Source organism: Bactrocera tryoni, unplaced genomic scaffold, assembly GCF_016617805.1.
Source record: "Bactrocera tryoni isolate S06 unplaced genomic scaffold, CSIRO_BtryS06_freeze2 scaffold_120, whole genome shotgun sequence".
NCBI lineage: Eukaryota > Metazoa > Arthropoda > Insecta > Diptera > Tephritidae > Bactrocera > Bactrocera tryoni.
The window spans coordinates 1464257-1536345 of record NW_024395835.1 but is presented as its reverse complement, the minus strand read 5'-3'; the positions used below and the strand labels follow the sequence as shown (position 1 = coordinate 1536345).

At 39.9% G+C, this 72089-nt stretch overlaps 2 protein-coding genes across 2 annotated transcripts; one reads left to right on the top strand and one right to left on the bottom strand.

Annotated features, from left to right (window-relative positions):
• Positions 1–13887: 13887 nt before the first annotated feature.
• On the bottom strand, positions 13888–18336 carry LOC120780005. Its single transcript, XM_040112290.1, has 5 exons — positions 18304–18336; positions 18205–18209; positions 17785–17825; positions 13970–14581; positions 13888–13916 (listed from the first exon to the last, which is right to left on the bottom strand). Exons 1-5 carry the CDS (start codon positions 18334–18336, stop codon positions 13888–13890), a joined length of 720 nt encoding a protein of 239 aa, XP_039968224.1.
• Positions 18337–19380: 1044 nt separating this feature from the next.
• On the top strand, positions 19381–19812 carry LOC120780004. The gene has a single exon (XM_040112289.1). The coding sequence runs from the start codon at positions 19381–19383 to the stop codon at positions 19810–19812; it is 432 nt and encodes a 143-aa protein (XP_039968223.1).
• The last annotated feature ends 52277 nt before the right edge of the window (positions 19813–72089 follow it).

Genomic DNA, 72089 nt, shown 5'->3' with positions numbered 1-72089 from the left:
TGAGCTTGGAAATACCAGACTGGGTGTTGGATCCGTTTTCAAATGTCAACACAGCAATGTCACCTCAGCTGGAAGAAGAACTTATAGAATTGTCAACAAACGAGGAAATAAAAACCAAGTTCAAAAATGGTTACCAAGAATTTTGGCTACCAAAACCGATCCCGCAATTGTACCCTGGATTGTGGTCAATTGTTTAACGATTCTTGATAGCATTCCCATCGTCTTATTTGTGTGAACATGGATTTAGTACTGTGACAACACTGCTTGCTAAAAATAGAAATCGTTTGCTTGTTACCGAACGTGGCGACTTGCGACTGTTCTTGAGCAAATTAGAACCTGATATTAACAAACTTATTAATCAGCATCAGATACATCCTTCACATTAGTTTTTATATATGGATCGATTATTTTAGTTTTATATTTAATAAAAGATTCTCTGTTTTAATACTATAAAGTTGCGTTTCAATAATCATTCTTATTGGCAGGAGGAGCCCGTAAAAGTTAACTTGAGACCTAAGCGTCGTTGTATGTTACCTACTGCGCTCAGGTTTCAAGTTACTGGTTATAGTAAAAGTTTCGTTTAGAATTCTCCGTTAATATACATATATAGGTCACAATAATTAATTAATTTAATTTGAAGTTATAGTGGTTTTTAAATAGGTGAAAAAATGGGGGCGCTAAAAAAATATTTGTTCTCAAATTGGGCAGTAGACAAAATAAGTTTGGGAACCACTGGTCTAGGGTATAGGTAGGTAGGTAGGTAGGAGTGCCGCCCTATTGGGCTCAATTAACACTTGATGTGCTATTTTGATGCACTGTTCGTAGAACCTCCTGAATCTGCTATTACGTTTCACATTCTCTTTCAAACCATTTTGAGGTTTCGATCAAACTACTTATGTCCGATATGCTTTTAGTGGAAATCCATTCAAGGTTTGGTGCTAGATGGATTCCAAGTGATTTGTGGCGGATCTGTGCTAGAGCTGGGCATTCGCAGAGAAAGTGGAAGATTGTTTCCTTGTTCCCTGCTACTCCGCAGGCACGGCAGATGTCGTTTTAGGGCATACCCACTTTGGATGCGTGTTCCCCAAATGGCCAGGGCCCTGTTGTGGTAGATGTTACTCTGTAAATACTTTTCCTTGACCTATTTAGTAAGTCGTTGGTTCTTTTCCTGTCATATGTTGGCCATAATTGTTTAGTTATGACGCATTTTGTGATGTTTTCCACCTGTTATTTGCAATTTGTTGAAATTGTCTATTGAATCTCTCCTTTGATTGATCCTAGCGGACTTGGTATTATCTCCGCCTCGGATTCGTTGAGGAAAGCTCCTGCCTTTGCCAACTCGTCTGCTTTTTCGTTACCGAAAAAGTTCCTGTGGCCGGGAACCCAGATCAAGTTTAGTTGGAGCTTGTCTTTTATTGCGCTTAGTGCTCTCTTGTAGTTGTGTACTGTGCTGGAGTTTGTCATGGGTGAAGACAAGGCCAGGAGCGCCGCCTGGCTATCCGTAAATATAGTTGCTTTGTTTATATTCCCGTGGTTTTCTAATAGAGCTTCGCAGGCTTTTTCTATGCCTAGTACTTCTGCTTGGAAGATGCTAGCCGAGTTCGGTAGACGTATAGAGAGAGATATGCCAAGATCAGAGGAGAATAACCCCGTGCCTACTCCACAGTCCATTTTGGACCCGTCGGTATAGACTGAGATGGTATCCTCCTCTTCTATTGAGCCTCTTCTCCATTCTCGTCTAGATGGTATCCTTACCTGGAAGTGTGTATTGAAATCCAGCTTTGGGAGAATGTAGTCTGATGTATTAATGGTGAGCTTGTTTAGGATTACACTATGTCCATAGTTCTGCTGGTTCCAACCTCCCAATTCTTTTATTCCTGTCGCCGCAATAGCCGCTGTTTTTTGAATAAAAATGTCCATTGGTAGTTGATGCAGGATCACGTTGAGCGCATCAGTCGGACATGACCTGATTGCCCCAGTAACACCCGCACATGCTGCTCTTTGTATACCATTTAATTTTTTAATGTTGTATTGCTTGTTTAGCGCTGACCACCATACCAGAGCTCCATATGTAAGTATAGGTCTTATGACCACCGTATACATCCACATGACTATACTTGGTTTGAGGCCCCAATTCATGTTGACGATTCTCTTACAAGTATAGTAAGCCATGTATGCTTTGTTTATTCTTTTTTCTATATTTATTTTCCAGGACAATTTGGTGTCAATCTCCACCCCCAAGTATTTAGCTGTGGGGGATAGAGTTGAAGTGTTGTACCGTTTAGTACCGGAAGTTGAAACTGAGGTACTTTTGGTTCTGCTTGTGAATAGCATCAGTTCTGTTTTGTTCGGGTTAACTCCTAGTCCATTGTTTTTAGCCCATAGGTTTAACCTTCGAAGTGCTCTTTCCATAATCTCGCTGACTGTTGAAGGAAACATGCCTGATACCAACAACACTATATCGTCTGCATACGCCACTGTTTTCACTCCTCCACCGTTTAATTGGAGGAGTATTTCGTTCAGCGCTACAACCCATAGGAGCGGAGAGAGGACCCCCCCTTGAGGCGTCCCTCTACTCACATAGCTTGTTTGTGTTGCAGCGCCGTTTGAAGCTATAATCTTCCTATTCTCAAGCATCGATAGTATCCATCTGCACACAGTGTCATCTATTCCACCATGTGCCAGAGAGTTAATTATCGTATTTACTTCTATGTTATTGAAGGTGCCCTCTATGTCTAAAAAAGCAGCCCTGGTGTATTTTTTGTGGTGTAGTGATTTTTCAATTACACTTATCACCTCGTGAAGGGCAGTTTCGGTTGATCGGCCCTTCATGTACGCATGTTGGGACTTCGATAACTTCTCCGCCATTATTGTTCTTACGTGTATATCTATTAGTCTTTCCAGTACCTTCAGCATAAAGGAGGTAAGGCTTATAGGTCTAAAGTCCTTGGCATTTTTGTGTGTTCTTCTGCCGGGTTTTGGAAGGAACACAACTTTACTTCTTTTCCAACTTCTTGGGATGTAGGATAATAGAATGCTAGCTTTGTATATATTTTCAAGTCTTTGAACCATTGGTTCTACCAGTTTTTGCAACATTATGGGCATAATCCCGTCAGGACCTGCCGCTTTAAATGGTGCAAAACTATTTATGGCATACTTGATTTTGCTTTTGTCTATTATTTGGCCTTCATAATCAGCTGCGTTCAACGGTGGTTCTGGTTGAACCCTCGTTGAAGGTGTTTGCTGACTCCTGGGGAAGTGTGTTGTAATTAGTACCTCCAGAGACTCTTTTGCCGAGGAGGTCCAATCACTTCCCTCCGTCCTAATGTAGGCAGTGTTAATATGATCTTTGGATAGCATTTTGCTCAGCCTAGCGGTTTCTCTGCAACTTTCTATCGATGTGCAGAAAGATCGCCAAGAGTCGTTTTTTGCTTTCCTGACTGCTTTTTTGTATCTTTTCATAATATCTTTATATGGCTGCCATATTTTGGTTCTAAAACTCGGTCTAGGGTATAATATTTAATTTGTTTGCAGGATATCTAAAATTGATTAAAGAAGAACAACAATAGTGTTCTATAATGTATACAAATTAAAATAGTTCCAATATACATATATCCATTTCTGCTCGGATGAAGGGTGTTAACATTTTTTTAATACCATTAAAAACAACTTATAGTATTTATTGTTATTATTATTATTTTTGCATTATTTTTAATATATTGATTGTAATAACAAATTGATTTTTTTAATAATTATAATAATTCGTCTCTGCTTCTACCACATGTTTTACATTAGGACTTTTACAATGATCTCTCTCATCAAATACATTTTTCGCAGTACATAATTATTATATTATAACACATGTATGTATATATAGTACATATCATAACATAGTAAAAAATAAAGTCGATTTTTCTGTCCCTATGTCGCTTTGTTCGCTCAAATCTTTAAAACTAGGCACCGGATATTGATGCGGTTTGTTTTTACTAGATAGAGTGATTGAAGAGGAAGGTTTACATGTATGATAACATCCCCTAAATAGTGGAGAAATACTGTTAGTTTTGAGATTTCTAATGATGTCGCAAAAAATTGCAAACGCAGGCTGCACTAAGCAGCGCTTGAAAAGCTACGCTATTGCTTGAGGGCGACATGAGAGCAGAGCTAATTAAAGGTTTCATGTGCTACGGCTTTCGTCATAATAAAATGAATTGACATAAAAATTTAATAATAATATTTTATTCATAAACAAAAACGATTTGTTTGTTTCGATTACTGCTTATCATTTGTTTCTATATGGTAAGTATATATGCATATTTTTTTTACTTCGGCACATATTACTAATATGGAAATTTGTGCAGAAATTATAGTCATGTCTGGAAGACGTCGTCGTTCGAACATACATAGGTCGTAGTGCAGTAGATGCTTAAGGAGTACGATCAGCAAGAGATAAAGAAACATCAACGGAACATGAGACTCGACTCAGTCAGCTTCGGGCAAGATATAGAGCTGAGACAGAGAGAGAGAATCTTCAGTAGAGCGTGAGGTTCGCCGCGGCCGAGAAAGGGATAGACATCGAACACAGAGAGTCAGAGAATCATCAGCACGAGTTACTAATTCATGGGTAAATAAAGAAAATTCTGCCATTAATTACGATCCTTCCATTTCTTACAAGGACGATCGTATAGTATCAACAGGTACTATGTCAGTAGTGTGTGAATGTTGCTTGGCATTGAAATTCAAGGACGATTCGAAAGGAATGTGTTGCTTACAAGGAAAAGTCAAATAAGAAGAAATTGTCGCTCCACCTGAATCACTTTACTCTCTTCTTACGGGTGATCATCAGAAATCCAAACAATTCATGCGCAGCATACGCCGTTATAATAACGCAATGCAAATAACCTCTTTTATGCGTAAGCAAGTCGTTGAGCGTAGGTTCATGCATACATTTTAAATTCAAGGGAAAGTGTACCACTTAGATGGGACCTTGCTACCACTTCGACCCGATGATCACACATTTCTGCAAATATATTTTATTGCAGATCCAGATACACAAGCATCTACGCGGTCTTCAAGTTTTGCAGAGCCAATTGATAGAGATTTGATTAGATCTATTCAAGATATGTTACATTCTCATCATTGCTACATACAGTTTTTCAAACCTGCGATTGAGAGTGTTCCAGCAGATACTCCTGACTTTAGTGGATCCATGCAAATAAAGTGCCTGTTGGAGAACACAGAGGAAGATATAAAGCGCCATCCACGAGTTAAGCGGTGGTGATAGCTGGATAGCAGTTTGACAAAAGAGATATTGTATTGCATAGTTGTGATGATAATTTGCAAAAAATTTCAGAGCTACACAGATCTTATAACAGCTTACAATATCCTTTGAAGCTATGTCGTGGAGAAAATGGTTATGTCATTAATATTTCTCAAGTTGACCCAATGGGTGGTACACCTCTGCGTAAAACAGTGTCCTGTATGAACTACTATTGCTACCGTATAATGAAAAGACGTGACAATGTTAACACTTTTTTTAGATATGAAATGTTAACAAACCAATACTTAGTAGATCAATATGCGAAAATTGAGTCTGAAAGATTGGCCTATATCCGTAATAATCAAACTAAATTCAGACCCGAAAATTAAGTTCAAGATGATTTACAAGCGAATGAACGCAGCAATGGCATTGGACAGTTGGTTATACTACCTTCATCATATACAGGTGGACCTCGATGTTTACATGAAAAATCGCAAGACGCCATGACTTACGTCAGAAATTACGGTAAACCTAATTTATTTATAACTGCAACATGTAACCCAAATTAGCCGGAAATTAAGGAAAATATTAACACCAATTTAACTCCACAAGACAGATACGATATACTTAACAGAATCTTCCATTTAAAAGTACAGAAACTCCCGCATTTCATTAACAAGTCTCATATATTCGGACCGCCGCTATGTCACATGTACACAATAGAATTGCAGAAACGTGGCTTGCCACATGTACACCTGCTGGTGTGGTTAGTGAACAAAATTAGACCAAACCGGATAAAGATAAAGATCCTATCCTGTACGAATTTGTAAAGAAACATATAGTACACGGCCCTCTCTGGGCTTTAATCCCGAATTCTCCATATATGTGGATTCTAAATGCAGCAAAAAATTTCTGAAGTCGTTCAAGTCAGACAAGTACTAGCGATGACGGAATATCGTCGCCGATCGCCAGAACAGGGTGAGCAAAATGCTACTGCCCAAAACAATGATATTGATAACCGATGGATCGTTCACTATAATCCGCTCCTTTTGAAAAATTTTGATGCCCACATCAACGTAGACGAACTACTCGCTTCCAGCCAGGAGACGAGTAAGAGTACTGCCGGACATACTAACCAAAGTATACCGGTAGATACAGCAGTGAAAACAGCAGATTTAAGTGAGGAAGCGTCCACCTCCAAAGCTGCCAAGAGAACCAACCAAAGTGCACTGGCGGCTAAAGGAGAAATCAAAAAGAAGCGTAAGAAATCCCAGTATTAGCTGAGGAAAAACTGGTACCAAAGGGCAGTTTTCATATTAGGGAAGATAGCCAAAAACCAGGCAGCCGGTACCCCAGTTGATGAGGCAGAAACAAAGGGCCTCAAATCAATAGTGGAGGAATATGAAAGCTACCTGAAAAGGAAGCAATCAGAACCTCGCGAAGAGAACAAACAGGAGAGCACTTCACAAAAAAGGAATCGCTCTACTACAGAAACATCAAAAACTCTGCCTAAAAAACCGAGGCGGAGAGAAGGCGAACACAGTAGCGCTACAGCGGCGAGGCATTTCTGCGATGTAGCCAGGGATAGCCTGCAAGTGGCCATCATAGATGGTAATTCCTGCTCTCCGAGCACGGTACAGGAAAGATGGGTGGAGATCGACGTCAGATTGTCGAGTATGGTGCTAAGCTATGTACTCGACAATCCGGCGGGTCCTCACCCGGAGTTTGACTCCTCTGAAACCCTCAGGTGCTACAGGGTCATCAAGTGCGCGGACCAGGCCTCGCTAGATTTCCTGACGGGTAGTGTTGCGAAAATCAGCAACGCCTTTGTAGGCCTCCAATTGAGGCTATGTACTCAACAATCCGGCGGGTCCTCACCCGGAGTTTGACTCCTCTGAGACCCTCAGAGGCTACAGGGTCATCAAGTGCGCGGACCAGGTCTCGCCAGATTCCCTGACGGGTAGTGTTGCGAAAATCAGCAACGCCTTTGTAGGCCTCCAATTGAGGCTTATACCCGCCAGGGACATTTCGAAGAGACCTCGTGCTTACATTTGGCTACCCCCACTAGAGGAGCCAGGCGAAAAACTCTTGAGGGGTATTAAGCTGCAGAACAAATCTATACCTGGTATAGATGAGTGGCAGCTGATCAAGGAGGAAAAATCAAATAAAGCAAGCAGACCAATACTGGTGGCCATTTGCGATGAGTCCATTGAGGCTCTCAAGAAGACTGACTACAAAATCAGCTTCGGAATTCGCAAGGCCAGGTTAAAATCTTCCAAGGCAACAAAGCGGCTGACGAAGACGACACGGAAGAGGTCGACGACGCCAGCCGGTTGTTAAGGAATGTGGGCATCGAAGAAACCCGAGATGCCTAATAACATAAGATGCGTACAGATAAACCTGCAGCACTCGAAAAGTGCTGCAGCGAATCTGACAACTCTCATGAACGAGGGGGGCATCGACATCAGCCTAGTACAAGAGTCCTTGGTCAGAGAAGATATCATTAAAGGGCTAAACAGCAGCAACTATTACCTGTCTTACACACGAAACAAAGGTAAACCGAGGGCATGCATTCTTATCAATAAAAGTATAAATGCATTTCTTTGTCTTAATTACAGCGCAGCAGATATCATAGTGGTAAGGGTGGAACAGAAGGAAAAGCCCTTTTTCTTGGTCTCGGCATACTTGGCCCATGACGAAGATATACCACCGGCCCCGCTCACCAGACTAGTAGAGGAAAACAGGAAAGAAGATCTCCTAATAGGGTGTGATGCAAACGCAAGGAACACCGGATGGGGAAGCTACAGCAAAAACACCAGAGGTGAGTCACTCTTGCAGTACATTCTGAATACAAGTAGTAATCTAAGTATATGCAACAAGGCCGATAAGCCAACTGTTATTTTACCAAGCTCTGATAGGTATCCGGGGTGGGAGGAAGTGCTTGACCTCACGCTATCAACAGACACAGACAGTCTTGCTGTGGATAACTGGAGGGTATCCGATGAGCCTTCCATGTCGGATCACTCCTGGATACTCTTCAGCATCCGCGAGAAATACAGTTCTCCTCTTACTTACCGGAACCCTAGAAGAACAGCATGGGAAAAATTTACTAGTATAGCAACAAAATACCCCGAAAAGGGAGGCAATAAGAGTATCAGAAATCCTCAGGAACTAGATTCAGAAGTAGAGAAGTTGGAAAAAATCTAATCTGAAAAGACACAAAAAAGTAGTCAGGAAAGCTAAAAAGGACTCATGGCGATCTTTCTGCACATCGATAGAAAGTTGCAGAGAAACCGCTAGGCTAAGTAAAATGCTATCCAAAGATCATATTAATACTGCCTATATTAGGACGAAGGGAAGTGATTGGACCTCCTCGGCAAAAGAGCCTCTGGAGGTACTAATTACAACGCACTTGCCCGGTAGTCAGCAAACACCTTCAACGAGGGTTCAACCGGAACCACCGTTAAACTCAGCTGATTTCCAATCAAATAGTATACAAAAGCAAAATCAAATATGCCATAAATAGTTTTGCACCATTTAAAGCAGCAGGTCTTGACGGGATTTTGCCCATAATGTTGCAAAAACTGGTAAAACCAATAGTTCAAAGGCTTGAAAATATATACAAAACATACATAAAGCTAGCATTCAACTATCTTACATCCCAAGAAGTTGGAAAATAAATAAAGTTGTGTTCCTTCCAAAACCAGGCAGAAGAACACACGAGAATGTCAAGGATTTTAGACCTATAAGCCTTACCTCCTTTATGCTGAAGGTACTGGAAAGGCTAATAGATCTACACGTAAGTACAATAATGGCGGAGAAGTTATCGAAGTCCCAACATGCGTACATAAAGGGCCGATCAACCGAAACCGCCCTTCACGAGGTGATAAGGGTAATTGAAAAATCACTACACCACAAACAAAACACCATGGCTACCTTTCTAGACATAGAGGGCGCCTTCAATAACATACTAGAAGTAAATGCGATAATTAATTCCCTGGCACGTGGAGGCATAGATGACACTGTGTGCAGATGGATACTATCGATGCTTGAGAATAGGAAGATTATAGCTTCAAACGGCGTTGCAATACAAACAAGTTATGTGAGTAGAGGGACGCCTCAAGGGGGGGTCCTCTCTTCGCTTCTATGGGTTGTAGCGCTGAACGAAATACTCCTCCAACTAAACGAAGGAGGAGTGAAAGCAGTAGCGTATGCAGACGATATAGTGTTGTTAGTATCAGGCATGTTTCCTTCAATAGTCAGCGAGATTATGGAAAGAACACTTCGAAGGTTAAACCTATGGGCTAAAAACAATGGACTAGGAGCTAACCCGAACAAAACAGCACTGATGTTATTCACAAGCAGAACCAAGAAACCTCAGTTTCAACTCCCGGTACTAAACGGTACAACACTCACTCTATCCCCTACAGCTAAATACTTGGGGGTGGAGATTGACACCAAACTGTCCTGGAAAATAAATATAGAAAAAAGAATAAACAAAGCATACATGGCCTACTATACTTGTAAGAGAATTGTGAACAAGAATTGGGGCCTCAAACCAAGTATAATCATGTGGATGTATACGGCTGTCATAAGACCTATACTTACATATGGAGCTCTGGTATGGTGGCCAGCACTAAACAAACAATAAAAAATAGTGTTATCCTAAACAAACTCACCATTAATAAATCAGACTACATTCTCCCAAAGCTGGATTTCAATAGACACTTCCAGGTAAGGATACCATCTAGACAAGAAGGGAGAAGAGGTACAATAGGAGGGGAGGATAGAAGATACCATCTCAGTCTATACCGACGGGTCCAAAGTGGACTGCGGAGTAGGCACAGGGGTATTCTCCGCTGATCTAGGCATATCTCTCTCTATACGTCTACTGAACACGGCTAGCATCTTCCAAGCAGAAGTACTAGGCATAGAAAAAGCCTGCGAAGCTCTATTAGAAAACCACGGGAATATAAATAAAGCAACATATTTACGGATAGCCAGGCGGCGCTCCTGGTTTTGTCTTCACCCATGACAAATTCCAGCGTAGTTAACAACTGCAAGAGGGCACTAAGCTCAATAAAAGACAAGCTCCAACTAAACTTGATTTGGGTTCCCGGCCACAGGAACTTTTTCGGTAACGAAAAAGCAGACGAGTTGAAAAAGGCAGGAGCTTTCCTCAACGAATCCGAGGCGGAGCTAATACCAAGCCTGCTAGGATCGATCAAAGGAGAGATCAATAGACAATTTCAACAAGTTGCAAATAACAGGTGGAAAAACATTACAAAATGCGTCATAACTAAACAATTATGGCCAACATATGACAGGAAAAAACCAACGACTTACTAAACAGGTCAAGAAAAAGTATTTACAGAGTAACAGCTACCACAACAGGGCAATGACCATTTGGGGAACACGCATCCAGAATGGGAATGCCCTACAACGACATCTGCCGTGGCTGCGGAGTAGCAGGGAACAAGGAAACAATCTTCCACTTTCTCTGCGAATGCCCAGCTCTAGCACTTCTTCTTCTTAATTGGCGTAGACACCGCTTACGCGATTATAGCCGAGTTAACAACAGCTAGGCTGCTGTTGGTTTTTCATTGGAATGAGCTTTTTACGTGGCGGGTCCCAAACCCAGCGCACAACCCTATGTAGGGGATGTTTCGCCTTCTCACTTTAGCTCGCCTTCGAACGGATGTTCTTAGGCTACCCAGAGGATACTTGGTCAAAGACCGGAAGTAGTGAGCTGCTTGAGCCATGTGTAAAAGAATCGCTTCTGGCCACTCCCAAGTGAATGGCGATCAGAGAACTTTCCTAACTTGCGTGAACCACTACACATGACTCCAGCTCCAGCACAGATCCGACAAAAAACACTTGGAATCCATCAAGCACGAAACCCTGGATGGATTTCCACTAAAAGCATATCGGACCCAAGTAGTTTCATCCAGAGATAAAGAGATGTCCAACTCCTCTCTCACTGGAAGTGAGAGAATAATTGCTAAACGTCAAAACCTACTGAGCTTTGACAGCTAATCGAGATCAGTAGGTTTTGACGTTTGGCAATTGAAAAAGAGGGACGACCAGATTGAAATCTTACCAAAAAATATGTAAACGGAGGGATTTGTTGCATCGTTCAAGACCACGTATAAAAAATGTAAAGCAATGAAAATAAAATAAATTTGTGAAATTTGAAGGCATTTGATGAAAGGTTTTGTAATTCGAAGCATCATAGTATTATTTTCAATGGAAAATAATAAAAAAACATTTAATGATTGAGAGCTAAGAAGCTTAAATCCTTTTATTGGGTATTAGAGGTCAAAAGTGAGTTATTCTAACATATTTCAATAAGATTTAAATAGTTTCTCCATATAATAAATAACCACTATATAGTAATTTTTATTCATACTAAATTTTGGGTGTTTTAATTTAAATGCCTAAAAATTATTATTTTGTTCAATCTGGCCATAATGGAAAATGTTATAAAAAACGCTAATTTTGAAGCGCTCTCACACTGGAATAAGTTGGACATCCCTTTATTCCTGGTTTCATCGAAACCTCAAAATGGTTTGAGAGAGGAAGTGAAACGTAATAGCAGATACAGGAGGTTCTACGAACAGTGTAACAAAATGGCACATCAGGTGCTAATTGAGCCCGATAAGGCTGCACTCCTACCTACCTACCTAAGTACATTAATAAAGGCAGTGATCAAGCAACTTTCAGCATACAATCACCAAATAAAGTGGAACAATATCAGTCTGGACGTTACATGTGCAGCTCTGTAACTGTATGGAGGATCCTATCAATCGAAGTGCACGACCGGGCTCCCTTAATTGTCCACCTTGCAGTTCATTTATAAAATAGACAAAGAATATATTTCGCTGAGAACAAGGTCCGATATCCTTTGCACACCCAAGAACTGTACAAGGTGTTGTGGGAGTGTGGGTGGGAAAACAAATTATCAGAAGGAGGTCTTTGCAGTTCAGCTACATCTTTAAGACATTTATTTGTCGTCATAGTAGCGTTTTTCCAAGTAACTGATTCTGTTAATCTATGGAATAAATTTCAAGAAAATATGGCCAGTGATATTCTGGTTCGGAGATGGCGAGAGTTAAACTCAGATGATGTACAATACGATCAAAACATATTTGACGAAGCATTATTTGAATTGAACAAATTAGTGCAATTACTATCGGGTAAATCGATCAAGGATTTTGAGCTACCGATGCCAGCTAATACTACTAACTCAGATTTAACTAACAGTGCTGAATACACAAAATCAAACGAGATTTTTAGAAAATATAGCTCAAGATGAGCCACGATTAAACATCGATAACTGCATTTCTATCAACATTTGATAACAATGAAGGCAAATTGTTTTTCATTGATGCCTCAGGAAGTACAGGAAAACTTTTTCAATCAATCTGACAATGCGCGATTTGCGCAACAAAAATACACGTGCTGACGAAATAAATGTTTCCCTAAAAAGATCCAACCTTTGGCCAGATGTCAATAAATTAGAGCTTAAAACTAATATTAGGGTTTCGTCATCTTCACTTGAGAACAGGCTATTTCCAGACATGCTGCTAAAAATTGGCAATGGAGAGTTACCACAAAGTGAAGGAAGGATTGACCTAGAAAACTTTTGTGTTTTCCAAGAGTTAGTCAACAATGTCTATCCTGACATATCTTGGTTCGAAGAAAGGGCGATTCTGTCACCAACTTACGAACAAGTAGATGAAATTAATAACTTGATTTCCCTTCTCACAAACTGGTGTTGAAACTAGGTTGTCCTGTTATTTTATTAAGAAACCTAAATCCATCTAAACTTTGCCATGGCACGCGTTTGCTGGTAAAATCACTGACAACTTTTATAATAGAGTGCACAATACTCACTGGATTTGGTATGGAGAAAATGTATGGATTCCACGAATCTCTCTGATACCATCGGATTAACCCATCCAATTTAATCGCTTACAGTTTCCGGTAAAAACATCTTTTGCAATGACCATTAATAAATCGCAGGGTCAAACCTTCAACGTTGCAGGCTTAGATTTGAGCGTTGACTGTTTTTCACATGGCCAACTGTACGTCGCTCTTTCAAGAGTAACCTCTAGAGAAAATATGTTTGTATTGTCTAATGGCAAGAAAGCTTTGAACGTTGTATATAAAGCAGGGACCGTAACTCTTATGACTTTTATCAATAAAATCAAAAAATAAGAATTATTTTTGATTTTTATATATTTAGATCAAAAATAAAAATTATTTTTGATTTTTATATATTTAGATCAAAAATTAGAGTTATTTTTGATTTTTATTTTTTTAGATCAAAAATAAAAGTTATTTTTGATTTTTATTTTTTTAGATCAAAAACTAAGAATTATTTTTGATTTTTATATTTTTAAATCAATAATAAAAATCAATTCAAAATTTTTATTTATTTATATATGCCGTATGTATTACATTCCAATTTTTATATTTGAATATATGCGACTTATCCATTATCAAACGTCTAATAAACTCTTACGTAGATATATTCACGGTAGCAATGCTTTAATTAAAACAGTATTCAGAAGAAGCAAATTTAGGCGTAGTGATAAAGAAGAAACTGACAATTAAAATATAGAAAATTATGAAAATATCATGGATAATGTATCAGCTATAAAACGTGAATAGAGCGAAATAAAAAAAATTCTAAAATTCTTAGCTTACGTGAAACATAAACTGCGAGAGGCTTATAAGTTTTGGTGGTTACTGCATAAACTTGCGCATTATCTATATTGAAACTTTTCAAAACATTTTCAATTTTAGTGGTTAAATATTGCGCAGTATGTTTCTGCTTTAATTTAAGCGTGGCTAGTGTGAATATTTCAAGTTTATTGGATGTGATTATTTGCACATTTACACCCAAAATAGCCCGATCGTGGCGAGTAGCTGTATCCATTTTTAAGCAAAGTATTTTATTTTTTGTTAAATTTCTTATATTATTTTTTAAGTTATCACACTGATCTTTCAAATGGTGTAAAATAATTCTTGAGTTTATTTTTGGAATATGTAGACCATCAAATATTGGGTTTGTTAATGTATTAAATGGCTCACTATCAAAATATGGCAAGGGCACTGATTGTTTAGTTAACAAAGTGATGCAAGAATAAACAACTTCATTCACGGACATTTCAACGGTAAATTTAATTTTTTTATCGGTTTTGCATGCTTCACTGCTTTCTATTTTAGCTCTTTTGTCATCATAAATATAATTTGCAAATCTCTGTTTAAAGGTTGATTTTCCTTGTGCAGAGCCCAAATTTTGTTCACTGTCCGCTACTGTATATATAAAAGAAAATCGTAGCTGAAAATTGGTGGAGAGGTAGCTTAGAACCAGGGGACGGACAAAGGGTACTTTTTATCCTTTTATGTTAAAAGTCAGTACAATTCATAAATACAAAAAATATATTTAAAATCATAAACACTTTTTCATGTTTGTAAGAATCATTCGAATATTTTATTACTTCAGAAAAGTATACTATCAAAATTTTATGTTTCCGTGTGACTTGACATAATCATCATTACAACCCCGCGATTAAGACGATCGCATCTTTTCCGACAATGCCGTAATCCAGGAAGGATACGATATATTGTAAATGAAAAGACTGTAGAATAACAAGAAATTGTCCGTTATAAGAGCCGCGTTATCATGGTTCGACTTTAGAAGATATTTTGTATCAAATTCCCCTCCAGAAATGGCGATCTTGAGATGAATAAGTATATACATAATAAAACTTTATTTTTGATCAAAGACATATGTTACGTCATGTGCAATAGTTTACCAGCGCCTAATTGTGAAATGAATGATTGCGTTGCTTAATGAAAAATCTGCTGAAGATTTCTTTATGCTATTGTTGACTATCGGTTATAGTTGAGTACCTGTTGATGAATTGAGCGGATTGATTTCATTTTCCAATAATTTCTGTAACTTTGTCTCATCGAAAGACGAACTTATCAACAAACATCATTACTAAAAACAAAACTAATGAATTGTTGAGTAAGCGAGCAATTTTAACGACAATGAAAAAAGATGTAGCAGAACTTACCTACGAGTTCAGAATGAGGACATTGGATCAATGCATGAATTCAAATCTATTAGTTAAGTAATGAATGAAGATGAGCCCACTAACTAATCAATTGAATATTTAAACTCCTTGTATGAGCCTGGCTTGCCAACGCACAATTCCGTAGTAATAATGCTTCGAAGCATAAACCAAACAAAACTATGTAACGGTACGCGTTTGGAGTTATGTAAGAAAATTGATGAACAATATGATTTGCGTTACAATACTTGTTCCCTGATTGTCATTCAGTTGGAAGTGGCCAGAAACAATTCGTTTACATATAGCTCAAGCAGCTCACGACTTCCGGTTTCAGACCAAGTATCCTCTGCGTAGCCCGAAAGCATCCGTTTGAAAGTGCGCTAAAGTGAGAAGGCGAAGTATCACCTCCACGATTGTGCGCTGTGTTTGGGGACGACCTCTAAAACGTGTTAGGGATTATGATTTGAGAGCATACACATGGAATGTCCTGTCACTTAATTGGGAATGTGCCGCTGCCCAGCTGGTTGAAATCCTCGTTAGAGTGAAGGCTGACATCACCGCCGTCCAAGAAATGTGATGGACGAGAGAAGGACTGAGGCCAGTAGGTCCTAGCGGCATTTGCTACAGTGGCCGTATAAAGGTGCGCAAATTTGGTGAGGGATTCATGGTGGGAGAGAGACTCCGTCGCCGAGTACTGGTATTCGCTCCGGTGGATGAACGTCTAGCCACAATCCGCATCAAAGCGAAGTTCTTCAACATATCGCCGATTTGCGCCCACGCTCCGACTGAAAAGAAGGACGTTGCGACCAAAGATGCCGTCTATGAGCGCTTGGAGTGCATCTATGAGATCTGCCCCCACCACGATGTCTAAATCGTGCTTGGCGAGTTTAATACCAGAGTGGGCTAAAAAGATATCTTTGGCACTACGATCGGTAAATTCAATCTCCATGATCAAACATCCCCAAATGCGTTGAGGCTGATCGACATTTATCTGTGGTACTATATTCCAGCATGAGAAAATTCATCAAGCTACCTAGCTGTCTCCGGACCACTGTCTTGTTGCAGCCAAGATACGCACTCTTCTCTAGGAAACAAAAAACGCATATCAGCAAACGCAAGGACGGTTCGATGTCGAAAGCTGGAATCATAACAGACAGCCGAGCGATTTTCTACTCGACTTGCACCTCTGCTCCCTTAGATCACTCATAAGCAATTCGGTATAAGGAAACTGTGGGACGACATTTCAAGCTTCTTATGTACAGCTGCAAACGAAACCATGTTTTTTCTTCTTTTTTATAGCCGAGTTAACAACAGCGCGCCAGTCGTTTCTTTTTTTCGCAAGGTGGCGCCAATTAAAGATTCCAAGTCTTTCTTCACGTGGTCCTTCCAACGGAGTGGCGGTCTTTCTCTTCCTCTGCTTCGCCGGCGGGTACTGCGTCGAATAATTTCAGAGCTGGAGTATTTTCGTCCATTCGGAGGACATGAACTTGCCCCTGTCTTTTAATTCGCTGAACTATGTCAATGTTCGCCGTAGCCAACGTGCAAAGGACCATAAATATTTCGCAGAACTTTTCTTTCGCAAACTCGCCTACTTAGTCTGAAGTAGCACCTGTTGGCAAAAGATATTCTGCGTTGGATTTCGAAGCTGACATTGTAATTGGTGTTAATACTGGTTCCAATATAGACTAAATTATCTAATTGATGTTAATACTGGTTCCAATATAGACTAAATTATCTGCGACTTCAAAGTTATGACGGTCAGCAGTAACGTGGAAGTCAAGTGGCGAGTGCGACGACTGTTTGTTTGATGACAGGACATATTTCGTCTTGTCCTCGTTCACTGCCAGACCCATCTGCTTCGCTTCCTTATGCAGTTTGGAGTAAGCAGCACTTACGGTGCGGGTGTTAAGGCCAATGATATCTATGTCATCAGCATACGCCAACAGCTGTACACTCTTATAGAAGATTGTACCCTATCGGTTTAGTTCTGCAGCTCGTATTATTTTCTCCAGAAGTAGGTTGAAGAAGTCACATGAAAGAGAATCGGCTTGTCTGAAATCTCCTTCAGTATCGAACGGCTCAGAAAGGTCCTTCCCGATCCTGAAGGAGCTTTTGGTGTTGCTCAACTTCAGCTTACACAACCGTATTTGTTTTAAATTAAGAAAACATGAATTATAAAAAATTGAGTTAAGAAACTTTATTATATACTTATCCTAATATTATATTTGTAATACTAAAATAATACTTACGTACTTACGTTAACTGAGTCTATTACAATATTTAACGAAAGTTTGAAAAATTATTATACTTTTACGATTTACCATACATTACCACTAGTTTAAGTCATTCGTTTTAAGATTTAGGCTAAGCAATTAGATCAAATGAAATAAAGAATTCCCTCTTGTGTCAAGTATTAATTAAATTTTCGTATCTAATTACCTGTGTTTAATTCCTTTCGGATCTCGGTTTTAGGCTTTCGGCTGAGTGAAAGTGGTGAAAAAATATACAAAATAAACATAATACTCGTGCTATAGATTTAAACACGTAAATACAAAAAAAGCTGAAAAAGCAAAATATATACACAAAGTTATACTTGCAAATGTTAAAGTGAAGGTGTTCCTTTAAAAGTGCATTGATCCCTAAATAAGCGAAAAAAGAAATTTAAATACATATTATATGTACATATGTATGACATTCGAGTGAGTGATGTGATATGCACTGCGGCAAATCTTAAAAATAAGAGACAAAAGAAGTGATAGAATAGAAAACAATTACCTATAAAAATATTCATATACAAAAATGTACATACATACGTGAAAAAGAGTGTGTGCTAAAAATTTCTACGTCTACTCTACTTACCTGTGCTACCAAATTTCGAAAAGAATAAAAGGAAATAAGGGAGAAGAGGTGCACGCCTGAAACAAAAAATTTATAAATACATACGTATGTACTACTCACCATATTAAAATAGTTATCCTGCTTACTTACCATATTGGAACATACATATATATGTGGCAACACCACGAGCTATAAAAATTGTCAAAAAAGTCTTGCGGTATTTTTATTGAATTTTATATTGTTCATAAAATTGGTTACAATAATGCGATTCAAGTCAGGTATGCGCCGTTTTGTTCGATGACGCGTTCCCAACGAGATGCCAACTTCATAATGCCCCTCTCATAGAAGCTCGCTTCCCTATTGGCAAAAAACTCGGAGAGCCAATTTTCACAGGGCTCTCTTGAGCCCAACTTCAAACTACCAAGCGCCTTCGCCATGGACAGAAACAGGTGGTAATCACTTGGTGCGAAATCCGGACTATACGGTGGATGCAAAAGAACCTCCCATCCGAGCTCCCGGAGCTTCTGGCGCGTCACTAAAGATGTGTGTGGCCTGGCGTTGTCCTGATGGAAGACAATTCGGCCTCTGTTGATCAAAGATGGCCTCTTCTGCATGAGTGCTGCCAAAAAGGTTTAGGATGACCCGAAGCGACGAATAAAACTAGAACTACGCGCTTTCAGCGCCAACTAGCGAAAATACCGCAAGACTTTTTTGACAACCTATTATTTCGCAAATACAACCATGCGCATTTATTTCGCAAATGCAACCATGCGCATTCTCTTCGCTTTTAACTTGTATTCGCTCGGCCTATCGCCCTTTTTGCATTTGGATCCTGAAGAGCAAACACATGTTTTATTTCGCTCCGAATCTCTATAGTTGGTGACCCTTGACGGTAAGTGAGATGTCGCACCAATTTCAAATTTTCCAATTTTTCCACGCATCCCGCTGCCATTGATGTCAGAAGACAACATTGAGGCTTATTTTTACTCGTTAGATTTTTGGCTTGAGGCCTCTGGCGTTCCAACCGACTCGGCAAAATTTAATATCGTAGCGGCCAGTATACCGCAGGTAAAGTTAATGGAGTTGCGCTCCATAATAGATGCTGCGCCCACGTCTGCGCGATATCAATTCATTCGTACCAAATTGATAGAAAATTTCACTGAGAACCAGCAACGCTAACAACGTGTATTGCGCGACATGCCATTGGGCGACCGCCGCCCGAGCGACTTGTTTAACGAATTGAAGCGCGCTGCTGGTTCCGCTCTAAGCGAAAGCATTTTGCATGATTTGTGGGTTAAGCGCTTGCCACCTTATGCGCAAGCAGCAATTATAGCAACCAATGCACCTATTGTCGACAAATTAAAAATCGCCGACTCTATAGTGGAGACGATGCAAATGCGTGAAGTTCGTATCCACGAGGTATCCGCATCGAATCATACCACAGACAACGACCTGAAGACCGAAATGGCAGAACTGAAACAGCGTTTTGATAGAGTTAAGAGCAGCGAGAAAACACGCACGCGTTCCAGATCGAAAACGCCAGTGCGCCCTCATAACATCAATTCAGGCGAAATGTGCCGGTATCACGCCAAGTTTGGACCAAACGCTAAGAAGTGTCGCCAACCTTAAAAGTTCGCTCAATCTACATCGCCAAATGGCAAGCAATAGGTGTGCTCTGGCAGCAGTATCTCAGGGATAACGTCCGGTGTGTTTTACGTGGGCACCTGCTGACGACAGCCTTACTCCACGGCGCTCAAAAGCACAGCGGATCAAATCAATGCGTTGATCAGCGCCCTGAGAATGCTAAGCACTTTCAGTACCAATTGGCAGTGTGGAATGGACACACTAACTACCTTGGTAGGGTTCGAGGCCCATCTAAAACCTCTGCCGTGCTTTGGGTCCGGCACCCGGTTGCAATGCAACTCCACATCCCCGTGGTATCAGAATTAAGTCTCCGGTCAGACCTCGTAGCCGAAACTACTACCAGTTGAGTTTCCATACGGCGCTGGACTGGTGGCCAGGGGTTGGACCCCATACACACATCACTTACTCACACCAATCATACAGAAACTAACCCTAACTTCCAACCGCCTTCGCCGCTTAAATAATTCACGCGCAAACGACCCTAACTGTTCGCTATTCCGACTAGTGGAGATCACACCCCTAACATCTAATTGTCCATCAGTCCAACTAATCCCCATACCACTCAAATCCCTAATGTCCGAGTACATCGGGCACTCCGCAATCAAATGCGACCATTTTCCGACCCGCCCCAAAAAAATATCCCGACGTATCCGAAAGGTGCCTCTGATGCAAAAATGCATTCAGACGCCCATGCCCCGTAAGCAGGAAACCCAGACTCAGACAGAATCTGAAATCTGGGTTATACTCAACGAACCCCACGTCCCGAATGTACTCGTACGTCACTCGGCATGTTAGGACTACTGTCCCAGCGTTCTTGCCACCTACACCTAACCCTATCATTTAGGAGCCTCTTGCTCCCTAGGTATCCTTCCCTCTCCACATCATCGTCGGAAATCCAGTCATTCCGCAGCAATGACACACTCAAGCCCCTTCTTAACCTGAATGCAACAGCACGCTGTATGACAGGTCAAGAGGGGGTGCACCTAACAAGACCTGCATCGCATCCGTTGAGACGGTGCGACATACAGGCAAACAAGCAAGCATCATGCAACGCTGGATTGAGAGGAGTTTTTGAGACCCCCAGACAGTCGTGGCTGTCTCCCACCATACAGGGGCTCCATAAGTGGCACAGGCCACAAACTATCCACGATATATGGTGCGGACAGCACGACGTCCGAGACCCCAATCGCTCCTCAAAATCCGTCGTATTTTGCGTACAGTTGCCTGCAGTCGCTCCTTCACATTCGCCAAGTGTGGAGTAAAACACATCCTTTCACTCATGGTCAGTCCCAGATATTTGACTTGCGTCACCTACCTGATGCTGACCCCATTCACACGGACAATCGGTGGTGCCCTTAAGCAGCACTGTCACCGTTTTTTCCCTCGATATGTCCACCCCCACACCTAAACCCCAAGAATTAATAATCTCTAAGAGATCTCCTCCCGCCCTCTCTAATTCAGACCTCGAGCGACCTTCAACCATAAGAAGAAGGTCGTCCGCATACGCACAACACTGACAGAGTGGCTCGAGCTGCCCAAGCAGAGTGTCCTTCATAAGGTTCCAAATGTATGGACCACAGATGGAACCCTGCGGGCAGCCACGAACCACTCCAATCTCCACACTTCCATTCATGCCGACAAGAGAGGCCTTTCTGTCCGAAAAATATCTCCGCCAAAGAGTAATTTCCGGACAGCCAAGCTCCTCCAGCCGTTGCACCACTCGTCCCAGCTTAGGTAGTCATACGCCCCTTTGAAGTCAACAAATATGCCAAGGACATACTTGTTGACATTCTCCCTAACGACATTCTGAACGTAGAACCACGCATCCATCTATACTGCGTCCTTTCCTGAACCCAAACTGCCTATCCGACCACATACCCCACGTTAGCTCCTGAAACCGTTCCACCATGACTCTTTCCAGCACTTTTCCAAGTACTGGAAGGAGACTGATGCCCCGATAAGATCGAAGATCGCTCCTGACCTTATCAGGGGACTTCAGGAGAGGAACAACCCTAGCACTTTTCCACTCGCGTGGAAAGTATTCCTCCCAGACGCACTTATCATAAATGGCCTCCAGGTGTTCCGGAATGAACTTCCATAAGCTTTTACACATCTCTCCGTTCAAACCATCAAAACGTGGGGACCGTTTAGACCTAACCAGGCCAAAGGCGTACCCCAACTCCCCATCATCTAATGGAGGGACAGGCAAATCTTGTGCTTGAGGTACATGAAACTCTGACCTAGGAAAGAACGCACCTAACAAAACCCCCGCACACTCTCTCCACGACGATAACAAGGTGTCACCGACGCGAAGAGAGGTGACATCCTCCCTCCTACGACCCCGGAAAATCCTATAAACGTGACCTCAGGGGTCGTTCCTATTTTTCCTAACAAAGCTCCTCCACTCCTCTTCCTTGATTTTTACCAACATCTCTTCGTATTCCCTATCCGCACAACTAAATTCGTACCTAAGCTGGGACAGCCTATCAGAATTGGACCGTCGGGTGCGTTGAAAGTTTCGCCTCAATCGCCTGACAGTCCTCCTCTTCAAGGTTAGCTCACGCGTCCACCATTTAATTTTACTAACTTTAGAACAGTCATACCTAAGAAAAACCCTATCATTAACCCCCCAAACAAAATCATAGAGACGAGCAATCTGCTCGTCAACTCCCAACTCCACAAATTCACTAAGCGGTATATCGGATACCGCTTCCCTAACCGAGAGTCCATATTGGTTCCAGTCAGTTCCAGTGGTACGCCATCGCCGCAATGGACTCTCATAAGGCGGGGGAGGGGATCGAGGGGTAACCACAATTTGAATCAAATTATGATCACTCAATCCCCACCCCCCCTTAACCTCCCACCTAACACTAAAGGCCCTACTTGCTGCCTCATTCATAAGCGTCACGTCAATGTCACTTACGCCCCCAGGCCCTTCAAACGTATACCATTCACTTGGCTCATTCAAAATGTGGAGGCCTTTAGCCACCACCCATTCGCTTAATGCCTCGCCTCGACTGTGGCTTTGGTATCCAGACGAATGTCGGGATACCTTACTAAACCACATCGAAGACGAGGCATTCGCATCCAGCCGTAGGATAAATGGACTGCTACTCGCAAGTAGTAGCTGCTTATCCATGTAGCCCAGGTAGGGCTCTAGGGGCTCGCTATATTTACAATAAATACTAGCAAAAATCATCCTACCGAACTCCCCTTCTACAGCTACACATATACCCAGTTGTGAAGAATCCACAACTACGCAATCGTAGCGTGGATTATTCACAACTATTGCAGCGTTAGCTCTAAGTTCAGTGAAGACCTTAAAGCCCCCAAGAAGACCCCGAACCACACCATTGGTGGCGTAGGGCTCCTGCTATCCCCCAACTCACACATTACGGCATAAGAGCCCTGACAGTTGAGCTGGATAATCCCTCCCATCAGTGTCTGGCGAGGGCGCGCTCAACAAGGCCACAATATATGGGGCAGACAGCTGACATCATCAGACCTTAATCTACCCTTAAACTCACAGTTGCGACAATGGGGTGCATTGACGCAACTGGCAACTTTGTGGCCTTCTTGACCGCACCTCCGACAGACATCAGCCTTGGCCCTACACTCCCACCCACCCGATGATCAAATCCCATACACCGGAAGCAGCCAGCGGCGAGGGCTATCCGGTCGCACCCGGAAGTAGAACCACTTTATGTAGCACCGACCCTTCTCCAAGAGGGCGGACATCAACTTGTCCGTACCCTCCAGGACAACGTTGGTGCTACCGTCAGCAACCACCTTCCAGAGACGACTGACCATCCTCACGTCAGTCCTCTGGGACGCCGGGCTGAAGTCCTTGAGGTTCAGCCGGAGTAGGTCTTCCATGAATTCCTCATGGGAGATCTCCGTATGGACCCCCTGGACCACCACCCGGCGACCCAACTTCCGGTTGACAGAGACGTCCAACCCCACCTCCGCGAATTTCTTGTTATTCGCAACTTTCTCCCTCTCAAGAACAGAGGGAGTGCGAATAACCGCCCCACCACCCTTAATTGGTCTAAGGTCATGGACCCCCACACCAAGTGAGGGACCCACCTCCTTGACCACCTTCTTTATAACCTCCTTAGAGGAAGTTGCAGGCCCCTTACTCACTCACCACGACCGACCAGGTCTCCACAGAGCTTCGGCGTCACCGGTGTGATCGCATACAGCACAGGTGCAGGAGGCGGAGGCATCGGTGCCGACGGAGCCGGCATTGACCTGCTCGGCGTCGAGGGTGGCCCCCGCAACTTCCCTAAGGGCATCTACCTGACCGCGATGATGGGCATTTTCGGTAATTACCGTCATCAGGAGCGCCTCATACTTTGAGGCAAGCTCCAACAGCCCCTTCGCGGTCTCCCTCTCAAAGCCCTTGGCCTCAAAGACCAGCTCATTGAGCTCCCCGGTAATACGCTTAGCAGCCGCCACATGGCTGACTGCCCCACCCCCAACAACAACAGCTCCCCTTGGAGCTCCCCGCGTTCCCTCTTTATTGCCACTCGCGACACGAGTGACAATTTTCGCAGCGCCCTCCTTCGCGACGCCCACTCCTTTGCCCACCGTACTAGACGGATGGGCAACGCTCCCACTACCAGATGGGCAACGCTCCCAGTGCCATCGTGGCCTCCGTCGAGAAGGTGGTTATGCGTGCTGGGTCGCCGCGTAACGTAGGAGGTACAGAGGGAGGGAGCGGGAGTTGTGGCGGGAGTGCCAACGTGGCCTCCGCTGAGAAGGTGGTTGCGCGTGCGGGGTCGCCGCGTAAGGTAGGGGGTGTCGAGGGATGGAGCGGGTGTTGTGGTAGGAGTGCCTTAGGGGCCACCACCATGAAAGCGGCTGCGCGTACGGGGTCGTCGCGTAACGAGGGAGGTAGCGGTAGTGGGAGCGTTGCCCATCCGTCTAGTACGGTGGGCAAAGGAGTGGGCGTCGCGAAGGAGGGCGCTGCGAAAGTTGTCACTCGTGTCGCGAGTGGCAATAAAGAGGGAACGCGGGCTCTTCCAAGGGGAGCTGTTGCTGTTGGGGGTGGGGCAGTCCGCCATGTGGCGGCTGCAAAGCGTATTACCGGGGAGCTCAATGAGCTGGTCTTTGAGGCCAAGGGCTTTGAGAGGGAGACCGCGAAGGGGCTGTTGGAGCTTGCCTCAAAGTATGAGGCGCTCCTGATGACGGTAATTACCGAAAATGCCCATCATCGCGGTCAGGTAGATGCCCTTTAGGGGAAGTTGCGGGGCCACCCCTCGACGCCGAGCAGGTCAATGCCGGCTCCGTCGGCACCGATGCCTCCGCCTCCTGCACCTGTGCTGTATGCGATCACACCGGTGACGCCGAAGCCTGTGGAGACCTGGTCGGTCGTGGTGAGGAGTAAGGGGCCTGCAACTTCCTCTAAGGAGGTTATAAAGAAGGTGGTCAAGGAGGTGGGTCCCTCACTTGGTGTGGGGGTCCATGACCTTAGACCAATTAAGGGTGGTGGGGCGGTTATTCGCACTCCCTCTGTTCTTGAGAGGGAGAAAGTTGCGAATAACAAGAAATTCGAGGAGGTGGGGTTGGACGTCTCTGTCAACCGGAAGTTGGGTCGCCGGGTGGTGGTCCAGGGGGTCCATACGGAGATCTCCCATGAGGAATTCATGGAAGACCTACTCCGGCTGAACCTCAAGGACTTCAGCCCGGCGTCCCAGAGGACTGACGTGAGGATGGTCAGTCGTCTCTGGAAGGTGGCCGCTGACGGTAGCACCAACGTTGTCCTGGAGGGTACGGACAAGTTGATGTCCGCCCTCTTGGAGAAGGGTCGGTGCTACATAAAGTGGTTCTACTTCCGGGTGCGACCGGATAGCCCCGTCGCTGGCTGCTTCCGGTGTATGGGATTTGATCATCGGGTGGGTGAGTGTAGGGCTAAGGCTGATGTCTGTCGGAGGTGCGGTCAAGAAGGCCACAAAGCTGCCAGTTGCGTCAATGCACCCCATTGTCGCAACTGTGAGTTTAAGGGTAGATTAAGGTCTGATGATGTCAGCTGTCTGCCCCATATATTGTGGCCTTGTTGAGCGCGCCCTCGCCAGACACTGATGGGAGGGATTATCCAGCTCAACTGTCAGGGCTCTTATGCCGTAATGTGTGAGTTGGGGGATTGCATGGTTGAGGGTGGGTGCAGTATTGCTCTACACCAGGAGCCCTAAGCCACCAATGGTGTGGTTCGGGGTCTTCCTGGGGGTTTTAAGGTCTTCACTGACCTTAGAGCTAACGCTGCAATAGTTGTGAATAATCCACACTACGATTGCGTAGTTGTGGATTCTTCACAACTGGGTATATGTGTAGCGATAGAAGGGGAGTTCGGTAGGATGATCGTCGCTAGTTTATATTGTAAATATAGCGAGCCCCTAGAGCCCTACCTGGGCTACATGGATAAGCAGCTACTACTTGCGAGTAGCAGCCCATTTATCCTAGGGCTGGATGCGAATGCCTCGTCCTCGATGTGGTTTAGTAAGGTATCCCGGCATTCGTCTGGATACCAAAGCCACAGTCGAGGCGAGGCATTAAGCGAATGGGTGGTGGCTAAAGGCCTCCACATTTTGAATGAGCCAAGTGAATGGTATACGTTTGATGGGCCTGGGGGCGTAACTGACATTGACGTGACGCTTATGAATGAGGCAGCAAGTAGGGCTTTTAGCTTCAGATGGGAGATAAAGGGAGGGTGGGGATTGAGTGACCATAATTTGATTCAAATTATGGTTACCCCTCAATCCCCTCCCTTGCCTTATGAGAGTCCATTGCGGCGATGGCGTACCGCTGGTACTGACTGGAACCAATGTGGACTCTCGGTTAGGGAAGCGGTATTTAGCATACCGCTTAGAGAGTTTGAGGAGTTGGGGGTTGACGAGCAGATTGCTCGTCTCTATGAGGTTGTTTGGGGGGTTAATGATAGGGTTTTTGGTAGGTATGAGTGTTCAAGACTTAGTAAAATTAAATGGTGGACGCATGAGTTAACCTTGAAGAGGAGGACTGTCAGGCGATTGAGGCGAAAGTTTCAACGCGCCCGGCGGTCCAATTCTGATAGGCTGTCCCAGCTTAGGTATGAATTTAGTTGTGCGGTTAGGGAATATAAGGAGATGCTGGTGAAAAGTAAAGAGGAAGAGTGGAGGAGTTTTGTGAGAAAGAATAGGAACGACCCCTGGGGTCAGGTCTATAGGATCTGCCGGGGTCGTAGGAGGGAGGATGTCACGTCTCTTCGCGTCGGAGACACCTTGTTATCGTCGTGGAGAGAGTGTGCGGTGGTTCTGTTAGGTGCGTTCTTTCCTAGGTCGGAGGTGCTGGTACCTCAAGCACAAGAGGTGCCAGTCCCTCCATTAGATGATGGGGAGTTGGGGTACGCCTTTGGCCTGGTTAGGTCTAAACGGTCCCCAGGTTTTGATGGTTTGAACGGAGAGATGTGTAAAAGCTTATGGAAGTTCATTCTGGAATACCTGGAGGCCATTTATAATAAGTGCGTCTGGGAGGGATACTTTCCACGCGAGTGGAAAAGTGCTAGGGTTGTTCCTCTTCTTAAGTCCCCTGATAAGGTCAGGAGCGATCTTCGATCTTATCGGGGCATCAGTCTCCTTCCAGTACTTGGAAAAGTGCTGGAAAGAGTCATGGTGGAACGGTTTCAGGATCTAACGTGGGGTATGTGGTCGGATAGGCAGTTTGGGTTCAGGAAAGGACGCAGTATAGATGGATGCATGGTTCTACGTTCAGAATGTCGTTAGGGAGAATGTCAACAAGTATGTCCTCGGCATATTTGTTGATTACCTAAGCTGGGATCGAGTGGTGCAACGGCTGGAGGAGCTTGGCTGTCCGGAAATTTCTTTTTGGCGGAGTTATTTTTCGGACAGAAAGGCCTCTCTTGTCGGCATGAATGGGAGTGTGGAGATCGGAGTTGTTCGAGGCTGCCCGCAGGGTTCCATCTGTGGTGTGTGGTGGTAGGAGCAAGAGGCTCCTAGATGATAGGGTTAGATGTAGGTGGCAAGAACGTTGGGACAATAGTCCTAACGGCCGAGTGACGTACGAGTACATTCGGGACGTGGGGTTCGTTGTGGATAACCCAGACTTCAGATTTTGTCTGAGTCTGGGTTTCCTGCTTACGGGGCATGGGCCTCTGAATGCATTTTTGCATCAGAGGCACCTATCGGATACGTCTGGGTGTTTTTGTGGGGCAGTTTTAGAAAATTGGTCGCATTTGATTGCGGAGTGCCCGATGTACTCGGACATTAGGGATTTGGGTGGTATGGGGATTAGCTGGACTGATGGACGATTAGATGTTAGTGGTGTGATCTCCACTAGTCGGAATACCGAACAGTTAGGGTCCTTTGCGCGTGAATTATTTAAGCGGCGAAGGCGGTTAGCTGGAAGATTAGGGTTAGTTTCTGTTATGATTGGGGTGTGTTAGGGATGTGTGTATGGGGTCCAACCCCTGGCCACCAGTCCAGAGCCGTATGGAAGCTCAACTGGTAGTAGTTTCGGCTACGAGGTCTGACCGGAGACTTAATTCTGGTACCACGGGGAGCAGGAGCCCTTGGAGTTCGCTCCAATCTGCTCGTGCGGACTGGCCCCTCGGGGAGTATCGTGGTGGTTGTGGTTGAAACCCGAATCGCGGGAAGAACTGACTTTGTCAGTTGAATGTGGAGTTGCATTGCAACCGGGTGCCGGACCCAAAGCACGGCAGAGGTTTTAGATGGGCCTCGAACCCTACCAAGGTGGTTAGTGTGTCCATTCCACGCTGCCAATTGGTACCGAAAATGCTTTGCATTCTCAGGGCGCTGATCAACGCATTGATTTGATCCGCTGTGCTTTTGAGCGTCGTGGAGTAAGGCTGTCGTCAGCAAGTGCCCACGTAAAACACACCGGACGTTGATCCGCTGGCGTACCACTAGCGTAGAGGGCTCACGGACAGAAAGACTCTGGAGCAGCTGCTCTCCAGGTGCGTGCGTCTGAACGCGCTGAAAAGTGCAACCCACGCAAGGGCCCGCTCAATAACAGCGACCACCCAAGCGGTCGATTATGGCGTGCTCGCGGTGGCACAACTCACAACCCCAACCAGTGGTCGGACTAAGGCCACTCTATTAGCCGCCGGCCGGACGAATTCCCCTTAACGGTCCGGAGTCGACCGATGTGGCGCTGTGGGCTTAAACGGTAACGCTGTTACGACCGTTGGTCCTTGCAGGAGTCGCAATCTCCAACGCTGGACAGACGCTTGCACCATTTGGGCAATCCTGTCTAGACTCTTCTGACACCGAACCAACTAACCGCCAGATGCGCAGCACAGAACTACTGGCAGGCAGTCCAGTCAGCAAGAGTACCGCCAACACGGAGCTATACTGGAACCGTGCGAAGCTTCCGCCAATAACAACAACGTGGATGATTACGTTGTCCGTATAAACAATAGTAATAATAAAATTACTTACCGCTACTCAAACCGATTTGGCACACAAAAATTGCACAATAAGTGCAAAAATGTGTAACTGCACAAAACCACTCGCGGTCACCGACCCTCACTACACGCGATCGCACCAACAATTAAACCGAACCGCTACGCACACGCGCCAGGCAATAACGGTGCCAGCTAAATCACGTAAACAAATGACCGCACAAAAGAGAATCCCAAAAAATCACCGAAAAAACACTTTGAATATCACAACGCGCATCGCACGTCTATCCGCGTCGACAGTCAACTAACGAATGAGTATCTCAGGGATCGGATATGCAATTGTTTGCCGCTAATAGTTCACCGATTACGGTTTTTGGGGAAGTCATACTTCGCCTTAACGTCAACTTACGCAGGGATTTTGTTTGGAGCTTTGTGATTGCAGACGTAACCCAAGCAACCATTGGAGCAGATTTTTTATCACATTACGACCTTTTACCTGATCTTAACTAGCGATGTCTGCTCGACCGCAAAACAGCAGTTAAATCATTTTGCACAGTAGCGCGAATCAATGTATCAAACATTTCAACCATAAGTTCAGCCCAAGATTTTTTAAACTCGCTGCGAGAGTTTAGTGACGTAACGCGACCAGCCGCTGCGGATTCTACAACGAAGTCCACCGTGGTTGACCGGATCATTACAAACGGTCAACCAATTTTTTCTCGTCCAAGACGGCTGTCGCCTGAAAAGCTGACGGCAGCACGCTGAATTTGAGCTGTTGATGGAACTGGGCATATGTCGGCCATCCAGCAGTAATTGGGTTAGCCCATTACATATGGTGCGCAAGGCCGACGGGTCATGGAGACCGCGTGGAGACTACCGCGCGCTTAACGCGGTAACTGTCCCCGACAAATACCCTCTGCCGTTCCTGCACGATTTCAGTAATATTTTTGCTGGAAATTCAATATTTTCAAAAAACGATCTACAGAAGGCCTTTCACCAGATCCCAATCGATCCCAATGACATTTGTAAAACTGCCATCACAACTCCTTTTGGGTTGTACGAATTAACGCACATGACCTTTGGGTTGCGCAACGCGGCACAAACATTCCATAGAGTCATCAACGAAGTTTTCCGCGGCATAGATAATGTGTTCACCTACCTGGACGACATATGCTTCGCATCACGCTCCCCAGAAGAACATCGCGCACATCTTCGTATTGTTTTTCAACGATTACGCCAACACAACTTAACAATAAACGTAGACAAACCAGTGCTTGGTGGATTAGAGCTGCATTTCTTAGGGCATTTAATCACGAAGGATGGAATCAAGCCGCTGCCTAGCCGCATTGAAGCGAATCGATAATTGCGCGCTTCTAGCGCACCCGCTCCCGAACGCTCCTCTTTCATTATGGGTCGACGCATCTGTCTACGCTGCAGGCGCCTCTCTACATCAAATTTCCAATGGATCACTTCAACCTTTAGGCTTTTTCCAGGGCCTTTTTACAAAAGCTGTGCAGCGGTACAGTACCTACGATAGAGAATTAACTGCGATATTTCTCTCCGTCCGTCATTTTCGCTTCATGCTTGAAGGAAGAAATTGCCACGTTTACACCGACCACAAGGCGCTGATCTATGCTTTTCGGCAACGACTAGAAAAAGCATCCGATCGTCAGGCACGTCAATTGGATTTTATTGCGCAGATCACGACAGACATTCGTCACGTACCAGGGGTAAAAAATGTTACAGCAGATCTGCTGTCTCGAATCCAAGCCATAACAACTGATCCAATAAACTTTGATGACTTAGCTGAAGATCAGAAAAACAACGACGAGTTAAAGTCATACTTAGAAGGTAAAATTAGTCATTCGCTTCTACTAACCAGTATTATTATCCCCTCTAGTACTAAGAAAGTTTATTGCGATACTTCAACTGGTCGACTACGCCCGTTCATAACAAAACGATTCCGACAAACAGTTCTTTGCGCAACACATAACATATCTCACCCAGGCATGAGGGTAACTGCGAAACTGATGACTGAACGCTTTGTATGGCCCGGACTACAGAAAGATAGCCGGGAATTCGCCAAGCAATGCATCCAGTGCCAACGCAGCAAAGTCATCCGGCACAACTCTTCACTGTTTCAACTGTTTCAAAATTTATTATAAAAGATAAAGAGATGTCCACTCACAATGTAATAATCTGAATAACAATTAAAAGTATTAATTTTTACTCGAATACTCTTCAGTCTTTGAATTTGTCTTCCTTCAGAATTAGAAGCCACGCAAATTCTAAATTCCTAAATTTTATATACTTAATATCGAAGATATTTTGTAAAAATTCACTTTTGTTCGAACCACCTCATGAAACTTGTAGGTAGGTAGATAAAGGGGGGCGGCAGAACATCCTTGGCCCCGGGCGCCCGAAGTTGTAGCTACGCCACTGGTTCTCGTCAGCACATCTTCTTTCGAAATTAAGGTCAAGAGTAGCGCCTATGTTGAATTTTAGACTGACTCCGAAATAGTTTTACATTGGATTAAAACACATCCATATTCACTAAAAACCTTTGTCGCAAACAGGGTGTCCGAAATCCAAGAGTTGACTGACAAAGTGCATTGGCGATATGTGCCAATGAATGGGCGAATTGAATAATTCGATATGGTTTGGCGATTTACAGTTCCTCCTTGAAGAACCTGCGTTATGGCCAGTTAATACCCACTTCCAGCTCTCACCAGAAGACGAAGCATTAGAGAAGAAGAAAAATACTTATACTCTAATTTCGGCTACTAAGAAAAATTCAATATTGTACCTTATTGAAAAATTCTCTTCTCATAAAAAAATCCTTCGTGTGGTCGCATATATATTGCGATGGATCAGACGATCAAGAAAATCCTCCATGGGACAAGATCTAACATAAGATGAGTTAAACTTAACCCGTTTTTGCATGAGTACTCGGATAATTTTTTCATTCAAATTAATCCGAGTAGGAGGTCGCCTATTAAATGCGCCTCTCCCATATGATGCAAAATTTCCGTTATTATTTAAAAATAAAAATTCGTACTTCGTTATAACAGATTTACAGTTTCTGTACCTTCGAAATCACCACCCTGGAGCTAAAGCGTTGGTTGCGCTTCTTCGAGAACGCATATGGCTAACTAATGCCCAAAATGTTGCAAAACAAATAATGGGAAATTTGCCAGTCGAAAGATTTCGAGCACTACGGCCCTTTCTTGTATGTGGCGTAGATTTTTGTGGTTCGATATACACATCAATAAAAATACGCGGTAGACCACCCGTAAAAACATATATTGCAGTTTTCGTTTGCTTCACTTCAAAAGCAGTACATTTAGAATTAGTTTCGGACCCATCTCCTAATTCATTTATTTTCGCCCTAAAAAGGTTCATTGGACGCTGAGGAATGCCGACAAAGATATTCAGCGACAACGCCACCAACTTTGTCGGCGCCGACCGCAAGGCTGAAGGGACTCGCCGCAGAAGAAGGATTCAGCTTCAGCGCAAACACCTTATCGTTCGCGTAATCAGCAATACACTACTAGCCGAATTGAGGCTTTCCTCAATTTTCGGCCATGATTCCAACGATGGCGAAGCGCCAACCCCAGCACATCTACTAATAGGCTGCTCCCTGCGAACATTACCTCCAGAGCAGGTGTCAGTGGACCGAATTCGTTGCTGCGAGAGATGGCAACTTGTTTGCTCCCTCGAGCAACAGTTTTGGCGACAGTGGTCTAAAACATACCTGACTGGCCTTCAGAAACGCAACAAGTGGCTGAACTCCACACGCAATCTGCAGCTCAATGACCTCGTCCAGGACAACTTGCCGCCGCAGCCGTGGGTAATAGGACGAGTCGTCGCAACCGTCGAAGGGCAAGACGGCAAGGTGCGAGTCACAGACGTGGCGACCAAGACGGGTACAATTAAGCGTCCCATCCACTAACTGGCCTTGCTTCCAATGGATGTTGAAGGAACCTGATCCTATCAAGGTGGCCGGTGTTGCGTCAAGTGACAATAGATATACATATATTTAAACTTAAAACTAAAATTAAGAAAACATGAATTATAAAAAATTTGATTAAGAAACTTTATCATATACTTCTCCTAATATTACATTTGTAATACTAAAATATTACTTGCCTTAATACTTACCTTAACTTAATCTATTACAATATTTAACGAAAATTTGAAAAATTGTTATACAGTGAAACTTCGATAACTCGTATTTGCAAGGGACCACAAATTAAATACGAGTTACGAAGTTTTTCAAGTTATCAAGTTATACAACTTATAGAGGCAACATACAGAATATACGAATTATAGAGTTTTTTTTATTTATTTTTTCAATTTTACATAAAAAACAAGAAATGATTCAGTACATATTTAAATTTTAAAATATAAAGTACATATGTATGTTATTCAATCAACATATGTAAGTATGTATTTTGAAAATTTGTAAAAAAAAATTAAGAAAAAGTGTTCATTTTAAAAGAAATCCGTAATATGTTTTTGACGGACATTATTTTGGCGTATTTTATCTATGGCATTATCAATGCTTACAATGTCATTAAAAATAGTGTCTTCAACATTTGATGTCATGAAAAAAAGACGCAATTGAATTTCAATTGAAGCTTTCGCAACCTTTGTGGAAACTGAGGGAATTTCAAATGTTTCATCGTTTTCATCGTTTTCATCGTCGATGTTTTCGAAACCCTGAATTTCATCATCATTGAGGCTTCCAGTAATCACTAACTCATCATCAACATGAATGTAGTCGTCAAAGTTTACACGTGTTTCTGCATTTTGTGGAACACGAGCCCACTCTGCTATGTGAAGTACATCTTCGCTGATTACTACTACATTTCGATCTTTAACAAAACCGCAAGCTCGAAAACAGTTTTTAATAGTCGTACGGTTTTTTGTGAAAAAAATACGAGTTGTAGAGGCTTTTGATACACATTTTTCAATTTTTGTCTCAAGAAAAATACGAGTTATCAAAGGGACCGAAATACATGCATTTTTCGCGAATTTTTCTAGGGACCGAAGGAATACTATGAAATATCAAGGTTTTTCGCTTATCGAGGTTACGACTTATCGAAGTTTCACTGTACTTTTACGATTTACCTTACATACATTACTACTAGTTTAAGCCGTTTGTTTTAAGATTTAAGCTAAGAAATTAGAATAATTTACTAAACTTTATCGCCAGTTTTACTTAAAATCTCGCATCCCTAAACTTTTCGCATCTCAAAAACGCTTGAAATTTTTCAGGCAGCTTTAAAATCGACGAAAAGGTGGTGAGTGTCGATTCCCTTTTCACGGATCTTTTCCAAAATTTGCCTTATGGTCAATATCTGGTCAGTTGTTGCTTTGCCAGGTCTAAAGACACACTGATAAGGTTCAATCAGTTTGTTAACGGTGGGGTTTAATCTTTCATACAATACGCTCGATAGAACCTTATACGCGATGTTGAGGAGGCTTATCCCACGGTAGTTGGCGCAGATTGTGGAATCTCCCTTTTTGTGGATTGGGATTGGGCATGCTTTTGTCCGACCATATTTTACAAAGAAGCTGATGCATGCACCTTATCAGTTCTTCGTCACCGTTTTTGAATAGCTCGGCCGGTAATCCATCGGCCCCGCCGCTTTGTTGTTCTTCAGGCGGGTAATTGCGATTCGAACTTCTTCATGGTCAGGCAATTGAACGTCTGCTCCATCGTCATCGATTGGGGAATCGGGTTCCCCGTCTCCTGGTGTTATATTTTCACTGCCATTCAGCAGGCTGGAGAAGGAAACAGTATACTTTGTATAAGCAAACATAAAAAACCTATTACAATGTCAGCCTCGAAATCCAACGCAGAATAACTCTGATGAATACGCATGGGCGATGCCAACATGTGATGAGTCAACGTTGCGAGTTTTCGGGAGACATAGTTCAGCGAGTTAAGAGACAGCGGTTACGCTGCAAGGTCATATCATTCGAATGGATGAAAAACCTCCAGCTCTGAAAATATTCGACGCAATACCCGCCTGAGGAAGTAGAGAAAGAGGGAGGAGAGATTAGGTGCTTTTGGTGTCTCGATTTTTAGCCAAATTGACTATAACCGCGTAAGCGGTGGCTACGCATTTAAAGAAGAAGAGGAAAATTATTGGTTTTTTCTTGTATATTTGTTGAACAAGAATATTTTTTTTAAACTTAGTTTTAAAATATATTTTTTAGTTGTTGATTAGTTTGAATATTTATCTTAAATGTGAATGTTAAAATAATAAAATAAAAATTTATATATTAACAAAATAATTTCTGAAAATTATTAAGAATGGATTTTCAGGAGCTTGTTAGAGTAACCGAAATGGTAGCCAATACACTAACCTATGAATAACATATCGAGGAGATCGAGGTAACAGATATGCTTGTAACAAACACGCTAACATAGTTGTATGTTAAAGGTAACAAACTGCTAAGCATAATGTATGCAAAATAGAATAATAACAAGTAGCTTACACGTTTGCTGACAGATACCCGTCCTGCAGGTCTATTTGCGATGACTTCCACGTATGTATAGATGGGGGTTAGCAAAATTTTTTGAACTAACCTCCTCCAGTAGCATGGTTTTCTCTTTTTTTTGTGCGATTTTCTTCCGGATATAGCCTTTCCAATCGGACCATACCTATTTATAAAAAGTGTTAGTGCAGTTCATATACGTGTTTAAACTATGCGATATTTTGCTCACTTCTTCCATCCGTTAATTTCTTTTTGCGGAGACCTTAGCTATTTTTTTTTGCAATATTTATTTATTTACTGATAGCTCAAGAATATGGTTAAGCTTTTTTGGTAAAACGTTGCTCTCTAGTAGGCTGGTAGATCACTTCTTTTTAAACGTGTTTGATTGCTTAGGCATTAGCCAATGGGCTCGCGAAGTTTAGAGATGTATCTCATGCTGCTATCCTCTGTCTCCTTCTTTACCACAGGAATATCAAGATCTTTATGAATGTTTTCATTACGCATGTACCATGGTGCACCCCTGATTGTTCTAAGCATTTTAGATTGGAACCTTTGCATTATATCACTATTGGTTGCACAGGTCATACCGCACAGTTGAATGCTATACGTCCAAATCGGTTTTATGATTGCATTGTACAACAGGACTTTGTTGTCTAGGCTAAGTTTAGAATTTTTGTTTAAAATCTGGTCTTAACTTCATGCAAGTTATTTTACTAGCTATATGTTTTCGTCACGGGAGCCTTCGATTCAGGTGAATCCCAAGATATGTTACTTCATTCGCATCGGGTATCAGGACATTGTTTATTTTAATTGTCCGACACGTTTCTGGTGGTAGCGAGAACGTAACATGCTTGCAGTTTTGCTCATTAATATTTATACGCCAGTTGGCTAACCATTCTTCGATCATAGTTATGTGCTGCTCTATTACTCTTGATGCTCTGATGGGGCATTTGTTACGGCTTACTAGAGCTGTATCATCCGCGAAAGTGGATGTCAATACGTTAATAGTTACTGAAATATCTACTGTATATACATATTATGTACAGAGTTGGGCCTAGCACGCATGAGGTACACCAGCCCTTATTACTCGTTCTTCTGATATGAAGTCTGCTACTTTAACTGTAAATTCCCTGTTACTTAAATATGACTCCAATGTTTTATGCAATTCGTAAGGTAAAACGTTTTTGATTTTCCATAAAAGGCCTTCATGCCAGACCTTATCGAACGCCTGAGCTACATGTAGAAAATTAGCGGATCAGTACTTTCTGTGCTCGAATGCTTTCCTGATTTCGTCCGTAAATCTATTTACTTGCTCTACAGTGCCATGTTTAGCACGAAACCCGAATTGGTGCGTTGGTATTATATTATTTTCGTGGAGGAAAGGAGTCATCCTTGATATTAACACTTTAGCAAATATTTTAGAAATACAGGGTAAGAGACTTATTGGTCTGTTGGAAGAAGGCTGTGATAGGTCTTGTTCTTTGGGCTATTGGGTTGAAATACCTTTTCTAGGTGATTTGTAAAGCAATTTGCCCTTTCCTCATCACTACGTGCCAAAAGTGGTGAGTCTGTGTGCCGCAAGTGCAGGGCAGCTTAGCAAAATGTGATCCACTGATGTAGCGTTTGCATTGCATAGGAGGCATGGTGGTGGATTCGTACCCTTGAGGAGGTGTTCGTGTGTCAAAACTGTGTGTCCGATGCGAAGACGGGTGAAAGTTTGGGCATCGTGGTATGAGCATGTAATAGGAAAGGTTGGTTTAACACCTGCTGGATTGATGGTCGTGTAATAGTGATTCTGAGGTTGTATTGTGCCTTTCTTTACTTTGACGAAATCTAGACCTAAGCGGAGTATGTCCGACTTATCTAAATAAGGGTATAAATGTAGAGGTTCTTTTGTGGCTAGTCTGGCTCTGGCATCTGCTTCTTCGTTGCCGGGTAATCCGACGTGGCCTGGTACCCACATTACTTTAATTTGGTGCTCCTTTTTGATTAACAGATCTCTTGTAGTTGAAATAATTATGTTGTGATTATTTACATTTTGAATGGCTGAGACTACCGACTTGCTATCTGTACAAATTAGGTATTTGTGGTTGCGTTTTACTGCGTATGACACTGCTTCAAGAATTGCTGACGCTTCTGCAGAGAATACTGAGCTGCAGGGGTGAAGTATACCGGAATAAATGGTAGAACCGTCTTCTTTTACCACTGCAAAAGCTGTTGCATGTTCCGTTTTTGAACCATCTGTAAATAAACATGTCCACGAACTTGATACAAGTGGACGACTTGCTTCATAGAAAAGTTGGTGGTAGGTAGATGCGTTAGTTGAGCTCCTCGGATATTGCATGAGGTTAGTAACAAACGAAGATTTACTCAGCAGCCATGGCGGCGATGCGCTGTTTGTAGCTAATTGAAGGCGAGTAGTGAGACCAATTTCTTTTGCTAGATTCAAACATCTCATCATCCCCGATTCGATGCTGAATTTGCGTTTGTAGTTGACCTCCTTTTTTATAGTTCCGTACAAAATTTTGTTCTTACAGTTTAGCAGATTAGGAAAAAGTCGGATGCAGTTTTGTAACACCCTCTCCTCGATTGAAGGAACACCGGCTTCCGTAAGCAAAGAACTTGTAGGTGACGTCGGAAATGCACGAAGACTTCTGCGAATGGCCATATGATAGGGACCGGATATAAGCTTGATGTTACTTTTGGCACAATTACCGTAAACTGGAAGACCGTAGTCAATTTTTGATAAAATAATAGATTTAGTGATGTTTACGAGGGTGGTACTATGAATTAAACTATGTTTGGATGAAAGATACTTTACAATATTCAAACGAGAAATTAAACAGTTTCTAATATAGTTACAGTGCACTTTAAAAGTGTGTTTTCTATCAAAGAATACACCAAGTATTTTAAGTCTATCGACAGTTTCAATAATTGTATTATTGAAACTAAAACTTATACTATTACAACTGAGTTTTTTGCACATGTGGAATATCTTGCACTTTTTGAATGATAATTGGGCTCCTGATAGTTCAGACCAGTCTGAGATATCGGAGAGGATCCCGGAAAAGCGATTTTTTACAATATTTAAATCTTTTATCTTAGTAAAAATAAGAACATCATCAGCATACACAATATGATCAATATGATTATACTTATTCAAAATGTTACTGATAGCATTGAAAGCTATAATAAACAGCGTTACAGAAAGGGGCGATCCTTGTGGGATGCCGTTAGTAAAATTAAAAATCTTGGAATATATGTTGTTAGTTTTGGCTCTTAGTCTTCGGTTCGTTAAAAAATCTTTAATGAAATTAAACATTTTTTTCCCGACCTTCCATTTTGTTAGCTGTTCTAATACTACGTGCGCCCCTACTCGATCAAAAGCTTTTTCGAAGTCTAGGCTTAAGACTGAGATATGGTTTTTCGTAGATAGTGCAATCGAAGCATTATGATCGAAGTAAAGAAGGGCATCCATGGTACTATGACCATTTTTGAAGGCGACTTGGTGTTGGCTGATTAGATTATTTTTTAGAGCGAGCCACATAATGCGTTTGGAAATAATTTTTTCGATCACCTTTCCCATACAGGGAATTAAGGATATGGGTCTGTAGCTTGAAATGGATGTATTTGGCTTGTTTGGCTTGAGAATAGGAACGACTGTGACCGTTTTCCAAGTTTGTGGATACACACCTTTATCGAAATGTTATTATAAAAGTCCAAGAGCCTAGATTTAAGTCCGACTGGAAGATTTTTTAACATGTCGTAAGAAATCCGGTCAAAGCCAGGGGTTTTACCTTTCATTGAGGTGAGTGTTGAATTAAGCTCATCGTATGTTATTGGGAATTCAAGTGTTTTTGCTGTGGGAGATGGATTACAATGGTATGTTGAGTTAAAATATCTCAGTTTTTCGGATACGAAACGTTGGTGAAAGTTTGTGTCGCTGGAGTATTGGGACCAATTTGAGGCAAAACGATTTGCAATTTCGAGTGGGTGAGAAATAGAGTTGCCATTTTCCACCAAAAGTTTAATTTGGGATGGAGTATAGGGTCCTACAAGCATTTTGATGTTGGACCAAATTTGTTTTGGGTTACTAGATAGGTTTATATTATTAGTTAAATTTTCAAAGTTTGAGCGCTTAGCTTCTTTCAATTTTCTTCTAAAGGTGGCATTGGCTTTTTTGTAACTGATGAGATTGGCTGTAGACCGATTTCTCTTGAACATTTCCCAAGCATTTTGTTTAATATTTCTAAAATTTTGGAGATCTGGGTTCCACCACGGGACAACTTTCCTAACAGGGCGCCTAGTGGTTTGGGGGATGGCATAATGGGCAGCTGAGCGTATACATTTTTGGATAGAAGAGGCTTCTTTGCTTATGTTGATGCTGGTTGGATGTTGTAGGTTTAGCTGCGACGCCAAATATTGGTATTTTCGCCAGTCAGCTCTTTCCAAAATGAACTTCGGTTTTGGGGAGGTTTTAATGTTAGGTTGTTGTGGAGGGAAAGTTGTCAGAATAGGGAAGTGGTCGCTACGATAGAGATCTTGAAGAGTTTTGCTGGAAAGTTTGGGTGCCAATGAGGCAGAGCTGGCAATGACATCGATATGGGTAAGAGTTTGATGCGTGGATAAGTGAGTTGGTTGACCGTCATTCAAAACGACTAGATTGTTGTATAAAATTACGTCTTCAACAGATTTGCCCCTTCTATTGACGGTGGGTGAGCCCCACATAGGGCTCCAAGCATTTAAATCTCCCAACAGAATGATTGGCGTACTGTAACTGTTCAAAATGTTATTAATATCACTAGCAGTGAAATGCTGCTGAGGTGGAATATACATTGAGATAATGGTCAATTTATAGCTTAAATTTACTTCGATTACTATAGGGGAAATATCTGAGTTGACAGCTATAAGTTTATGAGGGATTGAGTTTTTAATAAGTACAACTATACCTTGCTTTTTATTAGTGTTGGAAGGCAGGTTGTGAAAGTAGTTGTGATATTGTTTAGGGGCCTGGGCGGATTTATTGAATGCCACATGAGTTTCTGCAAGAGATATCAAAGATGGGTTATATTCTTTAATTAGAATTTGAAGGTGATCGTAATTATAGCCTTTGATATTCCACTGTAAGATGGAGAAAATTTTTGGTGAGGACTGAAAGAGCTAAAGCTATTTATTTATTTATTTTTTTTTTTTATTTCTGTTGTGTTAGTCCTATCAGTATTGGGTGCTAATGAAGAGTTTAATTGTAGAATTGAGTTATTGAGAAATTCGGGGGGAGAGAAGTTAAAATGGGTTAAATTAATTTCTGTCGGTAAATTTAAAGTTTTGTTTGGTTGAGTAGAAGAGCTTTCGTGCATGCTGGTTTCTGAGTAAGTTTTTAGTGAATTATTATCTGAGATCGTTTGTGTGAAGTTTGAGTGCGGAGAGAGGCTTGTTTGTGATCTTAGGCTTGAATTGTTGTTGGTAGGTGAGTGTTCATTAAAACTGGTTTTTGAGTGATTTATTGGTGGACTTATATCTCTGGTCGTTTGTGTGGGGTTTGAGTTAGAAGTAAAAGAGGAGGTAGAAGGAACTGATGATTGTAATTCAGCTTTTTGTTGTGAATATGTAATTTTTGGAGTTTTGACAGGTTGCTTGACATTTATTTCTTTACTTTTTTCCTGTACATTTGTTTCTTTGAGGATGGAAGAAAATGAATTAGAAGAGGTGGTCGGTAGAGATGTCATATTACTTTCGTTATAAAATTTTATTGCATCGCGCATAGTGCATTTTCTTTCGGTTTTGATGCGTAATATTTCTTTTGATTGGGCGTATTTAGGGCATGAATTTGACGAGGAGGGATGATCATTTGCGCAGTTAACGCAGTATTTACGAGTGCAAGCTTCGGGGTCGTGCGGGGGGTGGCCACACGTGTCGCAAATGAAGGCATTATTGCAGCGTTTGGTTGTATGCCCAAGCTTTTGACATTTTTTGCATATCATTGGATTGGGAATGTACAACCTAACACGGGCTGAATGCCACGAGACTTGAACAGAGCTAGGTAGGTGGTAGCGGTCAAATGTTAACAGGCATACACCAGTTGGTTGGGGTTTATTATTTATTAATTTGGTAAATTTGAAAACTGCGATCACACCTTGATCGCTTAGGTTATCAATAATTTCTTCTTCGGCTATGTCATTGAGGCAAGGAGCAAAGATTGTCCCTCTCGTAGAGTTTAGGTTGGTGTGATATTTCACTTCTACATCACAAAGGCCTGCTAATCTTTTGGTATCAAGAAATTTTTTGGCGATCGTGGTGTTTTTTACTAGAAGCAGGAGGCTGCCGTCACGTAATTCGGATATAGACACGATGTCATTGCAAATCACTTGTAGAGATTTTTGCACTGCAAAACACGAGAATTTCGTTAGGGGTTTGTTGGGTTCAAGTGAAGATATCACCAAATATTTTGAGTTTTCTTTTTGTATTTTTGGTAACTCGGGGAAAACGTTTAATTGTTTTTTAGTTGGTTTTTTCCTTTTTGGTTGGGGGCTAACAGCAAGCGGGGCAAATCTGTTATCCCCTAAAAGGGGGCCCAGGGGCCATTGTGTATCACTTTGTCACTCACTGAATCAAAATATTATTTAATACGAAACGTAAAATAAATTGAAATCACTGAAATAAGAATGGCGAACACAAAAGCTACGCTAAACTCAAGCAAAAATGGAAAGTCACAGAGAGAAATAACTACGTGCACACACGAAGAATGGTAGTCGGTGACTGAAATGTTAAATAAGATATGAAATATTCTAGCTATTGTAGTAATAAGTTATACAGTCCACATGAATAAGATAAGGCAGAGGCAATATCAAAACATACATAAACACATAAAAATATGTGCATTTATATGCAACATACACACATATATGTATGAGGCACGTATGCATTAATATGTAATACGCATACACTCAAGGTAGTATATAATAAACATATTGACTTAGGTTTGGGAAATTGATTACAAATGCACATGTGCACTTGAAAACAACCCAAACCATGCAACATAACCCTGCGAACCACGGCTACCCGCTTGAGACAAATATTCCAATACAACTACACAATTTTCTCTATACACTAACACCAACGCACATTTTCGGGTTATTTTTGTTTACCTAAATGCGATGAAAAAAGTTTCTTTCATCTCTTGATTTATTTGAATGAGTGCGAAGGAGAAACATTATTGTCAATAGTGACAAAAGAAAATCCCAAAAAGGGTAATAAAAAAACGATTGAAAGACGCATGTCATTCATGATCGTACTATCGTAAAGGAGGCTCGTACAACAAGAAGGTAAGTGAATGATTTTTTTTTAAATAATTTTACAAATAATTACTTCATTTGTTTTATAGCATTGGAACTAGCAGCTGCAGCAATATCATCAGAAGCAGCAAATTTAAATTGTTAAGTAAGTGTGTGTTAAAGTTGTTTGAAATTGGATTGCGCAGTTCAACATAATACGCAAAATAATTACATACATATGTACATAAGTATGTATTTTATGCGTTTAAGGCGGCTGCACAATCCAATATAATATGTGAAAACAAATGTTTGCCTTATATTTTAAATAATCAGATAATATTATTCTTTTATTTCAGATATTATTATGATTTTTATTTAATTGTTTTTCTTTTCTCAGATTTTATCACTATTTTTATTTAATTAATATTGGCTTTCAGAGTAAATTCTATTTGTATTTAATATATTTTATTCTTTCAGATAATATTAATCTTTTTTTTTCAGATATTATTTTCATTTTATACAATTAATCTTTCTTCAATGTAATTATTATTTATTTTCAGGTATTTGTCTTTTATAATATTTTTCCACTCTTTTATTTTCAGGTTTTAAAAATTCTTTTCTTTATTTCATCTTTTTTTAAATATTAAATATTTTTAAATTAAATATATTTTTATTTATATAAATTGTAATAAATTTTTTGTAAACATAAAAAATAAAATAAAATAAAAATTTTGAAAATTAAAATGTTTAGTTTGAAATTTTAAGAAATTTTAAAAGTAGGAATCAAAAAATGCAACCCTGCATCAGCTGTTTAAAATGCAACCCTGCATCAACTATTTAAAAAGAGAAAATGCGACCCTGAATCAGCCGTCGATTGGGGATATTAGAGCAGGACAGATATACTTTTTTATATGACACTGCTAAATGAGCGCAACAGAGATGTATGATCACATGTTTACGTACGTGACTGGGTAAAATTGTCGCTCGACCTATGTTAAAGTACACATGATTACCCTATGGATTACCCACTTTCTTACCCACTGATTATCTGGTTTTTTACCCGCTCATGGTTGGCAGGGTAAATTATATGACAACACACACACACACACATGTATTGCATTGTATAGTTGAAAACAACCCCTGCCAACCATGAGCGGGTAAAACACCAGATAATTAGCGGGTAACATGGTGGTAAACATATAGAATGTTTCTTAAGCCTGGCAGATATTTTACCTACTCACGTACGTATACATGTGATCATACATCTTTGTTGCGCTCATTCAGCAGTGTCATATAAAAGAATATCTGTCCTGCCCTAATATCCCCAATCGACGGCTGATGGATACGGTTGCATTTTAAACATCTGATGCAGGGGTTGCATTTTTGATTCCTACTTTTAAAATTTCTTAAAATTTCAAACTAAACTTTTTAATTTTCAAAATTTTTTTATTTTATTTTATTTTTTATATGTTTACAAAAAATTTATTACAATTTATATAAATAAAAATATATTTAATTTAAAAAAATATTTAATACCTGAAAAAGTTTAAATAAAGAAAAGAATTTTTAAAACCTGAAAATAAAAGAGTGGAAAAATATTATAAAAGACAAATACCTGAAAATAAATTAAAGATTATTAATACCTGAAAATAAATAATAATTACATTGAAGAAAGATTAATTGTATAAAATGATAAAAATATCTGAAAAAAGATTAATATTATCTGAAAGAATAAAATATATTACATACAAATAGAATTAACTCTGAAAGCCAATATTAATTAAATAAAAATAGTGATAAAATCTGAAAAGAAAGAATAAAAATCATAATAACATCTGAAATAAAAGAATAATATTATCTGATTATTTAAAATATAAGGCAAACATTTGTTTTCACATATTATATTGGATTGTGCAGGCCGCCTTAAACGCATAAAATACATACTTATGTACATATGTATGTAAGTATTTTTGCGTATTATGTTGAACTGCGCAATCCAATTTCAAACAACACACACTTTTTCTCATACTTACTTAACAATTTAAATTTGCTGCTTCTGATGATATTGCTGCAGCTGCTAATTTCAATGCTATAAAAACAAATGAAGTAATTATATGCAAATTATTTAAAAAAATCATTCACTTACCTTCTTGTTGTACGAGCCTCCTTTATGATAGTACGATCACGAATGACATGCGTCTTTCAATCGTTTTTTTATTACCCTTTTTGGGATTTTTCTTTTGTCACTATTGACAATAATGTTTTCTCCTTCGCACTCATTCAAATAAATCAAGAGATGAAAGAAACTTTTTTTCATCGCATTTAGGTAAACAAAAAATAACCCGAAAATGTGCGTTGGTGTTAGCGTATAGAGAAAAAAAAATGTGTAGTTGTATTGGAATATTTGTCTCAAGCGGGTAGCCGTGGTTCGCAGGGGACCCCATGTGGTGTGCCGTATATACATACATACATATATATTTAATTAGATAAATTAGACTGAAAAAATAGTATATAAGGTTTACAAATTTAAAAATAAAAATAGAACGAAAGATTTCTCACTCGACGAAAGACTGTTTGAATTCCCCCTACCAGTGGTAAGGTTGACAAAATCTTTGTTGAGTTAAACAACTGGTTTATAGTTTCTTTTTGGTGATGCGAATACAGTTGCACTAGTTATTATATCATTAAACCCTCTTATACTACTTTCAGCAATGTCTCTTCCTGTATTTATTTTGCAATCAATATTGATGTGGCTGCTGATATATTATCTATGTATACTTCAACCAGTTATTTTATGTGATGTTAGAGAAACTTTTCGCTTAAATATCATGGTCTGTTCGTATAACTTTATTAGGTACAGGATAATGATCAGATGATAAGTATGCACATGTATCAGCTGTCATAAGTGATCTATTTATATTTTTGACTACAGCTAAATCTATTAAGTCTGATATTTTTTTTCTATCACTGGGCCAATATGTCGGCCTGCCAGGGAGATATTATATTCAGCTTATTATGCTCGTTCATAATAGTGTAGTACAGCTGCCGTCCTTTTCGGATTAATATGACGTAAGCCCCCTGCTAGAATTCTTTGACCTAGTGTTCCAAAAAAGTCTTTAAATTTGTTAAAGTCACAACGCCTATTTTTAACCGATTATTTCCCAAGGGTAAAAATAAATGCATATTTTATGGTTTTATTGTTTCTTACGTTTAAAAATACATAAAAAAAGAGAAAATTATTAAAAAAAAAATATTGGTTAATTATTTTCATTCCGTGAAATGTTGCACCTACGCCCAACGTTGGGATTACTGAACATATATTATACAAGCAAGTCATAAAAATACATTTAAAATATTTCACTTACGCTAATACTATATGATTAGCGTGAGTGAAATATTTTAAAACAATCAGCATGAAGATGTATTTGACATTTTTTACACATATAAATTGTTGTACTTTTACACTGTCTGCATCTTCTTCGACGTTTATTTTCGTGCTCTTTCTATGACATGACCAATATTATCGAAGCGAATATTGGAAGGTAATGCGTTTTTGGATGGTCTTCCTAAATTTCTATTTGAATTACCCAAAAGTGAGAATTATCTGTAAGTTGGGCTTCTTCTCGGTTTTCATCAAACTAACAGCAACGTAAGATTTAAATTCTAATTGAGTCATAGATTGCTCATTTGCCAGATTGCAAATCTTCCACGAGTTTACTAAAACACTATCTATCAAATTGATGAACAGTGGCCACCACCACTTTTTCCCTCTTACTCGAATCCTATAATTGGCAATTCCATTATCATGCAGATCGACGCCTCCCATATTTTTATTATAATCTGCTATAACCTGGGGCTGTGGCACATTCACCATTTTTATTTTTCTATCGTAACGTTTTGCCGTAACCAATGGTTCGATTTTTGCGTTGTTAGTAGCCACAGTCACCACAGAATTGTCATTCCATCGAACTAATAATACTTCATGTTTTTGGTCAAAGCTGAAATCAAATGATCCTCTCTCTTTTTCTGAAGAGTTTTCGTATTTATCATGGTTTTATTCATTGTTCTATTTTCTCGAATAGTACCAGTGGCAAAATAGCCTTTCTCTTTCAGAATGCAAAATAATTTGTGCGAAGAAAAGAAATTATCAAAAAAATGCGATGTTTGCGAGGATCTTCAATGACAGACAATAGGTCCAGAACAGTTTTTCTCCTAGACCTAAATCATTTCTATTGTCGTTACTATCCTTTCCGCCATATGGAATAAACCGATACAGATAACCATTTGAACTACACAAGCACCATATCTTGAAACCAAATCTTACAGGTTTTCCTTTGATGAACATCTTGCAACTATGACGTCCAAAATACGGCACCATTTCTTCGTCAATTGACAAGTTGTGTGAGAATATCCCAAACTGCATATTCTTTTGATTCATTACATCGAAAATAGGACGCAATTTAGCGAATTTATCATTTTTATCCAGATCCGCATTATCACATAGATGAATGTTTTCCTTTATAGAGTAAAATTTGTTCCGACTCATACAATTTCTTACAATTGATACATTTTTGTCTTCATCTTTTGACCAGTACAATTTCGTTGCTGGTAAAGAATGATAGCCAGACAATAATAATATACCAAAAAATCTTTTGAGTTCTGCTACCGTGAGGATAAATAAATGACGGTTATGGTCACGAGCATATTTTTCCGAGAAACATACAATCTGTTCCCAAATTTCATCACTAAAAAATAGTGAAAATACTTCAAAAGGTGTTTTTCCACCTACACGTTCTTCAATATTTTGTGTCATTACTGTTTCATCACTTGTAGGACAATTCATATAGGTCGGATGTTCTTTTTTCCAGTCTGGAACACATTTTGGGGACTTCTTTGACAGTCTTGGCTTCTTCGATGTTGAAGGACCGAGCTCACCTTGCGTGTTTTCAGGCTCTAAGGGTAAATCGGTGTGTATTTCATATGTTCCAGCGATATCAGTGGACACAATATTGTCAAAATCACCTAGCGCGTCATCATCTAGGCCTTCCTCGTCTGTAAGATTGTCAACCGTCGGGGGATGTACACGGCATCGATTTGAGTGGCATCTTGTAAATCCTCTTCCTCTTCTAAGGTACTCAGAATTTCTTGAGAAGATAGTAATCGCTGCCAAGCCATAATATTTCGCCTTATTATTTACTGATTTGTATACACTCACTTAACGTTTTTAGATATTACTATGTGATACTATTAGCATAGTTTTGACAGCTCTCTCTCGAACCAAAGAGTCTCATATCAAGTTATCTATGTTATTAGCTCAACGTTCTAGAACCAACTGAATAATAAAAACAAAACAGAACTACTCCTTGAATGGCGAGAACCCATTATTGACAATACATTTCCTAACACGAATGGCATGCTGAGTAACAATAACAACAGACTATTGCTATTCCTAAGGTTGCGTAAACGCAACGTTTCCTAGAAATGTAAGATAAACAACACGTGTAGGTAGTTTTGTCCACCAAAAGGGTTTATATCACAAAGAAGATATTGTTAAAGCTTTGTACAGTGTAAAAAGTAAAGGTTTATTTAAATTAATATTTTTTATGATTAGATGAATATATCGATCCCGAGATGACTCAATTAGCAGTTTTTGAATGATAAAAATAAAATGCATTTGTATTTGAAAAGCCATAAAAAAATTGTTGTCTATCTCTTAGTTCTTCTTTTTGAGACTGGCTTACATTTCATAGATTTATTTCCTTATTTTGGAAATAAAAAAAAAAAACAAATTCGAAATGTTGCGCTTGCGCAACGATGGGTAAAGATGGGTTAAGTGAAAGTTTTATAGCTTGTAACTGTGATGTAGCATGAGATTCTAGAGCATAGAGGCTTAAACGATTTCTAATCAACACTGCCGTGCCACCATGCGCTTTTCCATTATTTTTATTTGTAAAATAAGTTTCTGATATGAGCATTACATCTATATTTTTTTCATACAAATCTTTGATCATGTTTTGCATGGAAGACATAAATTATGTCATACACTTGTAAGATTTATAATCACAGTTTCAATACCTTCATTTGGAGGATTTTGCGGTAGTTGCATTTGTACAGTGTTGCCTAGCTTCCTTACGTAGTATTACTCTTAAAATCACCAAATATTTTGGGTTTTCTTTTTGTATTTTTGGTAACTCGGGGAAAACGTTTAATTGTTTTTTAGTTGGTTTTTTCCTTTTTGGTTGGGGGCTAACAGCAAGCGGGGCAAATCTGTTATCCCCTAAAAAGGGGGGCCCAGGGGCCATTGTGTATCACTTTGTCACTCACTGAATCAAAATATTATTTAATACGAAACGTAAAATAAATTGAAATCACTGAAATAAGAATGGCGAACACAAAAGCTACGCTAAACTCAAGCAAAAATGGAAAGTCACAGAGAGAAATAACTACGTGCACACACGAAGAATGGTAGTCGGTGACTGAAATGTTAAATAAGATATGAAATATTCTAGCTATTGTAGTAATAAGTTATACAGTCCACATGAATAAGATAAGGCAGAGGCAATATCAAAACATACATAAACACATAAAAATATGTGCATTTATATGCAACATACACACATATATGTATGAGGCACGTATGCATTAATATGTAATACAATACACTCAAGGTAGTATATAATAAACATATTGACTTAGGTTTGGGAAATTGATTACAAATGCACATGTGCACTTGAAAACAACCCAAACCATGCAACATAACCCTGCGAACCACGGCTACCCGCTTGAGACAAATATTCCAATACAACTACACAATTTTTCTCTATACACTAACACCAACGCACATTTTCGGGTTATTTTTTGTTTACCTAAATGCGATGAAAAAAAGTTTCTTTCATCTCTTGATTTATTTGAATGAGTGCGAAGGAGAAAACATTATTGTCAATAGTGACAAAAGAAAATCCCAAAAAGGGTAATAAAAAAACAATTGAAAGACGCATGTCATTCGTGATCGTACTATCGTAAAGGAGGCTCGTACAACAAGAAGGTAAGTGAATGCTTTTTTTTAAATAATTTGCAAATAATTACTTCATTTGTTTTTATAGCATTGGAATTAGCAGCTGCAGCAATATCATCAGAAGCAGCAAATTTAAATTGTTAAGTAAGTGTGTGTTGTTTGAAATTGGATTGCGCAGTTCAACATAATACGCAAAAATAATTACATACATATGTACATAAGTATGTATTTTATGCGTTTAAGGCGGCCTGCACAATCCAATATAATATGTGAAAACAAATGTTTGCCTTATATTTTAAATAATCAGATAATATTATTCTTTTATTTCAGATATTATTATGATTTTTATTTAATTGTTTTTTCTTTTCAGATTTTATCACTATTTTTATTTAATTAATATTGGCTTTCAGAGTAAATTCTATTTGTATTTAATATATTTTATTCTTTCAGATAATATTAATCTTTTTTTTTCAGATATTATTATCATTTTATACAATTAATCTTTCTTCAATGTAATTATTATTTATTTTCAGGCATTTGTCTTTTATAATATTTTTCCACTCTTTTATTTTCAGGTTTTAAAAATTCTCTTCTTTTTTTAATCTTTTTTCAGATATTAAATATTTTTTAAATTAAATATATTTTTATTTATATAAATTGTAATAAATTTTTTGTAAACACATAAAAAATAAAATAAAATAAAAATTTTGAAAATTAAAATGTTTAGTTTGAAATTTTAAGAAATTTTAAAAGTAGGAATCAAAAAATGCAACCCTGCATCAGCTGTTTAAAATGCAACCCTGCATCAACTATTTAAAAGAGAAAATGCGACCCTGAATCAGCCGTCGATTGGGGATATTAGAGCAGGACAGATATACTTTTTTATATGACACTGCTAAATGAGCGCAACAGAGATGTATGATCACATGTTTACGTACGTGACTGGGTAAAATTGTCGCTCGACCTATGTTAAAGTACACATGATTACCCTATGGATTACCCACTTTCTTACCCACTGATTATCTGGTTTTTACCCGCTCATGGTTGGCAGGGTAAATTATATGACAACACACACACACACACATGTATTGCATTGTATAGTTGAAAACAACCCCTGCCAACCATGAGCGGGTAAAACACCAGATAATTAGCGGGTAACATGGTGGTAAACATATAGAATGTTTCTTAAGCCTGGCAGATATTTTACCTACTCACGTACGTATACATGTGATCATACATCTTTGTTGCGCTCATTCAGCAGTGTCATATAAAAAAGAATATCTGTCCTGCCCTAATATCCCCCAATCGACGGCTGATGCAGGGTTGCATTTTAAACATCTGATGCAGGGTTGCATTTTTTGATTCCTACTTTTAAAATTTCTTAAAATTTCAAACTAAACTTTTTAATTTTCAAAATTTTTATTTTATTTTATTTTTTATATGTTTACAAAAAATTTATTACAATTTATATAAATAAAAATATATTTAATTTAAAAAATATTTAATACCTGAAAAAAGTTTAAATAAAGAAAAGAATTTTTAAATCTGAAAATAAAAGAGTGGAAAAATATTATAAAACACAAATTCCTGTAAATAAAATAAAGGTTATTAAAACCTGAAAATAAAAGAGTGGAAAAATATTATAAAAGACAAATACCTGAAAATAAAATAAAGATTATTAATACCTGAAAATAAATAATAATTACATTGAAGAAAGATTAATTGTATAAAATGATAATCATATCTGAAAAAAAGATTAATATTATCTGAAAGAATAAAATATATTACATACAAATAGAATTTACTCTGAAAGCCAATATTAATTAAATAAAAATAGTGATAAAATCTGAAAAGAAAGAATAATTAAATAAAAATCATAATAATATCTGAAATAAAAGAATAATATTATCTGATTATTTAAAAATATAAGGCAAACATTTGTTTTCACATATTATATTGGATTGTGCAGGCCGCCTTAAACGCATAAAATACATACTTATGTACATATGTATGTAAGTATTTTTGCGTATTATGTTGAACTGCGCAATCCAATTTCAAACAACACACACTTTTTCTCACATACTTACTTAACAATTTAAATTTGCTGCTTCTGATGATATTGCTGCAGCTGCTAATTTCAATGCTATAAAAACAAATGAAGTAATTATTTGCAAATTATTTAAAAAAAAGCATTCACTTACCTTCTTGTTGTACGAGCCTCCTTTACGATAGTACGATCACGAATGACATGCGTCTTTCAATCGTTTTTTTATTACCCTTTTTGGGATTTTCTTTTGTCACTATTGACAATAATGTTTTCTCCTTCGCACTCATTCAAATAAATCAAGAGATGAAAGAAACTTTTTTTCATCGCATTTAGGTAAACAAAAAATAACCCGAAAATGTGCGTTGGTGTTAGCGTATAGAGAAAAAATGTGTAGTTGTATTGGAATATTTGTCTCAAGCGGGTAGCCGTGGTTCGCAGGGACCCCATGTGGTGTGCCGTATATACATACATACATATATTTAATTAGATAAATTAGACTGAAAAAATAGTATATAAGGTTTACAAATTTAAAAATAAAATTAGAACGAAAGATTTCTCACTCGACGAAAGACTGTTTGAATTCCCCCTACCAGTGGTAAGGTTGACAAAATCTTTGTTGAGTTAAACAACTGGTTTATAGTTTCTTTTTGGTGATGCGAATACAGTTGCACTAGTTATTATATCATTAAACCCTCTTATACTACTTTCAGCAATGTCTCTTCCTGTATTTATTTTGCAATCAATATTGATGTGGCTGCTGATATATTATCTATGTATACTTCAACCAGTTAGTTTTATGTGATGTTAGAGAAACTTTTCGCTTAAATATCATGGTCTGTTCGTATAACTTTATTAGTACAGGATAATGATCAGATGATAAGTATGCACATGTATCAGCTGTCATAAGTGATCTATTTATATTTTTGACTACAGCTAAATCTATTAAGTCTGATATTTTTTTCTATCACTGGGCCAATATGTCGGCCTGCCAGGAGATATTATATTCAGCTTATTATGCTCGTTCATAATAGTGTAGTACAGCTGCCGTCCTTTCGGATTAATATGACGTAAGCCCCCTGCTAGAATTCTTTGACCTAGTGTTCCAAAAAAGTCTTTAAATTTGTTAAAGTCACAACGCCTATTTTTAACCGATTATTTCCCAAGGGTAAAAATAAATGCATATTTTATGGTTTTATTGTTTCTTACGTTTAAAAATACATAAAAAAAGAGAAAATTATTAAAAAAAAAATATTGGTTAATTATTTTTCATTCCGTGAAATGTTGCACCTACGCAACGTTGGGATTACTGAACATATATTATACAAGCAAGTCATAAAAATACATTTAAAATATTTCACTTACGCTAATACTATAGCGATTAGCGTGAGTGAAATATTTTAAAACAATCAGCATGAAGATGTATTTGACATTTTTTACACATATAAATTGTTGTACTTTTACACTGTCTGCATCTTCTTCGACGTTTATTTTCGTGCTCTTCTATGACATGACCAATATTATCGAAGCGAATATTGGAAGGTAATGCGTTTTTGGATGGTCTTCCTAAATTTCTATTTGAATTACCCAAAAAGTGAGAATTATCTGTAAGTTGGGCTTCTTCGGTTTTCATCAAACTAACAGCAACGTAAGATTTAAATTCTAATTGAGTCATAGATTGCTCATTTGCCAGATTGCAAATCTTCCACGAGTTTACTAAAACACTATCTATCAAATTGATGAACAGTGGCCACCACCACTTTTTCCCTCTTACTCGAATCCTATAATTGGCAATTCCATTATCATGCAGATCGACGCCTCCCATATTTTTATTATAATCTGCTATAACCTGGGGCTGTGGCACATTCACCATTTTTTTATTTTTCTATCGTAACGTTTTGCCGTAACCAATGGTTCGATTTTTGCGTTGTTAGTAGCCACAGTCACCACAGAATTGTCATTCCATCGAACTAATAATACTTCATGTTTTTGGTCAAAGCTGAAATCAAATGATCCTCTCTCTTTTTCTGAAGAGTTTTCGTATTTATCATGGTTTTATTCATTGTTCTATTTTCTCGAATAGTACCAGTGGCAAAATAGCCTTTCTCTTTCAGAATGCAAAATAATTTGTGCGAAGAAAAGAAATTATCAAAAAAATGCGATGTTTGCGAGGATCTTCAATGACAGACAATAGGTCCAGAACAGTTTTTCTCCTAGACCTAAATCATTTCTATTGTCGTTACTATCCTTTCCGCCATATGGAATAAACCGATACAGATAACCATTTGAACTACACAAGCACCATATCTTGAAACCAAATCTTACAGGCTTTCCTTTGATGAACATCTTGCAACTATGACGTCCAAAATACGGCACCATTTCTTCGTCAATTGACAAGTTGTGTGAGAATATCCCAAACTGCATATTCTTTTGATTCATTACATCGAAAATAGGACGCAATTTAGCGAATTTATCATTTTTATCCAGATCCGCATTATCACATAGATGAATGTTTTCCTTTATAGAGTAAAATTTGTTCCGACTCATACAATTTCTTACAATTGATACATTTTTGTCTTCATCTTTTGACCAGTACAATTTCGTTGCTGGTAAAGAATGATAGCCAGACAATAATAATATACCAAAAATCTTTTGAGTTCTGCTACCGTGAGGATAAATAAATGACGGTTATGGTCACGAGCATATTTTTCCGAGAAACATACAATCTGTTCCCAAATTTCATCACTATAAATAGTGAAAATACTTCAAAAGGTGTTTTTCCACCTACACGTTCTTCAATATTTTGTGTCATTACTGTTTCATCACTTGTAGGACAATTCATATAGGTCGGATGTTCTTTTTTCCAGTCTGGAACACATTTTGGGGACTTCTTTGACAGTCTTGGCTTCTTCGATGTTGAAGGACCGAGCTCACCTTGCGTGTTTTCAGGCTCTAAGGGTAAATCGGTGTGTATTTCATATGTTCCAGCGATATCAGTGGACACAATATTGTCAAAATCACCTAGCGCGTCATCATCTAGGCCTTCCTCGTCTGTAAGATTGTCAACCGTCGGGGGGATGTACACGGCATCGATTTGAGTGGCATCTTGTAAATCCTCTTCCTCTTCTAAGGTACTCAGAATTTCTTGAGAAGATAGTAATCGCTGCCAAGCCATAATATTTCGCCTTATTATTTACTGATTTGTATACACTCACTTAACGTTTTTTAGAAATTACTATGTGATACTATTAGCATAGTTTTGACAGCTCTCTCTCGAACCAAAGAGTCTCGTATCAAGTTATCTATGTTATTAGCTCAACGTTCTAGAACCAACTTAATAATAAAAACAAAACAGAACTACTCCTTGAATAGCGAGAACCCATTATTGACAATACATTTCTAACACGAATGGCATGCTGAATAACAATAACAACAGTCTATTGTTATTCCCAAGGTTGCGTAAACGCAACGTTTCCTAGAAATGTAAGATAAACAACACGTGTAGGTAGTTTTGTCCACCAAAAGGGTTTATATCACAAAGAAGATATTGTTAAAGCTTTGTACAGTGTAAAAAGTAAAGGTTTATTTAAATTAATATTTTTTTATGATTGGATGAATATATCGACCCCGAGATGACTCAATTAGCAGTTTTTGAATGATAAAAATAAAATGCATTTGTATTTGAAAAGCCATAAAAAAAATTGTTGTCTATCTGTTAGTTCTTCTTCTTGAGACTGGCTTACATTTCATAGATTTATTTCCTTATTTTAGAAATAAAAAAAAAAACAAATTCGAAATGTTGCGCTTGCGCAACGATGGGTAAAGATGGGTTAAGTGAAAGTTTTATAGCTTGTAACTGTGATGTAGCATGAGATTCTAGAGCATAGAGGCTTAAACGATTTCTAATCAACACTGCCGTGCCACCATGCGCTTTTCCATTATTTTTATTTGTAAAATAAGTTTCTGATAGTGAGCATTACATCTTTATATTTTTTTCATACAAATCTTTGATCATGTTTTGCATGGAAGACATAAATTATGTCATACACTTGTAAGATTTATAATCACAGTTTCAATACCTTCATTTGGAGGATTTTGCGGTAGTTGCATTTGTACAGTGTTGCCTAGCTTCCTTACGTAGTATTACTCTTAAAAGTAATAGGATTTGAACTTTCATTTGAGATCGGTATAATTTCATTACGTGGTATTTGTGACATTTGGTTTGGACGATTTCAAATCTTTATGTACAGGACAACACCTGTAGTTAGCAGTGTGATTTCCTCCACAATTGCTGCATTTTTTATTTAAATCGTCTATCCTAAGGGTACATTTAGAAGTGGGATGTAAATCACCACATACCACACAAGCACTGCGTAGAGTGCAATAAGATTTGGTATGCCCATATTCTTGCGGTTAGTACATTGTACCACACCGTTCCTTTTAAGTGGTTCCTCAACGTTACTCTACGATGTAGCAAATATTTCAGATTATATATAGGATGTGTTTCATTTTTTTTAAGTTAATTAGAGTTCGGCAACAATTCAATTTTAAACATTGGCTGGGGTACTTTGTTTCTATTAAATATATTTACAATAGTTTTAATACCAAAACCGCATTCTTCCAACTTCCTTTGACTTCACTAGAGTCTACGGCGGACTATTTACCCTTAATTATAACAACTAGGCCCTAAGAGTTCTTCAGTTGATACGAATAATAGTTCTTGTTTTTATTTGACAACTTTTCCTATTTCCTTTAAACTTTTTTCAGTGTAGGACTGAATTTTTGTTTCATCTATAATATCTTTTTTCAAAGGCACTACATGAAAATTGTTACGATAACCCCAGCAGTGCTACTTTCTACTTGGCTATCCGTGTATAGGATTGTTTTTGGTAACCTCCGTAGTTATTCAATTGAGCCCCCACATGCTCTCTCTATACCTACTTCTTCCGTTTGGAAGATGCTGGCAGAGTTTGGTAGGCGGCACCCACTCCTCAATTCAATGTGGAAACGTCGGTAAAGATAGAGAGTGCATAATCCTCTACTAAACCTCTCCTCAACTCAGATCTAGAGGGTATCCTCAAATGCATTAGCTATTGAAATCTATAGTCGGATTTACTTAAGTTTAGCTGGGGCAGGATGGTGCTATGTTCATAACACAGGCCGATACTCAGTTTGCTTCTTTGAATTTATCAACTGATTCTAGTTAATTTGGGTGCGCTGAATTCAAATCTGTAATCAGTTTGTCTTTATCAGCTCTAGTTTTCATGATATAGCTTTTTAATACTTAACTTATGACCTGAAAAAAAAATTCGCGTTAAAAATTTATCAAAATTGGTAAACATTTTTTTGTTTTAAATTATCAATTGTTATTACAAATGATATAATAGAGCTATAATAGAGCTATTTTATGCTTTTATTTGTAAAACTAACTCTAACAAACCTGAAGAGCTGTGAATAATTTTGCATTTTACATATTAGTGGCATCACCACTCTACCTCCTCTTTCTATCTTCCATTCTACTGTCAACTCTACTGTTGTCCTACTGCCGTTGGCAAAAATATAGAAAATATTCAAATTAGCGGGAACGACAACTGGTCGGCCTGCAGTCGTGTAGTCGTGCAGCTGTCAAAATAACAGTGTCCATAAGAACGTCTGTATTTTAATATTTGACAGATGTAGTTTGCAGTCTGTCGCGCTCTATGTGTTCCTCACTTCACTCAAAACTAATTTGCATACACAATAATGTTACAGATTTTCATGCCTAATTATTTTGCAATACCTAAAGGTAGGCTATAACTAGCGATCTTACAGTCTTTTTCTTACGGGTTATTTCTTAGGGGTTATTTCTTACGGGTTTTCTTGACGTTATATTACAAATAAAAGCATAAAATAGCTCTATTATATCATTTGTAATAACAATTGATAATTTAAAACAAACAAATATTTACCTATTTTTAGTGGCGTAGCTAGGGGGGGCCGTCGCCCCGGGCGCAATGTCTTGGGGGCGGCAAAACGATCTTCGCTGTTTTTTAATATTCATAAAAATACTTCAACAATTTTTTTTACAAAATTTATTATAAAAGATAGAGAGTTGTACACTCACAATGTAATAATAATAACAATGAAAAATATTAATTGTTACTCGAATACTCTTCAGTCTTTGAATTTGTCATATATGTTTTGGCTTACATCTTTCTTAAAAATAGTCATAGAACTCATAGATGCACTTTTCTAGTTTTGTCTAGCGACGTGTCACTCTCACAGTTACCTTATGCTTTGAATGTAACAAATACTTTTATTTCTCCAAATTTTCAAAAATGGTATTTAAAAACTCCAATTCGGGCGAAAATTTCTGCAAATTGTGTCAAAAGTGTACAAGATATAGGGCAAAAATGGGGTTTTTTATAGCTTTTAATAATATGTCTTGTAAATTTACTATCAATTTCCTCAAAAACCGTATTGTGAGCATTTTGGAACTTCAGAATTTGCGTGGCTTCTAGTTCCTAAATTTTATATACTTAATATCGAAGAAATTTTGTAAAAATTCACTTTTGTTCGAACCACCTCATGAAACTTGTAGGTAGGTAGATAAAGGGGGCGGCAGAACATCCTTGGCCCCGGGCGCCCGCAGTTGTAGCTACGCCACTGCCTATTTTTACTTATTTTTTGCATAAAAAATTTCACTTTGAACAAAATATTAAAATTTCATTGAAGTGAAAGGTATTAGTATGGCCACAACGATATTGTGTACATGCAAAATGGACAGCTGTGTTGTCTTGTGTACATGCCGGGAATACTGTCGCAGTCATTGTGTTCACCACTTGAGAATTGTGCTTCCACTAAGTACGTTTATGGGGAATTGAACTGTTGCATATTTTTTGGCGCAGGCTTTGAGGAAATAACTCGTAAGAAAAAGACTCTAAGATCGCTAGTTATAGCCTACCTTTAGGTTTTGCAAAATAATTAGGCATGAAAATCTGTAACATTATTGTGTATGCAAATTAGTTTTGAGTGAAGTGCGGAACACATAGAGCGCGACAGACTGCAAACTACATCTGTCAAATATTAAAATACAGACGTTCTTATGGACACTGTTATTTTGACAGCTGCACGACTACACGACTGCAGGCCGACAGTTTTCGTTCCCGCTAACTTGAATATTTCCTATATTTGCCGACGGCAGTAGGACGACAGTTGAGTTTTCTTAATACTTATCTGTACTTAAATAAAAACTAATCAGCGAAATTTAAAAGAAAAATCAGGACAACCTACATACATATATAAAATTAAGCACAATTTTTTTGCAAATTGTATCGATTCTACATTATCCGAAGGAACTTCGTTCCTACCTGGTGTCCCACGACAGCACATTTGTTTTTTTAATTTTGTCGGGTTGTGTAATCTTTCCTAATCCAACCTCTTAATTACTGTATGCTTATAGCGGAACGTGCTGCTTTCTACGGGTGAAGACGTCAATGTGCGTCTGATGCCGAAGTGTATTGAGTACATCAGTCACTATAGCACCGGTAATAGGCCATATACGCTTTATTTTGCTCTTTTTCTAATGTTAATCATGTTAATTTTCCAATTTATTTCAGTATCGATTTCAAACCCAGATATTTAGCTGTGGTGGAGAGAGAAATTGTTCTACCACCAAGTGAGAATAGATTAAATTAAAGTTTTATTTGAGAAAAGCATCAGTTCTGTTTTATTAGGATTAGGTGGTTCATAAGTGTAGCCTCCGTATTGCTCTTTCTATAATCTCACTAATTGTGGAAAGAAAAATATCTGATACCATCAACACTATGTCGTCTGCATATGCTACTGCTTTAACTCATTCTCCATTGAGTCTAAGTAACTAGTATTACATTCAGCGCCAACACCGATGAAAGAGAGGAAAGGACCTCTCCTTGAGAAGTGCCTGTGTTTACGTAGCTTGTTCGTGTCGCTGAACTTTTTGATGCTGGGTGTGTTTGAGATGCTTAATAATTACCGCAATACTGCAACCCTGTTACTAACTTGATATTCTGTTGCTGATGCTCAGCTGATACTCTGATGCAGGGTTCTCATTTACTACTCGTGGGCAGCAAAATTTCTAGAATTATTGCTATGCTATCGCTACCGCTCTCACTTTGTCGGGAGCCACAGCATAGCCTTAGCATAACAATGTAAAAGTATGTTCTCTGCTTTGCTCCGAGTTTTGTTAGGTAAAAAACTATAGCTGTAGCGAGAGAAAAAAATGAAATGCTGCGCTATGCTCTGGCATAGTGGTAAATGAAATGCTACGAAAGTAGCATAGTTTTTCAAACGCTGCTCTCTTTGTTGTAATATTGCAGTAATTATTTCGCGTAGAACGTGTTGCTTCGAAATATGGAAAAATATTAACAAAAGAAGATATAGAAGGAATCGTTTTTTGCTTGAAGAAGAAACGTGATAACAGTAAAAGACATTTTAAGAAGTATTGAATTATGTATATCCAGATGATATCTTCTTCTTCTTTATTGGCATAGACACCGCTTTTGTGGTTATAGACGAGTTTACAACAGTGCGCCAGTCGTTCTTCCTTTTGGCTGTATTGCGCCAATTGAAGATTCCAAGTGTAGCCAGGTACCACCTGGTCTTTCCAACGCAGTGAAGTTCTTCCTCTTCCTCTGCTTCCCCCGACAGGTACAGATGTTGCCATCGTCCATGCCACTGATGATGATTTCTCATCGTATCAGCTGTTATTTTTTAAAAGCCAATGGTTTCGTTTACAGCTGTACGTATGGAACTTTAAATGCCGTCCTACAGTTCCCTTCTACCGAGTTGCTGACGAGTGCTTTCATAGAGCAGCATTGCAAGTCCAGTAGCAAATCGTTCGGCTGTCTGTTCTGATTTTTGCTGCAGTGGTTGGCTTCAATACTAGGACCTGGGAGCGGCCGCACGTCTAAATCTCCTTCTATCACAACATGATCGATCTGTTTGGTGGCTTTTCGATCCAGAGACCGCCAGCTCTCTTAGTGCTCCAAGCGCTTATATAAGGCATCTTTGATCACTTCATCCTTCTCTTCATTTGGGGTGTGGGATATGTTGAAGAACTTCACTTTGATGCGGATTGTGGCTTGAAGTTCATCCCCCGCGGTAAATGGCAGAACTCGGCGATGAAATGTAACAAGAACCTACTCTTCTCCTGGTCCCGATCATCGCACTTCTTGGACGGTGGAGTTTAGTTTTACGAGGACATCAACCCGCTGGACAACGCTACATTTTCAATTAAGGAACAGGACATTCCAAGTGCATGCCCTTAAATCGTCATTCTTCTGGGGAAGAAAGAGTCGCCTTCTTAATATTGCTCGCCTTCAAACATATGCTTTTTGGCTACTTAGAGTCTAACACTGGAAGTCGTGAGCTACTAAGCAATATGTAAAATAATCGTTTCTGGCCACTTCCAAGTGAATGGCGCTAAAAGAACTTTCCTCACTTGCGTGAACTTCTACACATGGCTCCAGCATATGGCTGAGCAATATGTAAAATGATAGTTTCTGGCCACTTCCAAGTGAATGGCGCCAAAAGAATTTTCCTCACTTGCGTAAACTTCTACACATGGCTCCAGCATATGGCTGAGCAATATGTAAAATAATCGTTTCTGGCCACTTCCAAGTGAATGGCGCTAAAAGAACTCTCCTCACTTGCGTGAACTTCTACACATGGCTCCATCCTCTAACTACCTGCTTTTAGTGCCGTTTGACTATCGCTAATTAAGGCTGCACTCATTGCGAAAGTTGCGTTGGATGTCGGAGGTTCATCTCTATGCACCAACTTATGGCAAAGATTTCTGCCTGAAAAATGCTCGGAAAACTAATAATTACAATGTCATCCGCGTACCCTTAGCAGCAGATCTCATTGTCAGTTAGCGATACTAGAAGCTCGTCCACGACAAGTCTCCTTGGGATAGGGATAGCACTCCCTACTGTGGGCAGCTCGTTGTTGTACTCAGACGAATCTTATTATCTCCTACTATTCTATCCTATTCTATTCTGGTGCGCAGTATGGCCTCTTCTCATCTGCGCACCGGTGCTACCACATTCCTTTTCCCCAGTGCCCTGGCTACGCTCTTGTAAGACGTGTTGTCAAAAGCACCTTTGATGTCTAGGAAGGCGCAGAGCATCATTTCTTCCCCTTCCTGCGAATTCTCTATATCCGAGGTTAGCTGGTATAGAGCAGTATTGCTCAATCTGCCTGCTCTGTAAGCATGCTGATTCGCATGCAGGCGTACAGTTTTCAGCGTATTCCAGAAGGAAGTTGGACTAATTGGCCTGAAGGACTTTGCCAGTTAATAGTCCTTTCTTCCTACTTTGGGTATAAAGATCATCTTCGGGGCCCTCCGTATTTCAGGGATGTACGCCAGTGCGAGGCTATCCCTCATCAGCTCAACAAGGTATGACAGTAGAACCTGCTCTCCCTGTTGTAAGAGTGCTGGAAAGATGCCGTCCACTCCCGGAGACTTGAATATTTCGAACAAAGCCATAGCACATTTGATCGATTACCCAATCAGAGCAAGATGGCTTGTGTTCGACTACGTGTAGACAATGATCTTCCCAAATTTTTTATGTGAAGTGCGCCCGCAGAAAAGGCGTAGTTCTCTCATCCGCGCAGGTCAAATACATCCCATCACATGCTAATACTGTGTCATTCTTGCCTCTGGCCAGTGCGTATTCCAGAAGGTATTCCAGTTTGCGTTTATCATTCTATGATCCGACAAAGAGGGCTCCGTAAACATCCATATTGTGATGAAGCTGGGTTCACAACCCACATTTTCTATGGCTAAGTTTCTACTAATTATGTATTTTAAAAGAGACTCACCTCGTGTGTTGCACTCTGTATTGTCCCATTCAGTGTGATGGGCGTTCGCATCACATCCTAAGATCAGGGGCAGCTGGTGTCGCTGAACTCTGAAATGTTGTTGTTCCTGACAGCTATACAAGTTCTAGGTCTTTCCCTTTAAAGATCCCAGATTACCTTGGTGGCATTCGTCCTGTTTCTATTGCCCTTTAGCCCTTTAGAGCTGGGGGGCTCCTTTGGCGGTATTTGTTCGCTCTTCCGTTTCGCTGTTTGTGACTTTGTAGTTCAAGGCGCTGCGTGCCGGTCGGGGTTGCGTTCGGGCTTCGAGCCCTCCTTACTCCGCGCGGACGGACGCGGTTTTGCCTCTATGCTTCTTCGCAAGGTAGACATTACTTCCCCTGACTCTGTTCCTGGCCAGTACCTCCGTCACCTGAAGAGTCCTCTTGTCGCAGAGGTGTCACAGGGTCCACTTCAAGGTGGCACCACTCTTGCCCTTCCTATGAGGGTTATCGTGTCCGCTGGGTTGTCGTTCTGGTGGTAGAGGGTTGTTCCGCGGATCCGTTGCCTTATTTGAGTTTATCTTTATCTTTTGTTGGCTGGTTTTTGTCACTCATCCTTGTCTTACGACATGTGGCTCAACACAGTGAGCTGTCGGGTCTATGTTTTTATAAGGGAAAGGAGATCCGCCACGCATGAGCCCGACGACGCGGTAAGACCACCGTTACTTCCCAATGCGGCGCGGTGTTGGGAAAGCTCCGTTCGAATACAGCCGAATTAATCTCCTGGCTGCAAATTATCCAATGGGCATCGGAGTCGAATAACCCCTGGGATTAGGAGGTGGTAGCTCTTGCGATGGGTACGACAGGTGGAGACGGGCAAATGACTATTGAGATGGACGTAAGTCTCTCGGACGTAGCGAGTTCTGGGGTGGTTCCTCAATCGGCGACTCCGTCCTTAGCCTCGAACAGCTGTTTGACGAGGTGTGGGTCGATCATGGGTGTTGAACTAGCGCTTCTGAAGGAGAATCAGAAGGATGAGATTGCTCTAGATTAGCTTCCAATATGCGAAGGCGGCTTCCGCCAATTTACAAAACAAAGCAAAAGTGGAGTGCGACGACGGATATTTCTGGTTAATTTCTGCATACATGTCGCACGACGATGATGTGGAACCACCTTCCCTATTGTTGAGAAAGACCTTTTCCGAAAGCGTCACATCCGGCGTCATATTGGGTTCAGTCTAGTCGGTGAATGCCCGCATAGAAAGTCTTTTAGAAATCCCAGGAATACAAACTGGGGAGAGATAGATTCGTTGGTCATCACCGACACGGTAGACGGGTGGGTCGAAGTCTTCAGTTCGGCGTGTAAAACTGCACTGGAGGGTTCCTGTCCACAGAAAAAACCGAAGGTGGGGTCTTTCACTGAAAGTGTCCTCCAACCATGGCACTTAACGCCATTTTGCACATAGTGCCCGTAGACATCGTCGGAAGATATGTGGCTGTGATAGTTATTATCAGACCTCACGCACGCTTTATACCGTATCACTTGGATCATGGAGTCGCCAAACCGGAGAGGAGGGGCAGTGAGCTTATTCGGGGGAAGATTGGTGGAGGGGTTACTGTCAGAAGTTCTAGAGCTAGATAGCTGGGCTTCGCGGAAGCTAGGCCAGCGGTGGGCCACCATCGGTAAATGCGCCGTCGCAAAAGCCTTGTGGCCCAATATCGATCGCAGGAAATATATTGATCTCTTACCCCTTAGTAAGGCTAGCCTCCCCCTAGTTATAGGGTTTTAAGAGACCATTGCCCTATTGGCGTCAATGCTGTAAGATTGGGAATCTTACCAGACGCCATCAGCAGAAGCTGTATGGATAGGTCAAGAGTTGAGCATTATGAGCACATACTTTCAGACATCCCACCGAACTGGCGGGAGTGGAAAGTGAACGTAAGCGTTTTGCTAATTTATAAGTCTTTCCTATCGATCATCGATCAGCCATCTAACCTCTGCCTGGCTTCAGGAACCTAACACTCGAGGGCAGAGAGAGAGATGACCATTATTGTCAAATACCTGGGTGTCACGCTGGATTCTACGTTGCGATGGAAGCAGCATGCCACAAAGGCACTGATGGTGTGCAATTGACTGGCTGGTAAATCCTGTGGGTATAAACCAAGGATTATCAGATGGTTGTACAACATGGTAGTGCGACCAATTATCATTTATGGAGCGGTAGCTTGGGCTTAGAAAGCATCGCAGACGTCGGTAGGACATCAACTATCGAAGCTGCAGAGACTCGCCTGTGTCTGTATGACGTGAGCTATGCGCACATGTCCGAAAGCGGCACTTGAAGTCTTGCTGGAACTCACCCCGCCACACCTAGTAATTGGTCAAGTCGCCAAATACACTCCGCTCCAAATGACAACAGAAGGGATTGGCAAAGGTAAGGTAATCTCCTCCCAACGGATGGAAGAGCTAAGTGGCGTCACACCACTGGCTCTTCTCCTTAGGGATAGCATTGCCAAAAAAGGGAACTTCACTAGGAAGTTTAAGATCACACTCAGCGGTAAAGCCGAATGGAACGACTCTGCTCTGGAGCTACTGCTTAGGGACTGTATAATTAGCTTGTACACCGACGGCTCGAAAACGTCAGAGGGAATTGGCGCAGGGGTCGCAGGACCACGCTCAAAACTCACCATACATATGGGTAGGTTTCCGAGCATATTTCAAGCAGAGGTATTTGCTATAAGTCGGTGTGTAGAGTTAAGCCTCCAACGCAACTATCGCAATGAACGTGTAGCCATACTAAACGATAACCAGGCGGCACTCAAAGCAATCTCTTTGTACGAGATAAAATCACTATTGGTGCAGGAGTGTATAGAACGACTGAATAGTCTATCTGAATGTAACCATGTGCACATTATTTGGGTTCCAGGTCACAAAGCTATAGCCGGGAATGAACTGGCTGATAAGCTCGCCCGCTCTGCAGTATCCTTGCGTTAAAATCGCCAAGCACGATTTTGACATCGTGGTGGCTGCAGCTCTCATAGGTGCACTCTAAGCGTTCATAGAAGACATCTTTGATCACATAGTCCTTCTCTTACGTCGGGGCGTGGGCGTAAATCAGCGATATGTTGAAGAACCTCGCGTTGATGCGGATTGTGGCTTGAACCGAACTTGCGCTTCTTTATACGGCCACTGTTGTAAATGCCACAAGGACCTGGTCGCCTCAGTTCTTGTACCGTCCGTCGTATTTCTTGGACGGCGGTGATGTGTATGCCCTCAAATTGTCATCCTTATTTCGTGTGCCAAGATCGTCATCAAGAGGGGGGTCTCTCATCCGAGGCTTTTTTTGACTGTTCATTGGTGCGTTTTTTACGTAGCGGGTCCCAAATCTTGTGCACAACACTGTGGAGGGTATGTTTCGCCTTCTCACTTTAGCTCGCCTCCAAACGGATGTTCCTTGGCTACCCAGAGGATACTTAGTCAAAGACCGGAAGTCGTGAGCTGCTTCAGCCATATGTAAAATAATCCTTTCTGGCCACTCCGAAGTGAATGACGATCAGAGATCTTTCCTCATTTAAGTGAACTTCTGCACGTGACTCCATCTTCCAATGCAGTAGTACACAAAGTTTTGTAATACTACAGTGATCAAATTGAAAGGTGAATTTTTAATTCATGAGTTAGTTGGTAGTACTGTTAGTGACATCTGTGCTAAATTCAACGTCAAAATATTGATTAGTATTTGAGATACGCGTCGTTTTCTGAGGCTCTAAAAGTGAGTTCTTCGATTTTTACTATGTCTGAATTTATTGAACAAAGAAGTGCAATAATGCACCATCTCATACTGCATTGTTTAATCGTTTTCATTTCGCCAGTCTAATATCGGTGGTTGCGCACTCGCCTGATTTACGTTCGTGAAACTTCTGGTTATTCAGCAAATTCACATGACTACTCCGAGGACACCGTTTGAACTCAATTGAGGATATAAAAGCTGAATCGAAGAAGGCTCTGATGGTTATCACGACGGAGGATTTTTCCAAGAGTTATAATGACTGGAAAGTTCATTGACATAAGTGTATTGCGGCGGGAACGGACTGCTTTGAAGGAGATGAAATGAACAATATTCATTTTGATGGCTGATTTAACGAACAACGTGAACGTACAGAATGAGATGAGCAGTGCCAGCGAACCTAAAAGTAAAAAACCAAAAAAGAATCCGGACGGGACTACAACAAGAGCAGTCGACAGAGACAGACGAGCTTCACCCGATTATTTTAATATTTATTAAATAACTAGCTGACCCCGCTGGCTTTGTCCTGCGTGAAAATATGTGTTTTGAAATGAAAAGAGAGTTGAATTTATATTGTGTTGAAAATCATTTATTTGCGATTTTTTTAAATTTTTTTTCAATGTAACGCAGCTTGATAAACAACATTTATCATTATCATGGCATTTTCAGATTTATGTCACACACTTCTAGCGACTATCCTTGTGTCCTGTTGGTTGTCATCGCAAATGCAATTTTCCCTGGAAACGTAGTTACGATAATTTGGCCAATGTTCAAATAAACAGTCGTGATGAGTACATCTTTCGTTGAAGTGAATTGACAAAAAATATGTCCATTTCCAATTCTTAGCAAATATGATGTAAAATGTCTTCGGCAATGTCATTTTTATTCGTATCCCATAATTGACACGGATTTTAAGGCTGACATGTCGCTATGATCATCGCGAAAAATGTGCGAACTTCAGTGGCATGCGAAGTAGCTATCGCATCGTACATCGTTTGATTCTAGTGATTATCATGTTCCAGTAATTGTAATTGCTGGCATACTTCTCAAAAAGTTGCACACACCGTACCATTCACAACACGCAATGACTCAAATGAAGTTGAACTGCGTACATTAAACAAAAGTAAATATCTTACAACACGCTTCATTGCAGTTCACGTATCATCCCACTTGATACTTGCTGATCTCATCTCGTTAAAGGCCAATAACCGCCTTGTTGCTTTCTTTGGTGACGCACTTACAAATGTATTTGATCGATTGATTGAGTATTGTAGCTCAATATTGATATGAGTTTTGAATGTGAATTAAACAATAATGGCGAATATGGTACGATCCATGTGTTGTCAACTTCGATATTCACTCCTCTAAATTGAATAGTGAATGTTTTGCCATTGTCGTCTGGTGATCGACGCCGTTAGAGTGAATATCCATCATTTCCAGTTTGTCTCTCAGAAAGAATGCACGTGAATAGTGTTTCGTGCATTTATTGTCAGACATACAAACCGAAGTGGGATTGTGGTGTCCGCAAGGTCCATGAACCCTATTGCTTTTCACCACTTCGTACAATTTCGGATCTATCTCTGGATCAGGAATTTCCGCAGAAGTTATTTCATCAATTTGACCTGATATAATCACCATCCACAATGCAAAAAAGAATGTGTGCGAGCGGCAAACCTCTTTTTTGCCACTCAACATAGTATATCTAACAGCACCACACATACGTTGCTTCAAGATAAAGTCTATCAAACATCATAGCTGTTGTTTCAAAAGTCGTGACGATCTGGCTGATTGATCGCGACTCAATAATTCCGTAATCTATGATCATTTTGCATTGCAAGTGAATGCATGTATGCATGTGCTTTGGGCTGTCAATGTATGTAAGTTGATGGCAAAAAGAACACCAACCGATATTAGCGCGAAGTAAATTTCAATCTGCAATTGATCGCTTTGTATGAAACACACAAAAAGTTTTCAATGAATAATATTTAATAATTTACCTTTTGAATAGCCGAAATAAAGAAAGCAAAGCATTGAACGATTTAAATAATTTACTAATAAATCAATTGGAAAAGAAAAGAAAATAAATGTTGTATGGGAAAGTCACTTTTTGGTCGGTTAAAAATGAAAATTTTCAGAATTTTTGTGTTTTACAAACCTTCCTTATTAGATTCCCTTGAAAGTGGTTCAGGCCATTTTTCATTTCATGCAACAGTTTAGTCAGCTATAGCGAACAGACAAAACCACAACTTATTTTTTTATATAACAAGAAGAACTGTATAATTTAAGCCATAACCATACGTTAAGTCTTGGAAAAGAACCGTGAAAAGAGGATCGATCGGAAAGCTGCTCTCTATGCCGGTATGTCTGAATTTGGTATTCATCTTCTGTAAGAGTGTACAGCTGCTGGCGTACGGCAATGATATTGATATCATTGGCATCAACAACAGCGCCGTTAGTTCTGCTTTTTCCAGAATGGATAAGGAAGCGAAGCAAATGGGTTTGGTAGGGAACGAAGGCAAGACGAAATATCTCCTGCCATAGAACAAGCGGCTGGTCAGTTGTCTCCGAGCACCTGGAGAGTCAGGACAAACACTTTCGCGAAACGTGTTTCTGTGAGTGAGGCTAGCCGAAAATGCAGCGTTCGTTAGAGCAGAGGTACGCGATTGAATTCTGTGTGAAAATCGTTAATTCTGCTACAGAGAAGACGTAAAAGGCTTCGTCCACCATGAATTTGTTCCTCCTGTAGGAGCGTATTCTAAGTGGAAGTTCTCAAGAGACTCAAACAAAGGGTCAATCGGCTCCGACAAGACATCACAGCCGATTGGAAGTTGTACCACGACAACGCTCCGGCTCACACCGCCATTTTTGTGAACGGCTACCTAACCAAGGCCGGCATCCCAACGCTTCCGCAGTCACCCTATAGCCCAGATGTTGCCCCCCGGACTTTTTTTATTTCCTTGCCTGAAAAGACCAATGAAAGGCAAGCGTTTTGAGACGACAGAGGCCTTCCGTGACGCCTTCAATGCTTGGAAATCGCGCTGGCAGCGCTGCATCGACTCAGAAGGAGCCTATTTTGAAAGTTTTTAAAAAATTGCAACGATTGGTTCCCTGTATTTTATATAAAATAAAAGTAAATCCACAAGTGGTCTCAGTAGTGGGATCGAATTCCGTCTCGTGTGAAAGTAAAAAACAACAAAAAACCTTTAAATTTCGTGAATATATCTTGTCAAATGCAAATGTTTTCCATACGAGCACTAGATTCCGATCGTTGAGTTTGTATGGCAGCTATATGTTATAGTGGTCCGATATCGGCAGTTCCTTCTGGGTGTTACAAACTTCGTAGCAAACTTAATACACCCTGTTCCGGGTATAATAATATAAAGGAACTTTCCAGTGAAAACTATAAATAAATTGAGCGAGTCAACTTGGAGTAACATATTTAATGTGTTTCCAAGTTTCTTCAATGAATGTCCCAAGAATTGGAAGAAAAAATAGTGTCGGGTGATTTGGATTTTGTGTGGAGTGACCGCGGTTCATCGTTAACTTACAATCGAAGTAAACGGACAGATAATTACAATGAACGTTCTAGGAATTTGCAAAAGGTACAGTGCCGGGTAATCTGAACTTTGCATGTAATGACCGCTGTCGACCGTTAAGGGCACCGTTAATATACAACGAACAGATTGGTTGTAGTTCCAAAATTCTGGAAAATTGTAAAGGGTACAGTGTCTGGTGCTCTGAACTTATCGTGGTGTGACCGGTATCGACCGTTAGGAGTACAGTTAACTCAAGCCTTTGTACCGCCGATTCGGCGTAGTTAAGAGCGAGTAAGCAACCAGCATTGTGTTCAGTTGGTGAAAGCGTCGAAATAGGCTGAGAGGCAGGTGTTTGGCGGTTGAGTTTTGCGGTAACAGAAAGTAAGCAGCATTAGTAAAGTTGACGAAAGCGTCGAAATAAATTGAGAAACAAGTGTTTGCGATTGAGTCGATCTACGCAGAGTACATACTTGTAGATGCGGCTGGGAATACGAGAGTGAGCAGCGGAGACTAACAGAATAAGCGTATAACAGGTATGTGTTGAGCATTAGAATGTAATCATAAAGTTATCGATAAGTTGTATGGATTTTTGTTTCGATAACCTATAAGAAAATTTGTAAACAGAATTCAAAATAAGCGATTTATTTGGTTGAGTAGAAATCATATTCTAAGGTTTGTATTAATAAAATAGAATTGTGTGGGGAAACGGTCAAAATTCTAAAATTAGAATTCTGATGTCGAAATTCTGGAATCAAAATTCTGGGTCGACAAAATTCTGGAAATCGGAATTCCGCAATTCCTTCATGCTTTTTTAGGCTGCATTTCAAAATTCTGGTTTTTCATAATTCCGGAATTTACGTTTTCCAGAATTAATTCTGGAAATTTTTTCCCCAAAATTTGAGCCAAATCGTGTATTTTATATAAATTTGCTTGATACATACATAATAATATAACATAAACAAAACATAATCTCCAAAATAATTCCAAAATTCAAACATGTTTATCGGAAAGACAAAAAACAACATTATTAACAAATAAAGATCAAATAGATACTCCATTAATGGATCATGAGAATGTTCATTTCTTTTTTTTCGTATAACATGTTCATACAGCCATCGAATTGTGTGACAATTCGGACGGTACATTTGATTTTAATTCGTTCCAGAACAAGTCCAGTTAAATGTTTTCTTATTTTTTCGTTTCAAATACATAGAAGAAGTAGCCGTCGACGTTTAACATGTCTTTTCCTTTATTGGACTTCACCACAGTTACATATATTTTCCATCATTTCACAAAAATATTTAGCACGTGTTTATTAATGAAATTGCAGTAACACATTGCTTAGTCAGTACATATATATATGTAGGTACATAGTAAACTATATCATAATGGTAGTAGAAGAAAGTAAATGAAGAACAACAAACATAGCAATAACAATAACAAATACAATCATGGTAGTGCAAAAAAGTAAATGAACAACAACAAACAAAGCAATAACAATAACAAATACAATCATGCAATTGTAAAAAACTACTTACTAGGCAATAAAACATATGATTACAGAATGGCAAAATACTGTAATTGAGTGATTAAAAATGCGTGTTGATAACAAAAAGTGCGCAGTGTTCCTTGCCTGAAAAGACCAATGAAAGGCAAGCGTTTTGAGACGACAGAGGCCTTCCGTGACGCCTTCAATGCTTGGAAATCGCGCTGGCAGCGCTGCATCGACTCAGAAGGAGCCTATTTTGAAAGTTTTTAAAAAATTGCAACGATTGGTTCAATTAATTGTTTTAAATCGACTCAATCCTATTAATTTCCGCACAAACCCTGTATTTTATATAAAATAAAAGTAAATCCACAAGTGGTC

Excerpts from the sequence above, each read along its gene's own strand:
- LOC120780005 (XM_040112290.1), bottom strand. The coding sequence starts at position 18,336 with ATGGTAAGTAAGCAGGATAACTATTTTAATATG. Across the intron at positions 14,582-17,784 it reads CCGAAAGGAATTAAACACAG|TAGCGGACAGTGAACAAAAT; the intron begins GTAATTAGATAC and ends TTATATATACAG. Across the intron at positions 13,917-13,969 it reads TCTCGCAGTTTATGTTTCAC|CTGATACATTATCCATGATA; the intron begins GTAAGCTAAGAA and ends CACGTTTTATAG.
- LOC120780004 (XM_040112289.1), top strand. The coding sequence starts at position 19,381 with ATGCCATTGGGCGACCGCCGCCCGAGCGACTTGTTTAACGAATTGAAG.